The 72,089-nt window shown below is 37.0% G+C and overlaps 3 protein-coding genes and 3 long non-coding RNA genes across 10 annotated transcripts in view; 5 read left to right on the plus strand and 1 right to left on the minus strand.

The window, feature by feature from the left end:
• Positions 1-24,960: 24,960 nt before the first annotated feature.
• LOC110925501 (WD repeat-containing protein 26 homolog) lies at positions 24,961-29,761 on the plus strand. 5 transcript variants are annotated; one of them, XM_022169448.2, is made up of 6 exons: positions 24,983-25,113; positions 25,206-25,334; positions 26,343-26,458; positions 26,682-27,507; positions 28,254-28,985; positions 29,394-29,761. In XM_022169448.2, exons 4-6 carry the CDS (start codon positions 26,722-26,724, stop codon positions 29,622-29,624), a joined length of 1,749 nt encoding a protein of 582 aa, XP_022025140.1. In that variant the 5' UTR covers positions 24,983-25,113; positions 25,206-25,334; positions 26,343-26,458; positions 26,682-26,721; the 3' UTR covers positions 29,625-29,761. The 5 variants fall into 5 exon arrangements, with proteins under 5 accessions (XP_022025139.1, XP_022025142.1, XP_022025141.1 ...); XM_035986762.1 differs by lacking the exon at positions 25,206-25,334 and adding an exon at positions 25,744-25,768 and having other exon boundaries at positions 24,986-25,113; XM_022169447.2 differs by lacking the exon at positions 25,206-25,334 and having other exon boundaries at positions 24,961-25,113.
• A 670-nt stretch (positions 29,762-30,431) lies between these two features.
• LOC118489130 lies at positions 30,432-33,372 on the minus strand. Its single transcript, XR_004886310.1, has 2 exons — positions 31,583-33,372; positions 30,432-31,067 (listed from the first exon to the last, which is right to left on the minus strand). It is a non-coding gene; the product is annotated as an uncharacterized LOC118489130 (long non-coding RNA).
• A 2,419-nt stretch (positions 33,373-35,791) lies between these two features.
• LOC110926353 (transcription factor TCP7) lies at positions 35,792-37,239 on the plus strand. The gene has a single exon (XM_022170103.2). It carries the CDS (start codon positions 35,835-35,837, stop codon positions 36,735-36,737), a length of 903 nt encoding a protein of 300 aa, XP_022025795.1. The 5' UTR covers positions 35,792-35,834; the 3' UTR covers positions 36,738-37,239.
• A 17,044-nt stretch (positions 37,240-54,283) lies between these two features.
• On the plus strand, positions 54,284-55,079 carry LOC118489131. The gene is made up of 3 exons (XR_004886311.1): positions 54,284-54,346; positions 54,430-54,487; positions 54,759-55,079. It is a non-coding gene; the product is annotated as an uncharacterized LOC118489131 (long non-coding RNA).
• Positions 55,080-56,444: 1,365 nt separating this feature from the next.
• LOC118489132 lies at positions 56,445-56,845 on the plus strand. The gene is made up of 3 exons (XR_004886312.1): positions 56,445-56,501; positions 56,581-56,665; positions 56,815-56,845. It is a non-coding gene; the product is annotated as an uncharacterized LOC118489132 (long non-coding RNA).
• A 12,219-nt stretch (positions 56,846-69,064) lies between these two features.
• Positions 69,065-72,089, plus strand: part of LOC110923551 (heat shock 70 kDa protein 17) — a 6,554-nt gene continuing 3,529 nt past the window's right edge. The window contains exons 1-4 of the mRNA XM_022167623.2: positions 69,065-69,930; positions 70,929-71,161; positions 71,453-71,612; positions 71,779-72,024. Coding sequence (XP_022023315.1) covers positions 69,178-69,930; positions 70,929-71,161; positions 71,453-71,612; positions 71,779-72,024 — 1,392 coding nt within the window. The 5' untranslated portion in view covers positions 69,065-69,177. The remainder of the gene's footprint in view (positions 69,931-70,928; positions 71,162-71,452; positions 71,613-71,778; positions 72,025-72,089) is intronic.

The following is a 72,089-nucleotide window of genomic DNA, read 5'->3' on the forward strand; positions in this document are numbered from 1 at the left end:
AATACTGTAACTTATAACACTGTTTTCTAGTTATACTTTGCAGTGATTAAGTCTTTGCCAATCTTAAAGAAGAAAATGTAAAAACTCTTAATGCTGTGAATTATAACAAATATATTTTTATAAAACCTGAATGAACTCACTCAGTATTTCCTGCTGACAAAACCTTTTTAAAATGCATTTCAGGTAATTACAGTAGATTAGAATAAAGAGTTGGATACGGCACCAAAAAGGCTTACAGAAGTGGCTTGATTTGTTAATTAAATTAAATTAAGAAAAGTTGTTTTATGTATTCGGGTTTATCCCATATTAAAGCTACCTTTATAAAACTTGGGTTTTATCCCATCTATTTCATAAATAAAATCCGGTGTTTTCTAAAACTCGTATATTTTCCTAACTCACGGTCCTGATGAAATTTCCGCTGCAATGATTTCAAAAATAACCACCGGTACCGCTTGGCTGTTCGCGACTCCCGATTCCGTCCAGGGTGGGGTCGGGGGTCGTGACATGCACCTATTCTTATCTCGCCAGACTGGAGCTTGCCGTTTGAGCTAATGTGCGATGCGAGTGACTATGCCGTTGGAGCGGTATTAGGACAAAGAAAGGATAAGCACTTCCACCCCATCTACTACGCGAGCAAAATGCTCAATGATGCTCAAGAAAACTACACTACTATGGAGAAGGAGCTTTTAGCCGTAGTTTTCGCTTTTGATAAATTCCGCTCGTACCTCGTTTTATCCAAGACAATTGTTTTCACCGACCGCTCCACGTTAAGTTTTCTTTTTCAAAAGAAAGACGCTAAACCCCGACTCATTCGGTGGATTCTTTTGCTTAGCGAGTTCGATATTGAGATTAGGGACAAGAGAGGGGCCGAGAATGTGGCGGCCGATCATTTATCACGTCTAGAGGATCCCAAGAGGGAAGAGATTCGTGAGGAGGAGATTGGAGACACGTTCCCTCATGAGTCTATAAAGTTTGTTGAGGCCGAGAAAGAAGGATTGCCATGGTTTTGCGACTTAGCAAATTATCTCTCTAGTGGTGTGGTGAAAGGGATGTCCACACAACGAAGGAAGCGATTCATTAGCAAAGCGAGAAAGTATGTTTGGGACGATCCTTTTCTCTTTAGGACAGGAGGAGATAGAGTTCTTAGACGTTGTGTGTCGAGAGAGGAGGGGTGGAACATTATTAAGCATGTGCATGAGGGCCTCACGGGAGGACATCATGGTGCACACGCCACCGCTCAAAAGGTATTCGATTGTGGTTTCTATTGGCCCACCGTTCTTAGAGATGCCGAGGAGTTCGTGAAGATGTGTGATGCAAGTCAACGAACCGGCAATATTTCCGCCAAAGATGAGATGCCTCAAAACCTCATACAAGTAGTGGAGGTTTTTGACGTTTGGGGCATCGATTTCATGGGACCTTTCCCAAACTCCAAAGGAAACCATTATATACTCGTGGCGATCGACTACGTGTCTAAATGGGTTGAGGCTCAAGCTCTTCCCACAAACGAAGCCCGAGTAGTCTTGAAATTTCTTAAGAAGCTCTTTTCCCGATTCGGTACTCCTAAAGCCTTAATTAGTGACCGTGGCACTCACTTTTGCAATGCATTGATGGAGAAGTTGCTTGCACGCTACGGTGTCACTCATCGTTTGTCTACCGCATATCATCCACAAACAAGTGGACAAGAGGAGAATGCAAATTGCGGTATTAAACGAATCTTAGAGAAAACAGTTGGTAAAAATAGGAAAGATTGGTCCGAAAAGCTAGACGATGCATTGTGGGCGTTTAGAACCGCCTACAAGATGCCTTTAGGAACTACACCTTTCATGATCGTCTATGGGAAAGCTTGTCACCTTCCCGTAGAGTTAGAGCATAGAACGCTTTGGGCTTTGAAAACCGTTAATCTAGATATGACCGAAGCCGCTAGGAAGCGTTTCTTTCAAATTCATGAGCTTGAAGAGCTTAGGGATGCGGCGTATGCTCGATCGTTGGGAATCAAAGAGAAAACGAAGTTGTTACATGATAGAAGGTTGAGGAAAGTGAAGGAGTTTAGCAAAGGCGATAAAGTGTTTCTTTACAACTCGAGATTGAAGCTTTTTGCGGGTAAGTTGAAATTGAAGTGGTCGGGACCTTATATGGTTCACTATGTATTTCCGTATGGAGCGGTGGAGATCGTGGATGAGACGGATGGGCGTAGTTGGAAGGTGAGCGGTCATCGTTTGAAGCATTACATTGGAGGAGCGATAAACAAGGATGAGAGAGAGGTAACTCCTCTCGAAATCCCACCTAAAGCCGCCAATTAGTGTTTTGGGTGAAAGCCCAAGTGTACATTTTGTATTGTTTGTATAAGAGTCATCGTTCGAGTATTTTCGTGTTCTAACAAGTATTTTCGATTTTCGGTCTTTGTTTTGTGTCGTTGAGAATTTCGCAGGTTTCGTCACCGCTATGGAACGGAAGAAGCATGAGAAAAGAGGTCCCAGGTATGTTTCCTTGATACTTAGAAAAAATTTTAGGAGTTTTGGATGGTGGGGAAAGTTTTGAAAAAATTCTAAGGCATGAACAACAATTTTTCTCGAAACATTCTGTGAAAAACGACCCTAGGCGTGACGCCTAGGGCCTTCGCGTCACGTCTAGAGTAAAGGTCCAAAAACAATTAATCTGGGTAGCGCCGCGTCACGCGACGCCCCCCCCCCCCCCCGACCCCAGGCGCTACGCGAGGCCCCCTGGGCGGTTCAAGTATGTCTTTTGACCCTTTTTCGCTGCAGATCCTTTCCTTTTCTCCATTACGAAACCCTAGTCGCCCAAACACTAAAATCACCATAACTTGCACATTTTTCCACCAAATCACTCCATTCTTCTTCCTAAATCACCACAATCACTTTACCTACAATTCCCACCATCAATATCACTCGAAATCGCGATACATTTTCGCGTTTTTGGACAAACTCGTGCACCACAAGTTCAAGGCTTCATTTGTCTTGCTAAATCCGAATCCAAGGTATGTTTTCTGTGATTTCTCGTTAGTAGGTAAATTTATTTCTCATTTGTATTGTTGAGTCAGTCATGTTTTAGGTCTAGGGTTTGGGTACTTTGCGAAAGTTGAGATTTTTGAGCCGTTAATGATGCTAGTGGTATGCGGGTGGTTTTGTTTGGGATGTTTACACAGAATGGGGCTTGCGGATGGTTCGGGTTGGTTTGCTTGGGGTGGTTTGAGACTTGTGGGGTATGTTTGGACATTTAGGCCACGTGTTTGAGCTTTATGGGTTTGTTTGGCTACCACTAAGAAGTTTTTGCTAAAAGAAATAGGTTTTTGAACTGATTTTTGCAAATTTAATTAGTTTTCTGAATGGCTTTTGTTGCCCAAAACGTCGCTCTACGGTTTAAAAGTTTCAAACTCTCACGTGTTTAGCCTCAAGTGTGGGGATATTTTGGCACTTATGCTTAATTGAGGACAATTAAAGTGCCGGGAGGAGATAGTGTACATTGAGTCTTAGGTCGTTCGAGTTATTGAGTCTAGTAGTTTTCTTAGAGTAGTACTTTGAGTCTAGTGTTGGGTTTACTAATATGCACGTACAAGTTCACAACATTTTGCCCGTACTCAATCTCCATTCGGGTAGAATGATGTTTAACTTACGCTTTTGTAAACGGTAACCCATGTTTTTCTTCAAATTTATTTTCAGAATTAGCCGCGAATGAAATGCTATACGGCTATTCTAGTTTCTATAAAAAATATATTTAAAAACACCAAAAATAGTTTGTGATTACTAACATTCTGCATTGTTTTTCTTGTCAAATCTTTCTTGTTTTGCAGAAACATGTCAGGTGAGGGCTCATCGTTTAACCCAAGGAAAAGGAAAATCCAATATCGTGGAAATGATAGGAGAGTTTATTCTCGAGTTGAGAGGATAGTTGATCACCCGATCTTGGATTTTGAAGAAGACAGTGAAGAAAGAGTGAAACTAAAGAAATATGTGGTAACTCAAATGTTTGAGCATCGCACGATTGATTGGGAGTGGTTGCAAAGAATGGGAGCTAGTGATCGTGTAGCGGAATTGTTGGGGCTAAGACTGAGAGCGGCAATGGATTGTGATTGGCCACAGTATACGGAACTGACACTTGAGTTCCATTGTACCTTTCATCATAAAGAGGGTACTTTTGCTGAGAAAAACGCGGTTTCATTCTCATTGGGCAGGAATTTGTATGAGATGAGTATTGCTCAGTTTGGAGTGGCTTTGGGTTTTTACACGGAGGAGGAGGTGCAGACAGATGAGTTTGTTAATGGGTTAAGGGGCGTGTACAATCATCCTCGGCCAAATTGTTTGGATTCGGCGGATTTGGCTAGATTTTGGGAAACAATTGCGACCCAACCGTTCGCCCACACGAACCTTATCACATCGGTTCATGATCCGATACATAGGTATATTCTGAAGGTATTGGCGACTACGGTTGTGGCGAGAAAGTCGGGTGAGAATAAGGCCAATTGGTTGGATATTTTTGCGTTGATGTGTATGGTGGAAAAAAGGAATTGGAACTTGGCGAGTTTCTTCGCATGGTCGTGCAATCGACCTCGTAGGGGAGGAAAACAGGCTGCAATGGATCTTGGGCCATACATAGCTAGGTTGGCAAGGAATTTACGGGCTCTCACGAAATATAAGGTGGAGCAGATGCATGAGAGTTTTCCAACGGTTTATTGGAGTGTTGCGGATCTACAGTTAGCGGGTGTTCTAACATCTTCGGACCCGCCAGAATGGAATTACTCACAGGGCGCTCCTCCGGCACGACAGCCGGTACCTAGGCAGAGGCGTGAGGTCCCAGCTCCACAGCAACCACTTAGACAACCACGACCTAGCCCATTCACTCCTAAAGCTGCTTATGACATGACCCAGCAGCGATTTGATCAGCTAGAAAACAGAATGAGAGTTGATCACCAGTGGACGATGCAGAGCCACCACCGCCAGGATGACATGCTCAGGTATATGATGTCAGGTATGACACTAGATGTTCCTCCACCTTTTGCCGGGTTACTTCCTCCACCACAGTATGGAGGTGAGCAGCAGACCCCATACGTCTATGGACAGTACCCGGGGTACGATCAGTGGGGAGGACAGAGTGGTTATAGTCATGGTGGACAGTACGGATGGCAGCAGGCTGGAGGCTCGGGAGTGCAGCAGATGGAGGAGGAGTCAGATGAGGAGTGATGGAGACAGACTGAAGCAGCATATATCCTTTCATGATTATTTTATTTTATGCGGATTTAGTTGTTCGATTTGGTTGTATCGGTAGGACACATATTTTTATTTTTCATTTGAACTTCGATTGTTGGTACGTTGAACGTTGGGTAGTAGTTGGCTTGGTATGATATGTTTGCTTTAGGTTGATGATTGGAGCCGCTTTCCGTTCGTGTGAGAGAGAGTTTGGTATTGTTTGCTGAGCACGTTCGGTATTGGAGGGCTTATGTGGAAACGACTTGCACTTTGACAGTCTCACATACTCAGCTAAGTCGTTTCCCTTTTTGTTGTTGTTGTATATTTTTTATTTATTTCGTTTGCAGTTTCTATTTTTAGGTAGTTGTTGAGTCGTATTTTCGTTCTTGCATTAGGGACAATGCAATCTCTAAGTGTGGGGATGGGATACTTGTAAATAATCGAGTCTTAAATATGAAAAACACAAAAAAAAATCAAAAAAAATGAAAAATCCAAAAAAATTGAAAAAATCAGAAAATGTCTTTCGAAAAAAAAGAAGTTTGCAAATTAAAGCGGAAAATGATAGAAAAGATGATTTTTTGCTCGGTTTCGAATAATAATAATATGAGATTATAATAAATCGATCTTGCGTCTAGTTAGGATATGTGGATAGGCCCGGGTTTGGTTTTAAGTCCCTTTGAGTTAATATACCTTAATTGTCGGTCTGCTAGTGGGTTTTCGCCTGGGAAATATGGGAAATCAAAACTGCCAATAAGAGTATAAGGGGCACCGTTATAAGTTAAAACTGTTAGAGTTTGTGATCATGCGAAAAAAATAGAATAAAAAGTGAGCTCGAAACTAAATGAAAGTAATGCATTACTATGTAGTCTGAGTTGGGGATAGCGACTCTACAGCAAGATTACCGCTAGGGTGTGTGAAATCGATCGTGCAAAGAAAAAGAAAGAAAAAAGTACTGAAACCTAAGTAATCTGTGGTTGGGGATAGCGACTCTACAGCCGGATTGCCTCTTGGTTAGGGAAAGCATCGTCTAGATTCACGAAAAAAAATGGAAAAAGAAAAAAAAATTTGATTGTAAACTCTTTTGGTTTTGATATAAGACGGTTAGGAATTGGTCTAGTGATCATTCCTTTAGTCCTATAAGCTTGAGGTGGGAGTAGGTGGACTGTAAATTCTGGTGTGAGGCCCTAGGTGGATTGACCGCACTTAAATTAAAATCACATGATAAGGGCTTAGAACCGGATTTGGGTTTAAAGTGGACAAGTATATTCGCAATCGCGGCTAACGCAAGCCTTGGTTTTAAATTAATTATACCTATGCTTTTGACCCGAGTGATTATTCGTCTCTGATTCCGTTGCATAATTCTTTTTCGAGGACGAAAAAAGAGTAAGTGTGGGGATGTTTGATGTACTGAAAAGTACATATGTTTTTAGTGTATATTTTGGTCAGTTTTCGGTAGTTTTGAGTCTAGTTTAGGTTAGAATTTCGATACTGCTGACGTTAAGCTTTGATTTCAGGTCCCGTAGCTTAAAGTGATGAAAAACGAGTCGAAACGAGCAGTTTGGAAGAAAAACGGGATTCGTACGCGAATTGGAAAGCTGGAAATCAAAAAAATAAAATAAAATAATCAGAAGGGAGGGCGTCGCGTGACGCCTAGCCCCCTCGCGTCACGCCTAGCCCCTAAATCGTGGATCTGGTTGTTTGCTGCTAGGGTTTTTGAAGGAATTTCCAAGAAAAAACAAGGGAGAACCCTAATTACGAAAATCAGACATCTTTGGGCAATCTTGGAGCATTCTTGGCGCACAATCGGAGATCTCAAGGCGTTGGAATCATTGGTACGAGTCAAGGGTGAAGAATTGAAGAATATATCGGGTTTTCTAATCCCTTGTTTCGTCGATTACTTTTCTTGGAACTTTGTTATAATGAATTCCGGTTTAGATTTCTTTGGATTGTTTTCACGTTTTAGTATGCTTGGCTAAATTTATAAACCGCCTAGACTTGATGAATGGATTAATATAAAGTTTTTACCGTTTTTGTTAATTGTATGATTATTATGGATTGATTGTGTTTAGTAAGCGGTTTGATTTAATGATTTGATGTGTATGCATGCTTTGAGTTGGTCTATTGTTATTATTTGCTTCATATGATTCTTAGTGAGGATCTATATCACAACGTAGAGTCATATTAGGGTTTAGGATTTCGGTGAGTGTCTATATCATGTTAGACAACCTTAACTCTTTAGGGAGAATTGCGCAATAACCCCTAGAAGTAATTGGTAATAATTTGCTAAGTCTTAGTGTTCTACTAGTCCTAATACCTGGAAAGTGAGGGGCTATTGGTAGGTCTTACCCGGCGAATTGCTTTAGATAGTCCTTGGGAAAGGTCATGTCTTGGTTTACCTGTCGGTTTTATTAGTCTATCAAGTCAAATTAATTACTTCAAACTACCCTAGATCTATGATTGGAAAAGAGTAGGTCAACATTAGGGTACTTACACAATAATTAGACAACTGGAAAGGCGTCTAATAACCGGTAGGATTAACGGCCTAGGTAGTTCCACAGGTTTCTCCTTGAGAAGGGTCGAGGGGCTTAGTTGGTTCTTAATAGGTTTCGTACTTTAAGATCCCGGTTCCATAATTCGTACATTTAACTTAATCGGTAATCTCTTAAAAACGATCCAGGATTCTTGTCTAGGTGGTCTCGCTCTCATATAAGAAAAGTCCTCAGTCTTTATTCGTCTTTAGTCTAGCTTTAGTTTAATTTAGTAGTTTAATATAGATTTCCTTAGTTTTCTGTAACCCCCTCCCCCCCAAACAAATATACAAGTTTCAGTCGTGTCTATTAGAGTCTAGTTTACGTGATACATAGCGTCTTGTGGTTCGATATCCAGACTTCCTAGGTTTATACTACATTGATCGGTACACTTGCCGATTGTGTGGTTTTAGGTCGAGTCTAGAATTAAAGCTTTGTAGTGTCTAGTTTAGAGAGTCTAATATAGTTAATTTTCATAGTCTGTTTAGCACACATCATAAATACAATGAATTATCGTAAAATAAAAAATACAATAACTAGATCTTTTTTACTAAACCATCCTTATATTAATACTAATCGGGAAAACGCAATAATTATATTACAATATTATTACAATTTTTTAACTATTTGATAAGGATTATATAGAAGTATTATTTACATTTTTTATTTTACGTGTGTAATACATGGGTTTGTAACACTTATAAATTAGAATATTATTCAATCTAAGTTTTTTTTTATATTTAGTCTGTGTAATACACGGGTTTATAAGCTAGTTTGGCTATAAAACCATGTCCTATATCTGGTCTTATACTCATCATTTCATCAAATACTCTCTGTGCCTTACCCATCATTTAATCAAATACTCTCTACGTCTTACCCATCATATTCAAGGTACCATGTATACCATTTTATAGTCTTATACGGTTAAAACTTACGCGTTAAAATGCCCATTACCTAAAAACAGATCTTAGACTTATCTCAAAATGAACTTGAAGTATCAAATACTCAACTAACTTCTAACAATTCTAAAAGGGTTATTAATTTCAAGTTTCCAACCTATTCAAATACTCTTTATCATATTTTAAAATTACATAATATTTTAACATATTTGATTTGACGCGTCCACGTAATCACAGGTATCATTTGATACCACATCGGTCACAAACCTATAAAACTCTCTTAAACTAATCTCATATTCGATCACATATCCAAATACTTAGGGCTGCAAACGAATCGAATGAACATGAAAAATTGTTATAAAAATATATGTGTTTACGAACTGTTCATGAAGACTTACCGAACGAGATTTTATGTTTGTGTTTGTTTGTTAAGGAAATGAACTTGTTCATGCTTGTTTGTTAATTTTAAGCAATGAACAAAAAACGAACGTTGATGAACACCAATGAGCACAAACTAATGTTCATGGACACTAATGTTCAGCCCCAAGGGGGCAGGTTTTTGTCTTTGGTAGATTAGGGTTTGCAATTCAGAAAGGGGTGGCGGCGCAGCTTGTTGACCGTCTATAACAACCCTCGGTAAAACCGACACCCTCATAATATTTCTGACACCCTAATATATCCTAAAAATATCCCAATATGTCTTTATATGCACCCCATATGTGAAAACCGAGCCCCAAAGTAGATTATAATATATAGTAAAATAAAAACAATAAATAATAAGTTGAGGCGGGCCGCATGGGACCTCACCTCAACTTAACGCGGGCCGCATCAGGGTGTGAACCGGACTGCGCTGAAATCATAAGTTCATGCGGGCCGCGTATAAGATAGCCTAAGTTCATGCGGGCCGCGAGCGTCCTAAATGGTGGCGCAGCCCTGAGCTGACACGTGTCGAGAGCGTGTCGAACCTAGTGGTGACCGGGCCAAGCTATACGTTGACCGGAGATTGACGCGGGCCGCGTAAGGGTTAGCCTTACTTAACGCGGGCCGCATGAAGACGCGATATCAGCCCTATAAATAGAAGGCAACGGCCTTCAGTCCATCTCGCTCAACTTCTTTCTTTCTTTCTTAATTTTCTGTAGTGGAGTTACTATACCCGGACATTATACCCCCTAAAATAGCAAGGTTCTGCTACGATGTAAGTATTATAACCCCTGGAGACGTATTAGATACGCTGCCCGATTGATCTAGGGTTCCGTAACGGCTGTCGTGGTTCTGCCAGACGTAGTCGTTGGAATGCCGTCTCGGGGAGGGTATTACTAATGTTAAAATGGGTTATTATACTAACACACGTGCATTTGTGTAAATTATAGATATTCACCAGGAAACCCTAAAGAATAGCCTAAAATAGCAATGTGAGTTAATCTTCTTTTTATATACTCATTTTTGTGAGTAATCCTCTTTTTGTTAACTGTTTTTACAAAACCTTAAATACCTTTTCATGCGAATGACAGTTATTGAGTATTTGTAAGAATACAATTATCGTGGGTATGTTGGGGTTTTGTATACAAAATTGGTTACAACCTGGTTAAGGAGTAACATTTCCACAAGTCGGGTGTCGACAGTACCAACGGGTGATAATTGATATAACTTGAAAACAAATGTAATTGCGGGATCGCCCTCAATACTGTTCACTGTGAATTTTATTTAAACCTGATTAAACTGGGATTCACTCACCAGTATTTCCCACTGACAAAATGTTTTTAAAACGCGTTTCAGGTAACAAAATGTGAAAGCCAAATAGAAGCCAGCTGGACAGCACTGGAGGCTTGGAAAAGTGGCAATAAAGTTACCTAAAAATAAAACGGATGTTTTTATTAAATAAATAGGATTTATTCCTATGAAATATGTGTATTGAAAACTTGGGTTTTACCCACATGTTTAATGTTATAAAACATGGTGGTTTACTCTGATTAAATATTTCCTAACTACGGTCCTGATGAAAATTTCCGCTGCCAAATTGGATAAATAAATGTGATACCACCGAAACTGGCTCACGGCCGCCCGTTCCCGGGAACTAGGGATCGGGGGTTGTGACAGAAGGTGGTATCAGAGCTATGCCACTGATTCAGCCACAGAAGTGTTCTGCTGACATCAAAATTCAAAGTGTTAGGAAATAAATTATGGAAATACGTGTATAATTGTATTTCTTGCTATGTGTTATCTGACTATTTGTTAGTTTACAGTATGAGCGACCAAGGACCTTCTGACGCCTATCGTCAACTGTCTGCTTCGCCTAGGAGCGAAGGCACCTCCTCTTCTCAGCCTGCCCTCTCGGGGTATTCTGCTGACACAGAAGAAGGAATCTTTGTGTTTAAGGCTCAAGAGCCATTTCCTCAGAAAAAGAGGGGATGGTTCAGTAGGGGAGCGCACGAGCGTAGGAAAAGAATGAAAAAGTTGCAGGAACAGCGAGTGTTAGCCGCAGCAAAAAGAGAGACTGATGCTTATAATCAGGATATGCTCAATAGGGGTATCGCTAATATCCATATTTTAGCAACCACTGCTGCTGACCCAAACTTGGAACAAATGCTAGCACCCCAACCACAAAATCCTGACCAACCCATGGAAGTAGAAAACCAGATAGAAATGCCTGATTACAACCCGGAGGAGATACCTAGGGTACCTGCACCAGATCCCCTAGACCCAAACAACTACGACCCCTGGTGGGACGATGTTAGGGACTACGTGCAACAAAACCCAATACAGGAAAATGTGCCAATACCCAACTTAGGAGCTTACCCAGGGTTAGATCCTCAAGATCCCTACAACATTAGTGATGCATATGTTAGGGAAATTTTAGAGAATCCATACCCGTACCAGGCCCCTATGCCTCCGTATCAGGAACCCGTACCCCAGTTTCCAAACCCAGTCCTAGAACCTGCACCCCCAATGAGTGCAGAAAATGTCCAAGAACTTAGGACTTTTGGGGAGGAAATTTTAGAAAGCAGTGATAGAATGCGACAGGTGGGAGAACGCCTCGTATGGAAATACGATGAGCGTAATATGGATTTTTGGATGAATCCATATCAGTGAAGGTGATGGCAGGAACGGTAGTAATAGTAATAATAATAATAATAATAATAATAATAATAATAATAATAATAATAATAATAATAATAATAATAATAATAAAATAATATATGTGTGTATGTGAAAAAAAAAAAACTACGGATGCCTACTATTAGTATTGTAGCTTTACATTTCAGTCAGTATTGTAATTTAAATTTCAGTACTAGTGTGTAATGATGCATACTATATAAATAGAGTAAAAGTCGCAATGCTCGACGCTTTTGGTTAAAAGTGAGTGTCAGGTGATTGGCTATATTCAAATATTAATTGTGATATTAATATTTGGTAATTGTTTAAAATTCAGATGGCCGACGAGGGAAATCAAGATAATCTGAATAACGATAACCAGAGTAACAATAATGTGGTTAATGAGAATCCAAACAACAATGGAAACCAAATGGATAATAGTGCTGTTCAACATATAGTGGCACAAGGAATTATAGATGCAATGCCATTTATTATTCAAACAGTTCAAGAAGCGAATAATAAAAGTAAGAATAGCAGTAAGCGACTAAGTGAACTGGAACACAGCGTGAACAATGGACCCGTACTTCAAGCGCCCATTCCCAAAAGAAGAAGAACCATGCCATATGGTTGTTCTTACAAGGAATTCTGGTCCTGTAAACCAATAGAATTCTCGGGCAATGAAGGACCCATTGCAGCCTTACGCTGGATAGAGAAAATTGAGGCTGTTCTAAAAATAAGCAAATGTGCTGAAGAAGATAAGATAATGTTTGCTTCAAATCTGTTTAAAAATGCAGCCTTAGAATGGTGGAACACTATCCTCCAGTCAAGAGGAAGTGATAGGATTTATAATATGAAATGGGAAGAATTTAAAAATATGGTAGAAAGGAAATTCTGCCCTCCCAATGAAAAGGAACAGATAGCAAATAAGTTCCTGAATCTTAGAATGACCGGGGTAGACAGTAAGGGTTACACTACCACATTCTTTGAATATGCTAGGATAGTACCTACCCTTGCATCACCTGAACCGGTATTAATCTCCCGTTATATCTGGGGATTAATTGGAGAGATTAGACATGTAGTCAAGGCAGCTAGACCCCAAACTATAGAAGAAGCTGTAGAACTAGCCAATACCTTGACAGATGAGTTAATCCGTACTAGAGAAGAAGACCAGAGAAGAAACCTAACCCAAGGGCTTACCCAAGAATTCCGTTCTGGGAATTCCAAGTGTAGAAATATAGGTTCTACCTCTGCACCATACTGCAGGAACTGCAAGAAGAAGCATTCTCGAAGATGCTCTACTTATTGCAATTACTGTAAGGCGCCAGGACACAAGGAAGAAAATTGCAGAAGAAAAGCCAGTAATGGAATGTGCTACAACTGCGGAGAAAAAGGTCATATTAAGAAAAACTGCCCAAAGTTGACTCCAGCTGCAAACAACAAGAATACTAAAAATGCTAGAGCATTCGTTTTAACTGCAGATGAAGCCAGGATGATTCCAGACGTAATTGCTGGTACGTTTTTAGTTAATGATGTTTTTGCGAAAGTATTATTTGACTCTGGTGCAAACCAAAGTTTTATTAATACTTCATTTTGCAAACTCCTAAATCAATCATTAACTAAACTACCACAAGAATGTCTAGTAGAAACCGCAAATGGAGAAACCGTTAGAATTTCTGAAATCTTGCAGGGAGCAAGAATAGAAATTTTTAATCAAACGTTTATTGCAAACCTTTACCCAATAAATCTGGCTGGATTTGATGTTGTGTTAGGTATGGATTGGTTAATAACCAATAAAGCCAATATCCTATGTGATCAAAAGTAAATTTAGGTAAAATCACCAAGAGGTGAAAAGATCACAATTAAAGGAGATAAGCCATCTAGATCCACTAAATTCATCTCTGTGATGAAAACTGCAAATTGTATAAGGAAAGGATCTATAGTGTATTTGATTTCTATAATCACTAAAACGAAAGGAAAAGAATTAAAAGACATTCCAGTAGTGTCCCAGTTTTCAGATGTCTTTCCAGAAGAATTGCCAGGACTACCGCCAGACAGGGAAGTTGAATTCAGAATTCACCTGTTACCAGGGACAGCACCGATTGCCAAAACACCTTATCGTTTAGCACCCGCTGAAATGCAGGAGCTGAAGAAACAATTAGACGAATTGTTGGAGAAAGGATTTATACAGCCAAGCTCATCGCCATGGGGAGCACCGATTTTATTTGTCAAGAAGAAGGACGGATCAATGCGTATGTGCATTGACTACCGTGAATTGAACAAAGTCACAATTAAGAATCGGTATCCATTACCGAGAATCGATGATTTGTTTGATCAACTTCAAGGAGCTCGATTTTTCTCTAAAATCGATTTAAGATCAGGATATCATCAACTAAAGGTACAGGAAGAGGACATTCCTAAAACCGCATTCAGAACAAGGTATGGTCATTATGAATTTACTGTCATGCCATTTGGTTTAACCAATGCCCCAGCCGCATTTATGGACATGATGAACCGAATATGTAAGCCATATTTGGATAAATTCATAATTGTTTTCATAGATGATATTCTAATTTACTCTAAAAGTAAAGAGGAGCATGCAAAGCACTTGCACTTACTTTTAAGTTTATTGAGAAAGGAACAACTTTATGCTAAATTTTCAAAGTGTGAGTTTTGGTTAGAACAGGTACAATTTCTCGGACATTTAGTTAACCATGAAGGAATTCATGTAGATACAACAAAGATCGAGGCAATTACCAAATGGAAAACCCCAGAGTCACCAACTGAAGTTAGAAGTTTCTTAGGATTGGCCGGTTATTATAGAAGATTTATCCGAGATTTTTCTAAGATAGCCATTCCTTTAACTAAGTTAACCTGTAAATCTGTTAAGTTTGAATGGGGACTAAAACAAGAAGAAGCCTTTAGAATTCTTAAGCAAAGATTAACCCATACACCCATACTAGCGTTACCAGAAGGAACTGAAGACTTTGTAGTCTTTTGTGACGCTTCTAAGTTAGGTTATGGATGTGTATTAATGCAACGTCAAAAAGTTATAGCTTATGCCTCTAGACAGCTTAAGAGTCATGAAGAAAATTATTCAACCCATGATTTGGAATTAGGAGCCATAATTTTTGCCCTTAAGATTTGGAGACATTATCTATATGGTAGTAAGTTTACTGTTTTTACAGATCATAAAAGTTTAAGGTATGTCTTCGGGAAAAAAGAGTTAAATATGAGACAAAGACGCTGGATGGAGTTACTTAATGATTATGATTGTGATATCCAGTATCATGCAGGAAAAGCCAATGTAGTGGCTGATGCTTTAAGTCGAAAATATCACGAAAAGCCAAAAATCTACAAGTAGATTTAACCAATCAGATTAGAAAAGCACAAGAATCAGTAATCAAGGAGGATACTGAAAAATTAAAAGGAATGATTAAGGAATTAGAACAAGGAACAGATGGAATTTGGAGGTTCCATAAAAAGAGAATGTGGATACCTAAATTAGAAAATTTACGTCACCGTATATTAGAAGAAGCTCATAAGTCTAAATATACGATGCATCCAGGAAGTGATAAAATGTACCAGGATTTAAGGAAAAATTTCTGGTGGATAGGAATGAAAAAGGATGTAGCAGCCTATGTTTCTAAATGTTTAACTTGCTCACAAGTTAAAGCTGAACATCAGAAACCCTCAGGTTTGTTACAACAATTAGAATTGCCAGTCTGGAAATGGGAATTGATAACAATGGATTTTGTTACCAAATTACCCAAAACAAGGAAAGGTAATGATACAATCTGGGTGATTGTAGATAGACTAACCAAGTCAGCTCATTTCTTACCAATGAAGGAAACCTTTAGTATGGAACAATTAGCCAAATTATATGTAAATGAAATTGTTTCATTACATGGAATTCCTTTATCAATTGTTTCTGATAGGGATAGCCGTTTTACCTCTCATTTTTGGTCAAGTTTCCAAAAAGCAATGGGAACCAGGTTAAATCTAAGCACAGCTTATCATCCTCAAACGGACGGACAAAGCGAAAGGACAATTCAAACAATGGAAGACATGCTTAGAGCTTGTGTAATTGATTTTGGAGGTAATTGGGACGAACACTTACCTTTAATAGAATTTTCTTATAATAACAGTTATCACACAAGTATCAATGCTGCACCATTCGAAGCACTTTATGGACGAAAGTGCAGAACCCCAGTCTGTTGGGCAGAAATTGGGGAAAAACAATTATTTGGACCTGAGATAGTACAAGAAACAACTGACAAAATCATTCAAGTCAAGGAACGACTGAAAACAGCACGTGATCGACAAAAGAGCTATGCCGATAACAGACGCAAACCATTAGAATTTCAATTAGGAGATAAAGTATTATTAAAAGTCTCTCCCTGGAAAGGAGTAGTAAGATTCATCAAAAGAGGAAAGCTTAGTCCCAGGTATATTGGACCTTTCAAAATTCTTAAAAGAATAGGATCTGTAGCCTATCAACTACAACTGCCAGAGGAAATGGCAGGAATACATGATGTATTTCATGTATCTAATCTCAAAAAGTGCCTAGCTGATGAATCACTCGTAGTACCTCTCAAAGATATAGAGGTTAATGAACAACTCAAATTTGTAGAGAGGCCTCTACAGATTGAAGATAGAAAAATTAAAAATCTCAAGCATAAGAGATTAGTTCTGGTCAAAGTAAAGTGGGACTCCAAAAGAGGACCTGAATACACATGGGAACTTGAATCAGAAATGCAAAAGAAATATCCACACTTATTTCAGTAGATCTCGAGGACGAGCTCTAAGACAAGGTGGGGAGGATATAACAACCCTCGGTAAAACCGACACCCTCATAATATTTCTGACACCCTAATATATCCTAAAAATATCCCAATATGTCTTTATATGCACCCCATATGTGAAAACCGAGCCCCAAAGTAGATTATAATATATAGTAAAATAAAAACAATAAATAATAAGTTGAGGCGGGCCGCATGGGACCTCACCTCAACTTAACGCGGGCCGCATCAGGGTGTGAACCGGACTCCGCTGAAATCATAAGTTCATGCGGGCCGCGTATAAGATAGCCTAAGTTCATGCGGGCCGCGAGCGTCCTAAATGGTGGCGCAGCCCTGAGCTGACACGTGTCGAGAGCGTGTCGAACCTAGTGGTGACCGGGCCAAGCTATACGTTGACCGGAGATTGACGCGGGCCGCGTAAGGGTTAGCCTTACTTAACGCGGGCCGCGTGAAGACGCGATATCAGCCCTATAAATAGAAGGCAACGGCCTTCAGTCCGTCTCGCTCAACTTCTTTCTTTCTTTCTTAATTTTCTGTAGTGGAGTTACTATACCCGGGCATTATACCCCCTAAAATAGCAAGGTTCTGCTACGATGTAAGTATTATAACCCCTGGAGACGTATTAGATACGCTGCCCGATTGATCTAGGGTTCCGTAACGGCTGTCGTGGTTCTGCCCGACGTAGTCGTTGGAATGCCGTCTCGGGGAGGGTATTACTAATGTTAAAATGGGTTATTATACTAACACACGTGCATTTGTGTAAATTATAGATATTCACCAGGAAACCCTAAAGAATAACCTAAAACAGCAATGTGAGTTAATCTTCTTTTTATATACTCATTTTTGTGAGTAATCCTCTTTTTGTTAACTGTTTTTACAAAACCTTAAATACCTTTTCATGCGAATGACAGTTATTGAGTATTTGTAAGAATACAATTATTGTGGGTATGTTGGGGTTTTGTATACAAAATTGGTTACAACCTGGTTAAGGAGTAACATTTCCACAAGTCGGGTGTCGACAGGACCAACGGGTGATAATTGATATAACTTGGAAACATATGTAATTGCGGGATCGCCCTCAATACTGTTCACTGTGAATTTTATTTAAACCTGATTAAACTGGGATTCACTCACCAGTATTTCCCACTGACAAAATGTTTTTAAAACGCGTTTCAGGTAACAAAATGTGAAAGCCAAATAGAAGCCAGCTGGACAGCACTGGAGGCTTGGAAAAGTGGCAATAAAGTTACCTAAAAATAAAACGGATGTTTTTATTAAATAAATAGGATTTATTCCTATGAAATATGTGTATTGAAAACTTGGGTTTTACCCACATGTTTAATGTTATAAAACATGGTGGTTTACTCTGATTAAATATTTCCTAACTACGGTCCTGATGAAAATTTCCGCTGCCAAATTGGATAAATAAATGTGATACCACCGAAACTGGCTCACGGCCGCCCGTTCCCGGGAACTAGGGATCGGGGGTTGTGACACCGTCTACCTTCTGTTTTGATGTAACTTGGCAAGTATGAAAGCTAATGATGATAGTTAAATTAATCATATTTTAAAGAAAACCTTTTAGAAAAACAAAAAAATGGAAACAAACTGTAACGCCCAAATTTCCTAATCCGAAAAAGTAATATTATCATACTATTATTTAACAAAATTCGGGCATGACCCGTTCGTATTATGAACAATTCCCTGTAAGACCAACTTGTAAGAACTTAAATACGACACAGCGGAAAATATGAGCACACAAATTTCGTTCTTAAAAAAGTCATATTAATTACATGAAGACTCAAATACAATATATAATACATTCATTAGAAAGGATTCACAATGTTACATTATATCAAGGCTTCATGACCTATTTAAAACAAACTATGTGACCTTTCTTTCCTGTACAATCCTTGCTCTCAACTCGATCTATGTCCGCTTCAGTTCGCCAGTTGTAGAGAAAACCCGTACGATACCTGTGGACACCACATACAACTTAACCATTAGTCATTAATACATCGCACAACATCAAACTACGTAATAGAAGTTCATAAAGCATTCCATGAAGTAAACTTGGAATTGTCCAAGCGTATATCTTAAATATCATTAATCCAAATCCTGTTCCAATTCTTCATGAATTCGACAATCTCATACCTGCATTACATTCCAAACTCAAAGCACATCATTAGTAATCGTAAGTACTCTGACGCCTTGATAATGTTCATACGTATATCTTTAGCATCGTATATTCATACACACATGCATTCACACTTACACGCCTATTATCACATACACCTATATGCAAACGTACCTTCATACATGTCTACGTCCCTACCTACGCACAAACAATCATTTACGAATTTATATACACTAGCTCATGCTTACCCCTTCATACACGTACGCTTATGCCGAAATGACATATTCACAACTTAACATAATATAGGCGATATACAAAACAACCTACGTGCCTACTAGATTCCTAAACACATTTACTTATATAATTTCTTACACTAACGCGAAAACAAATCCATTCTTTCACTAACCGATGACCCTAAACATCTCTTATATTCAAAACCAATCCTTAACATAAGTTATGAGACCTTGGAACACCATTTAAACAAGTCTAATGTATAAAACAACAAAAATCCCACAAATTGCGTGCAGCACGGTCCCTCGCGGGCCGCGTAAGCCTTGGCTTACTTCTTCGCGGGGTGCGACAGCTCCACCGTTGCTACCGTAGCTTACAGTGGCCACAGAATCATTACGATGGCTTGCTACTACCTTACGGTGGAAAGAAAGCCTTCAATGCCTATCGTAGCTTACGGTGGCTATCGTAAGCTACGGTAGTGCCCAGCACAGCTTCCATTTTAATCACCAAAACTAACTTATCTTGCCCAATTCACATCCGAAACACTTCAAACTTGTCTCTAATTAACCGTATAACATTTCCCTTTCATAAATGACTAAAAATTCTTACCCGGGGTCTTAACCATAACGAATTACATTACGTTACACAACCCATGCACCTAAAATTCGACTCGTTTAAACCCACCAATTTACTTTCGGCTTAAATAACAACCTTCGTCAATACTGAGGCATTATTAGCTTATTACTTCTAATTATTACATGTTCTTTTATGATGTTTCATAAGCATAAGTATTAAAAATTTATTAAACCTACTATAAAGTGAATCGAGATTCACTTACCTCGAGTGCCTGTCTCGTGCATGCTTCCTCATATCCTTTCCGTAGCCTTCCATGTTTCCCCCTTCTTGACATGATCCTATACTTTCATGTCATCATGGTTACCATTTCATTAGTATAAACACACATTCTAATATTGCATTCATTTTACATTCACATCCAACATTATACTTTATTTGTCAAATTCCAATCAACACAAAATATAAGCTTGAAGTCGCATCTTTTCATTCCGCATAATTCTTCATGTTGTTACATTTAGCACATATAAACATAGCATATATTTAATGATTTCTCTAATATAACACTTGTGACAAAAGCTTAATACACTAATTATGCACAGTTGACTTTCAGAAAGTCAACTGTCCATCTTGTGATTTATCAATCTAACTTCATTCGTCCACATTATTATAGTCGATTATGTTACGGGCATTACATACATTCCCAACTTACTTAGTAAAACACACATACCACCACAAGATCATATATGCACATTCAACATAATCAAATCCTTCCATATTTGTCATCTCATAATCCCACAACTATCAACATCATTTAAGATTGACCAATTTTAACGCTACCCTTGAACCCAACTTTAGCTTGCTAGAAAAATCCACATATCATACAACCACATCACCCAACTACAAAATCAACTAAGTGTATTTGGTCTGCCATAACCTTATGCATAGAATACAAGCTACTAATGCGTGCTTCTAACACATCATACTAACAAATTGTAACACCCCAAAACTCGTATTATTAATACGTAGGTACGTTGCCATGTTAATTAAATGAAATACAATAACTAGGTTATTAAACTTAGTTAAAAGCCTAACAAAATAAGTAAAGGAATAAAACTTGTGGCAACTATGATGGTATGATAAACTTGAGGGACTAGATTTGCCAAATTTGAAACTGAATTTAATTAAAACAAAAATCACACACACACAAGGAGTGTGTGTGCGTGAGATCGATCAGGAGAAAAGAAAGAAAGGGGTGAAACCCTAATTCAAGAAAACCTTCAAATTGAAGGGGGAAATAAGCCCTAATCTGATGCATGGACTTAGATTCTTGATCATCTAAGAGTTCTCTACATAAGGTATGTTGAAATTTGTAATTTGGTGAAGTTGTATGAAGTGGGTTATGATTAATCCGTGAATTTATATGAAATTGAGCATGATTGTGTATTAGAATCATCAAATAGAACTTGTGTTGGGAAGGATTTTAAGTAATTTGATGATTAGAAGTGAAACCCACTTCTATGGTGAAGATGATGACATAGGTGTTTCACCCATGTCAAATCCTTGCTTGAATCATCAATGTGTATGTTGTATGTAATGGACTATTGCTAGATAGGTTGAGTATGGTATGTAATTTAGTTTATTCTAGTTTCATTTGATGAATTATGTATGAACTTGGAAGATCATGCATAAATTAGTTGTACATTGTGCATAGCTAGTAGTACGCACGCCAAGTGTTTGATGAAATGTCTAGGTGAAGTTAGGATGTGAGATTGTATGAAATGGCTTGACATATATGAATGAAACATGATAATGATGTAATTAGTAGTATACTAACTTGAGGAATGTGCTTTAGATGGAACTCATACAAGAATTCGGGTTGAATGTATGTGTTGGTCAAGACTATGCATTAGAAGCTTGTACATTGTGCTTGAACGGGCGATGCTCCCCATGTGTTTTTATTAATCACTTAATTTCAATCAAGAAGTGAATGTGTACTAAATATATAATATATGACCATGCTAGTAAAGGATGATGTTATGAATTACGTTAGGTTGTCTAATTGAACAATGTGGTTGACAATTTATGTTGTATGCGTGTTAGTGAAAGTCAATGTAGATAAGAGCTGGAAAATGTGTATTAATATGAATAAGCATGAGTACTAACATTATTATGGCATGACGACATGAAAGGATAGGAACCACACTAGCATGGACCAAGCATGAAAGGCTAACGGGTCGAAATGAGGCAAGGAAGCGGTTACGAACATGGATGCATGAGGTAAGTGATTTCCGTAATCACTTCTTATTTTGTTTAAGTAATGTAGTGTTAGTTAATTGAGCATGATGATGATTGAAATTTGATATGGTTTTGGTTGTATGAAATCGGTGAAGACATTACCATTTGGCAATATTGACTAATGAATTGTTTAAGTATTATGCATTCACAGGATGATTAGCGAAAGGGATTATGTTGCTATTACTTAGTCAATTAATGCACGAAGTATTAAAACGGGTCATAGCTTTGATCCGAGCCAGGTATGTGCGATTAGAGTTGTAGTTAAGTCATGGGAGTAGTCAAATGTTTAAGGAAGCCCTTTATAGCAAAGGATGGAACAAAGTTGACAAAAACGCCCTTGAAGGGTAAATTGGGCTAACGATATTAAAAGTAGTTTAGAAACAAGCTAATCGATTGGTGTAATGTTTTGGTTAAGTATGAAAGTGAGAAGTATAGGGTTTTGTATGTCGTAGACCTTTTATGCACGAATACCCATGACGTGTAACACCCCAAAGATAAAAGACACAATAAGTAATAAGGTACCTAAAGGTGGGATCCTAAAGAATATATAGTAATATGGTACCTAAAGGTGGGATCCTAAGGAATATATAGTAATATGGTACCTAAAGGTGGGATCCTAAAGAATATATAGTAATATGGTACCTAAAGGTGGGATCCTAAAGAATATATAGTAATATGGTACCTAAAGGTGGGATCCTAAGGAATATATAGTAATATGGTACCTAAAGGTGGGATCCTAAAGAATATATAGTAATATGGTACCTAAAGGTGGGATCCTAAGGAATATATAGTAATAGGGTACTTAAAGGTGGGATCCTAAAGAATATATAGTAATATGGTACCTAAAGGTGGGATCCTAAAGAATATATAGTAATATGGTACCTAAAGGTGGGATCCTAAAGAATATATAGTAATATGGTACCTAAAGGTGGGATCCTAAAGAATATATAGTAATATGGTACCTAAAGGTGGGATCCTAAAGAATATATAGTAATATGGTACCTAAAGGTGGGATCCTAAAGAATATGTAGTAATAAGGTACCTAAATGTGGGATCCTAAAGAATATGTAGTAATAAGGTACCTAAACGTGGGATTCTAAGTTAAGAATTTCCTTAAGTAGATACGTATGAAGGTATGTATGTATGTATGTGTGAATATAAGTGGTATGTATGAATGAATGTATGTATGTATGTATGTAGGTATGCACGTATGTAGGAATGTACGTAAGAATGTAGGTATGTAGGTTTGTAAGTAGTTATGTGTGAACGGATGCATATATGTAAGTATGTATGAAAGTATATACGCATGTATTCAATGAAATTGAGTATTGACGATAATAATAGTGTGCCTTGTGAACGAAGTATAACGCAGGTACAATGAGAAAGTCTCACCACGGATTGTACGATCAGATGGGAAGCTGGGATGTAAAGAGTTAACGGAACAGAAAGTAAACGTGAATAAATCTTGTATGTTTATAATGCGTACTAATGTTATGAATTTTATGTGGTGAGCGCAGGTAGTACGAGTCATGAGGATCATCAAGGAATAGAGATCGAGGATCGAGTCACTGGTGAGATTGTACGGGAACGTTGATGTATATAATGTAGTAAATATAAGCTATGTTTTTACTTAGTAAATAAGTCGATTGATGGATTTATGTGAAAGAGTTATGTTAAAGTAAATTTTTAAATAAGTTAAGGTGTTTATAATGAAAGAAAGTTTATGGCTTGAACTTCCGCTGCGACTTTTAGTCAAATACGTATTAGGGTCTTACACAAATCAAAGTCCCATATGATCTATACCTAATTAAATCACACTTTTCATCTTAGTTCGCTGACAATTATGTCATTATCACTTTTTCATACATAATTACCTGCAACTTGCATACAATTTCACATATTTGTTCTCTTAGGCATTTCATCGAACACTTGGCGGGTTTCGCATTTATGAAATATTATGTTCAAGCTTTTAAAGCATGATTCTTACTAATTCTTCACATAACTTTCATTTTAATTCAGATCCAAAATCAATAATCTATAACATCCATTGTCATACACCTCAAGCATCATCAAATTAACATAAAATACATCATCATCATCCTATATAAGAACCACTACAAATGGGTTTTTCATAAATATGCATAACAATCAGAAATCTAAGCATAATTCAAGTTTCATATGGCGTTTCTGTCACATATCCATCCTAACTTCACTTAGATTCATGAGTTCATCAACACCCAATTCACCCAACATCACCAAATCATAAAATTTAATTTACTTGATAGTGAAGAACACTTAAGAGATCAATGATCTTGATACATGCATCCTAAAAACCTTCAATTCCCTTTTCGATTTGGAGATTTCTTGAAATTTAGGGTTTACCCCTTTCCCCCCTGCTTGTGCGATTGACCACACACACGCATAGTGTGTGTGGTTTTTATTTATTTATTTTTTTCTTTTTAATAAACTTCAGTTTCCATTTTGGTAATTTGGGTCCCTCAAGTTTAACACACCATCATAGTTGTCATAAACTTCATTCCTTTATTTTTTTTATTAGACAGTTAACTAAGTTTAATAACTTAGTTATTGTATGTCATTTTACTACTCACGATAACCTACTAACGAATTTAATAATTCGAGTTTTGGGGTGTTACACAAACGAACACAAAACGTTCATAAACAGAATATATAATACACTGACATTTATTAAATATTTTCCTGTCGGAATTTTGAAGTATTTAAATAAACTATAAAAACTAAAAACACCAATAAACTATCAAACACAAGCGAGCACGTTACCGAATGTTCACGAATGTAAATGAACGAACGCGACATTTGTTCATGTTCGTTCATTTAACTACACAAACGAAATTTCTTGTTTGTGTGCCTTTGTTTAATAAAGGAACGGACACTAACGAACTTCCCACTGAACAACTTACTATCACCGAACGTTTGATTCGTTTACAGCCCTAAAAATACCGGGTTTCTTTTCACCCATACCTTAATGCTGTGTTCCAGAGATCCATTTAACAGGGGGAGGGGAGGGGAGAGGAGGGAAAATAGGGTTTTTTTTGCCTGATAATAGTCTTTCCAATTTGGAAAGACATGGAGGGGAGGGGAGGGATGGGGAGGGATTTTTAACTCGGGAACACACCCTAAAAGGCTTACATTACTTTCCCCAAAATGCCCCAATTCCTTCATCTTATTATCAAGAAGCTACCCATTCCCCAATCTCTTATTCTCTTTGAAGGCAAAACCAAATCATTTCCTTCTTATTATTCTTCTTCACCGTCATCATCGCCGGTCTACCACGGCAACACCGATTACAAAGGGGTTTTCTTCTTTCGCCGTTAGGTATCAACCCCCCACTCTGGTTGCATCTATTTTTATCAATTTCTTATTATATGTGTTCTTCTAATGCACCTAACTTGTGATTGTAACCCTAGATCTGCCATCTGTTGTATTTTGTGTAATATTTTTACATAAAAACGCTCGATTGATTTGTTTATGTATCTTTTGGGGATCAAAGTTTGTGAATTGATGATTCGGAGTGATAATGATCAAGTTGAATTACAGTAAGTTGGATGATATTTCATATTATTTAAATACGAAGGATCGGATTATTGTTTTTGAGATCTTTGGAGTTGAAACTCTTGTGAAACTTTATGTAGAATTGGCAAGAAAGGTCCCTTGAGTTTATCATTGTTGTTTAATTTGAGTTAAGGGATGTTATGTAGCTTTATTCACCTCTGTCGAGTTTTATCACAAAGATTCCCCGCGTTATCACTTGCAACTTCGGTCACATTGCTTTTTTAAAGATTCATACAGGGTGTAATTAATGGGATGGTTTATTGGTTTAGGCAACCTGTTTTGCATTCGTTTTGAGTATAGGCTGCGTATGAATATCTTGTGTTTGTGTAATGTTTATTGTTGGATGATGTAGTTTAATTATGTTAACTCTATTTTCTATGTTTTTAAAAGCAGTATTCGAGGCAAAAGGGTCTTGAAGGTATTATGCATTCAAGCTTTTAGTTACCTAAGGAATATTTTAGTCATCTGATTAGTAAAGATTTTATAAAAAAAATAGCTTGTTTGTGGTCTTCATGTTGTAACCTTTACCTTTTTTTTAACCACGGGGTGTCAGCCCAGTGGCCACCGGCACCCATCTAAAACCGGTTCGAGAGTCCAAAGTGGCGCGGGTTCGAATCCTGCTTGCAGGCTCTTCGCTCCCCTCGAACTCGGCTGGGTAGTCACCGCCAGGCAGCATTGCTGGGTCGCTAGCTTGGGAAGGGGGATCCCTTCCGCGGTCAGGGGTACCGTGCAATTACCCTTTTCAAGTAGAAGGGCTTTTGTAACTAATGTCTAATTTTATTTCTTTTCAATGAAGCGATATTCTTAACTTCACATTAATAATTTTGAGAAATTTTTGAGACTGATCTTAATGAGTGATTATTAATATTTTTGAGAAATTGTTTTTACAAGATATAGTTACTTGATTAGGCCATGTATATTGAAAAAGATACGTAGGGTTATTTTGTGCCTCTTCGCTTAAAGTTCTTACTCTGTTTTCTACTCTACTGTAGCAACTAAAAGCAACTACTTAGCTTACTCAAATTCATTCAGCCAACCGAAATATTGCAGTGCTTGAGAGAATCCGCTTATGAGAGCCGCATTAATGGTCTAAAGTTACGAAACACAGGTATCTGCATGCATATACTAGAAACTTTCTTGAAGTGATGATAGTTTCATCTTGCATCACCTATACTGTTGTCTCTGTTTTTTCTTTTGAAGCTATATCATAATTAATATATGTAAAAGAAATAGATTATTATTCATGTTGGGTATGGATGTTTTGTCTCAAGACCTTATTTAATTACTTATTTTTTATTTTTATTTTTTTATTCTGGAATTACTTCTTTCAGGGACTTATTTGTGAATATATATGGGCTGAATGCACATTTCATGGGAGGTGTAGAGGATAATGAACCACCGTCAAAACGCGTGAAAGCATCTTCTAGAGAACTAAAAGGTGTTTCAAACGGACTAAAACAACCATCAACTTACTCATTCGGTGCATCAATGGCTCGGCCCCTAGCTTCTCAAGGGGACGGTGAAATAATCGGTTCAAAAGGAATTAAAAAGGTGGAATTCGTTAGAATCATAGCCGAAACTTTATATTCTCTCGGATACAGTAAAACCGGAGCATGTCTTGAAGAAGAATCCGGAATACCTTTTCACTCGCCAGCTGTCGGTATTTTCATCCAACAAATTCTTGACGGAAATTGGGATGCAAGTCTAACTTCGTTACGCAAAATTGGTATAACGGATGAATCTATAGTTAAATCAGCGTCTTTTATAATATTACAACAGAAATTCTTTGAACTTTTGGATCATGAAAAGTCAATGGAGGCGTTGAAAACACTGAGGACTGAGATATCGCCTCTTTCGATTAACAGTAACCGAGTTCGTGAGCTTTCTTTGTTCATATTGTCTCCTAAATTCAGGATCACGGGAGTTTCTGGTCAACGATCAGCCAAACCGAAGGCTCGTTCAGAGATACTTGAAGAATTGCAAAACTTGTTGCCTCCAACGGTGATGATACCAGATCGAAGGTTGTTACAGTTAGTCGAACAAGCTCTTGACTTGCAACGAGAAGCTTGTGTGTTTCACAATTCTGATGTTGGAGAAACATCGTTGTTCACTAATCATCATTGTGGAAGAGATCAGATTCCTTCACAAACAATTCAGGTTAGGGCTATCTTTGTGTTACATTTAAGCCTGTAAATGAATCGGACGTTCATCAACTGTTCATGAACTTGTTTGGCGGGAAGTTCGTTTATGTACGTGAACATTTGTTCATTTAAATAAACGAACAAACATGAACACTCGTTTTCTTCATTCATTTATGTACGTGAACGTTCGTTTCTGTTTGTTCATTTATGTTCGTTTATGTTCGTTCGTTTCAATTTAAATACATAAGTAGTTATATATATATAAATATTAAACATGAAAGGAACTTTCTATCTACTTATATAAATATAACTAATTGGTAATTGGGCTTTCTAGTAATAAAAATGGGTTTTCCAATGAAATTTATCGTAATTAATCACTGATTTTAAAAAAATTACTTTATGTTCATTTATGTTTAGTAAATTATGTTCATTTATGTTTCTTCAATTTATGTTCATTTGTGTTGTTTATTGTTTGCTAAGTTATTCATTTAAGTTTGTTTCTTTATATTCGTTTACGTTCGTGAACTGTTTGTTTAGGTTTTAAACGAACGAACATAAACGAACACGGCCCATTTTTCAGTAAACGAACATGCTCAAAAAAATGTGTTCGATTATATGTTCGTGTTCGGATAAAGTTAAATGAACAAACATGAACGCGCCTGTTTGTGTTCGTTCAGTTCATTTGCAGGCCTAGTTACATTGCACAATAATATGCTTTTGTATGTTATTAGGAATGATTTATTTTAATTACGTATGTTACAGATCTTGCAAGAGCACCAGGATGAAGTCTGGTACTTGCAGTTTTCTCAAAACGGGAAATACTTGGCGTCTTCATCAAGTGATAATTCCGCAATTATTTGGGAGGTTGGTTTGGATGGTAAAGTATCCCTAAAACATAGATTACTCGGCCACCAAAAACCCGTTTCTAGCATCGCGTGGAGCCCAGACGATGATCAGATCTTGACTTGTGGCATAGAGGAAGTCGTTAGGCGTTGGGATGTTACATCCGGTGAATGTCTTCGTGTTTACGAAAAAGGCCTTCTCGGTTTAATCTCGTGTAGTTGGTCTCCGGATGGTAAATGTGTGTTCTCGGGGTTAACCGATAAAAGCATAATAATGTGGGATATGGATGGAAAAGAGATAGAATGTTTAAAGGGTCAGAAAACGGTTAGGATCTCTGATTTGCAAATAACGAGTGACGGGAAATTTATAATTTCAATATGTAAGGAAACTATGATATTGTTGATTGATAGAGAATCAAGAAGTGAAAGATGCATAGAAGAAGAGCAGATGATAGTTTCGTTCACGTTATCGAGGGACAATAAGTACTTGTTGGTTAGTCTCGTGAACGAAGAGTTGCATCTTTGGAGTATCGAGAACCATATCCAACTGGTTACAAAGTACAAGGGGCATAAACGGTCTCGGTTTATTGTTAGGGCTTGCTTTGGTGGACTTGAGCAAGCATTCATTGCTAGTGGAAGTGAAGATTCTCAGGTATATTTTGTCTTAAGAGTAAAATGCCATTTTCGTCCCTGAGGTTTGGTCAGTTTTGCGACTTTCGTCCAAAGGTCTGTTTTTCCGCACCTGGATCCAAAAGTTTTGAAATCTTGCCATTTTGGATCCAGATGCGGAAAAACAGACCTTTGGACGAAAGTCGCAAAACTGGCCAAACCTCAAGGACGAAAATGGCGAATTACTATGTATTATTAAAAAGTTATCTTTTGATTTCGGTATCAACTAAATATATTTTGAAACAGTTGGCAAACTTTTTGGATCTGTTTGTTGGAATTGATCATCAAAATATTGCAATTTCAAGTCACCTTGGTCAATACAATTCGAAAGAATTTTACTATCAAGAAATCATTTGCAGAACACTGAACACACAGTTCAACATGGTTGTAGGTTTATATATGGCATAGGGGATCAGGAGAGCTGATTGAGACACTAGAGGGCCATTCCGGGGCGGTTAATTGTACTAGCTGGAATCCAGTGAACCCACATATGTTGGCATCCGCAAGTGATGATCGTTCAATACGCATTTGGGGCTTAAAGCAATTGCATTCAAAGCAAAAAGGTAAAGAAAAGTCTACATCCAACAATGGTGTTCACTATTGCAATGGAGCAACAGTTTGAATAACTTCTGAAGTTTGATTGTAAATACATGAACTTGCTTACTCATTACAGGATATTTGCAACTGTAATTTGAATCTGAATTGGACCACTTCTATCATCATCATAATAAACCTTCTTTACTGGTTTATGTGTGCCAATGGCTACTTTTTTTTAGAAATATGGCTCTGGCATCCATCTTTGTCTGGAGGTTGGATGGCTGTTTGTGGTTGGTATTAAACAGAAATCATCTTAGAAGGTGTGTTGTTGATCAACTTGTTTTTAAAAAATTTACTTGATGGAGCATATGTGATTGATTTAAAAAAATTGAATATGTTATTAAAGAAATAAAATAAAATGATGTTTTTTTCTACTAGTTTTATAACATTTGTTAATCAGATGTCAATTATATAGATGATGCTTGAACACAATGATACATTAAGGGTAGCAAATGAATTACTTTTGTTATGTTATACATGAATACAGTAAAATGTAAAAAGAGAACAAAATACAAAGAAAAGTGTATAACATCTTTTATAGATTGTATGACTGTAATTTTAAACAAAACAAGTCTCCATAGGTTTAAAAAAGTATAATAGTGAATGATGAGGAGTGTGTTTATGTAGGTCTATCAAATATGTGGTTTCTTAAATTAGAAATTGACTGTAAAATGAAATAAATTCTAAATTAACCGAAACAAAATAAAGTCTCCATAGGTTTAGAAAAGTATAATGGTTTAAAATTTCTGAGTGTTTGAATGATGGAGTGTTTATGCAGGTCTATTAAATAAGTTAATTTTATGTAATTTATTTATTCTTAATGGATCTAAAATTAGAAATTAACCCTTAAAATGAAATAAATTGTTTCTCAAAAGATGATTATCCGTTTCTACAGCAATGGCAACCACCTCAAAAATATTAGTACTTTGCAATTTTGCATTGCACTTGCACTTAATGGCTTAAGTTCTCTCCAATCCCCTCTATATCCTAAGACCTTGATAGCATCTCCAATGGATGCTCTTATGGTTGAGGTCACATTGACGCTATGCACTCGCTCTTTCCCTCTCACAGCTTCCATCTCCTCATTGCCAAACCACTTCACATCAGTTCGGTTTCGAGTTCAAGTTCTATCCGATGGGTGCCACTGCACAGACCAAGGTCTTGCTGTCGTAATGTGCAGAGATTTAACCATTGCTTCATGAGATCCATCAACTATGCTTGCCTATTGCATATATAATTCTCTCTCTAGTCTCTTCTATATCCAACAAAGATTCATATGTATCTGGTTAACATCCAATTATGTTCTTCAAATCTCATATCAATATAAGATTTGATTTGACTATTTGATGTTTGACCGATCCCCAGCCGCAATATCTTCCTTCAACTCTATCACACTTACTCCTGTCATTTTGGCTACACCATTGCCTTGCATAAGCTTCCGGCACATATGTTTGAAAGAACTATGTAGCTGAACGATTTAATCAAATATAATGAAATGAGTAAAATGCCATTTTCATCCCTGAGGTTTGGCATGTTTTGCAACTTTCGTCCAAAGGTTTGATTTTTCGCATCTGGATCCAAAAGGTTTGAAATCTTGCCATTTTCATCGGCTCGTAACTCCATCTATTTTTCTCCCTTAAGTCGGGTATTTCCATCTTTTCTGTTAACTTAAAGTGCAATTCGGTCTTTTTCAGGGGTATTCAGTCTTTTTACATAAAGTGAAAAAGACCGAATTGCCCGTTAAGTTAGCAAAAATGATGGAAATACCCCTGACTTAACGGAGAAATATGGATAGAGTTAACGAGCTGGATAATGGCAAGATTTCAAACATTTTGGATCCAGATGCAGAAAAACAAACATTTGGATGAAAGTCGCAAAACTGGCCAAACCTCAGGGACAAAAATGGCATTTTACTCTAATGAAATATAAATTCAAACATATGATTTTGTAGGTTGATTATAAAAGTAACTAAGAGTTACATACCGGCCACTATGTTGCGGATCTAAATCAAGAAGATGTTTTCCCACCGACTGTGCCACCTTGGCATCACCATAAATCTTGCAACCTCCAAGCAAAGCACCATATGCATACTCACTGGGCTCAATAGGCATATTCTTTATGAGATTCAAGGCCTCTTCTAATCTTCTAGCTCGAGAGAGCAGGTCAATAACACAACTATAATGCTCGATTTTGGGTTCAACGACATAAACACTTTTCATTGACGGCAATATATAGTTTCCGGCCCTCTTCTGTCATTCCTGCATGACGAAAAGCACCAAACATAGCAACAAAAGTTACGTCATTGGGTACGATTCCTTCAAGCTGCATTTGTTTGAATAGTTGTTGAGCATCATTAGCATGCCCCTGCATTCCCATGCCTATTAGCATCGTATTCCAAGCGAGAATGTCTTTGGTTTGCATGGAATTGAATACGTCTAAAGCTTCAAGGGTGTAAGCTCCATCTCACCTGCTTTCACATACGCATCAATCATCGAGTTCCAACAAACAACATCTTTCTCCGGATACCCGTCAAACAACAGTTTCGCAGAACGCAAACACTTCGCGTTCGCGTAAAACTTAACCAACGAGCTTCGCACATAAAGATCACACTCCAACCCATATTTCAAAACATAATTGTGAACCAAAATCCCAAATTTAACCCTAAATAACACCGTGCAAGCCTTAATAACAAATGGAAAAGTCATATTATTAGGTTTTGCATTGTTACATACTATCATTTTACGAAACAAGAGTAAGGTTTCTTGGGGAACAAGGGATGTTGAAAACCCTCTAATGAGTGAGTTACAGAGTTGTAAAGTTGGGTTTTGGTGTTGATTAAATATTGTTTTAGCATAGGATAAGTTTTCATGTGGTGAGAGAGCACAAAAGGAAGCTAATTTACACAAATGGTGTGAGGATTCATGGTGAGGTTTGATGATCATGGAAAACAAGTGGATTATTGTATGAATACATAGCATAGAGATGAAGAAAATAAACAAATGATATTTGAGGAAATTACGAAATTGGCCAAGACCAGAGTTTTACGAAATTGGCCACCTCATGCGTCCTTGGAGCGGCGCATCACGGATTCAAATGCGCGGGATGCGTCTTTCAACCATGGGATGCGTCTTTGGAGCGAAATCCAATAAAAAATAGACACGTGGCCACGGGATGCATCCTTGGAGCGAGGCATCATGCACGGGATGCGTCGAGCAAGTTTCTGAAGCGTCTGTCGAGGTTTCCGGCGAGTTGCAGGTTTCCGGCGACTTTTCCGACGATTTGCAGGTTTCCGACGAGATGCAAAAACCAAATGTATCCAATTTTTTTTTTATGACTGTTTAGAGGGGAGAGTAACTTGTCCAACACAAGTTGATTTACTACAAGTTGTAGATGATCTACTACAAGTTGATTTATAAACTTACTAGCGACTGGTGCTTGCTTCTTCTACTCTTTCCCACTGATGCTTAATTTGTTGAAGAAAAAAAAAATATAAACTTTCAATAAAAGGCCTAAGCGAGTGAGATCTCTTGTGATGTGGGACGAGAATCTTCCAAGGGAAAATTCCGCCGGAAACCTGCAAGTCGCCGGAAAACTCGCCGGACGCATCCCGGCACTTCAAGACGCATCCCGGCACTTTAAGACGCATCCCGTGCACTTTCAGACGCATCGTCAGTGAATTATTTCCAAAGACGCATCCCGTGGACTTCCAGACGCATCCCGCGCATTTGAATCCGTGATGCGCCACTCCAAGGACGCATGAGGTGGCCAATTTCGTAAATGGTCTTAGTCAATTTCGTAATTTCCTCACGATATTTTCATATAAAACGTACAAATGACTTTCCACCATTGATGACAAAATTTAAGTGGTCAAAATCAGAATGTTGTTCGGTCAGTACCGGGTGATTGAAGCGGAATTCGGTTCATTTCAGTACGGTTTTGGTACTTGATGAAAACCAATATTGATGTTCTTCAATCGGTATTGGTTTGGCTCGGAACAGTATAGGTACACTACATGTCCTCGGTATATTTTACGAGGGTAAAAAATACCGAAATTGACTCATATCGAAAACGAAAATCAAAATAATGAGTAAATGTACTGATGTTGTTCAGTCGGTGTCAGTTCAGAACGGTATCATACAGTACCGGTATTCGATATAGTTTGCAACTTGACCCTTCAGGTTTGTGTTTGGTTACCAGTTTCATCCAACTCGCTAACTTCATTTGTTTATTTTGTTAAGTCAGGGGTATTTTTGTCTTTTTACCGTTTATTCCATTGTCGTGCCTTTAGGCGGGTGAGGTCGGGTTTCCGCACATCTAGGAGAGGAGAGCCAAGGGGCTGGCGACGGTTGAGTAGTCGAGCTTAGCCATAGTGCCCGGTATCACGATAGTTGGCACATTGTTCCTTGTCGCTCAAAAAAAAAAAACTAAGAAAAGATTTTGTTAATGCCCTCAAAACTTTACAGAAATCTTAAAAATCATTTTGTTAATGCCCTCAAAACTTTACAGAAATCTTAAAAATCATTGAAGAAATGCATTAAATACAACTGCAACTATTTAATCCCTAAATGCATCACATTTATTTATTTATTTATTTTGTGAAAGGGGTGAATTATTCGTGAATGTCGGGAGGTCTAGCATACGTTGTTTTAACTGGATCCGTGCTAGAGAGCCCCCTCGCACAATAGATCCCTAATTTAAACCCTCAATGAGAAACTCCTATCATCCATACTCGAACTTTAGATTTGAATGGGAAAACTCACCCGAGCCACCATAGGTGGAACTTAAATACTCGTTGCCACCACTAGAGGAGTAGTGATGATTGCATCACATTTATATGAATGCCGGTTGTTTTCTTCGATATTAAATGCCTGTGAATATAGCATTCATGTATACAAATGATTTTCGCTGATTATTCTTAATTTTTTAGAGTCCTTTTATCATGTAACAATATTTTTAGTTTCACAATGGAAAAACCTATAAAACTCGTTAAAATCCTTCAATTTAGTAAACATTTTCATTTTAAGTTGTTTTTGTTGCTTAACCATGGGAGTTTTTATTTAGAGCTGAAATGTTAGTTTTATAAATATTTATGTAATGATTGATTTCGTTATTTTGACCAACCAACGCACATTTTTTTTTCATTCCCTCGCAATAGTTCATTCCCACATACCAAAACACTACCTTAGAGTTTTCCTATTGTTATATCATCATCATCATCCTCATCATACTCAGTAAATCCCATCAATAGCAATGTTAAGGTAGTGTCTGATGAGGGTAAGATGTAGACAGTCTTACGTCTAGCCGTTAAGAATAGAGTTTTCTATCGTTATATGTAAATGAATAATCGAAATAACCAAACAGAACTATAATCTAAGCTCAATATTTATAAAATTTATATTTTATAAATATATAGTATATTATAGACATAAAAGTTTGTTATAAAATTTTGTAAATAACATATTTGTTTCCTTCTCCTTCACACTCAATAGTCTTAGATTTTTTATTTGACCTAAAACCTTACTCAATTTATAAAAGGGTTATTTTTTTTTAAATACCCACAAATTTCACCAGTTGACATATATTACTCTCAACTCAATTTATAAAAAGGTTATTGGTTTTCGGCAACCTAACCTAGGCTTAGATTAGCTATGTTGGTGGTGGTGCTATGGAGGTGACGCAATGGGGGGCGGGGGGCACTAGAATGTAGAAAGAGAGAGGGAGAAAGAAAGTTGAGAAAGATGAGAGGGTGACGGTGGTTTATAACATTTATAATACAATGTTCATAAAATTCGAAATATTTATTTTATTCAAAACCGAGCCATGTCAAAAAATATATATATAGTTTCAAATACAATATATGTACAAATACTGTAACGAACCGAACCGAACCTTACCATAAGAGCAGTAGAAACACTCATTACATTACCACACTCAATTACTATTTAACATTTCATTCCATCATACCATCACTAAAATACTTCCAACACCTATCACATTCCATACCACACACATTGCTCCACCATGCTCATGTTTAAAAACACACTCACCACGAAAAGTCGAAAATAGTGTCAGCGTGGTAAAGTGCCCTAACAAATTAAACCGACACCAACCGAAATTTTACCGTGTTTGAGAATGGAATCCCCCGGTTAATAATTGATAACATTGTGTACCATAATTTACCAAAGATAGAAGTGGGTTGGGCGAGTGAAAGGCGCGTGAGTATAGTTGCTGAGGTATGGCCCACCCACCCATGTGCCCTCCTGTTTCCACCAGCTCCTGCCGCTCAATGATTAGAGCTCTGCTTTCCTCCTCCTTCACATCTCATTTCACCCTAAAACCCTTATCTCCTCCACTCACTCACACCATGTCATCATCAGAAGCCACCACTAACGGCGTCCCAAACGCCTCCGTCATCAACAATCAACAGCAACAGCCTCAGGGTAACGGCGTTTTATCGGTCAAAAAACCTCCCGCAAAAGACCGCCACAGCAAAGTCGACGGCCGCGGCCGTCGCATCCGCATGCCGATCATCTGCGCCGCTAGGGTTTTCCAGCTCACTCGTGAGCTCGGCCACAAGTCCGACGGTCAAACAATCGAGTGGCTCCTCCGTCAAGCCGAGCCCTCGATTATCGCCGCCACCGGCACCGGAACCACTCCTGCTAGCTTCTCCACCGTTTCCGTTGCGGTTCGGAATTCACACGCTAATTCGTCGCTCTCCGTTTCGCTTGATCAAAAATCACCGTCGCAGCACCACCAGCATCTAATCTCTCCGGCGCCGTTTATCCTCGGGAAACGGCTCCGGCCGGAAGATGACGGACTCGACGGCGGAGGAAAAGAAGACAACAGTCATAACATATCTGTTTCCGGCGGCGGAGGCGGTGGATTTTGGGCGCTGCCAGGGAGACCTGATTTCGGACAGGTGTGGAGCTTTGCGGCGGCGCCGATGCCGGAGACGGTAGTATCTCCGTCGAATGTGATGACGTCACAGGGAAGGTTTATACAGCAGCCAATGGGAGAAGCGTCGGCGGCTAGGGTTGGGAATTATCTGCCGATAACTCATGGACATTTGAATTTGCTTGCGTCACTTTCCGGTCCTCCGCCACAATCTTCGAACAACAAGGATGATGATAACCGCTGAATTGTTCGTTAACCGGTATTGCTTGCTGTCGATACATATATATCTATATATAAATATGCATGATGTTTGTGTGGAAGATTTGTGAGGCTAGGGTTTAGGTGTGATTTTAGGGTTGTTTCATCAATCTATTGAAATTGAAATGAAGGTGTCTTAGGTGGTTCTAGAGTTGTTTTAATCGCTATTAGGTTTGGTTAATTTTATCCATTTTTTTCTATGTGGTTCATTCATATCGGAGGAATCGGATGAAGAAATCTGAAATCTACTACAGGGAAGCTAAGCTTAATGGTTTTGTTGTTGTTGCTCTGTTTTGAAATTTGAATGAATCCAGTATGATATGAAACTGTAGTTGTGGGTTACAGTCAATTTGTGATCCCTACCTATTCTCATTGTTAGATTAATTTGTGTGTGGAAAATAATGTAAACCTTCGTCGGTGTTGCTTGTTGTATCAAGTGAGATTTTTTTTAAGTGGTGAATAAATAACCATATGTTTCGCTTGCATCATATATCGTTGTTTTGAGAATTTTTATCTTGGCATGATATTAGTTTTCAACGTATATCTGTGAAATTGTGCTTTTTTGTTAGGATATGTTACATAAAAAGATACGAAAATGATTAATTAAGTACGTGACAATTTTGAAAAGGAAAATTGATATTTAATAAACCAACTTTTAACCAGTTGGTAAAGAATAATCCTACCTACAGAATTGGTAAATAATAATACTACCTTTCAATATGTTGGTACTCAATGGACCTCCGTTAGTTTTTTTTAACTGAAGTTAGTTTTTAACTTTTATTTATTACACAAACAGCCCCTGTAGTTATAATTTACTAGTTTTAACTATGAGTTAATAGCCAAAATGGTCCCTGAGGTTTGCACCACCACCACCACCACCACCGCACCGCCACCACCACCACCACCACCGCACCAGAGCACCGCCACCACCACCACCATCGCCACAGCACCGCCGCCGCCACCACCACCACCACCACCATCGCCACAGCACCGCCACCACCACCACCACCACCGCCGCACCGCCACCACCACCGGAGACGATGAGGATGATGCGGAGGTGACCGGAAAACTCGAAACAGTGGTGGCTGTGATGGTGACCAGACGATGGTGGTGGCGGTGCTGTGGCGATGGTGGTGGTGGTGGTGGCGGTGCGGCGGTGGTGGTGGCGGTGGTGGCGGTGGTGGCGGCGGTGCTGTGGTGGTGGCGGCGGTGCAGTGGTGGTGGTGGCGGTGGTAGTGGTGGTGGCGGTGCGGTGGTGGTGGTGGTGGTGGTGGTGGCGGTGCAAACCTCAGGGACCATTTTGGCTAATAACTCATAGTTAAAACTAGTAAATTATAACTACAGGGACTGTTTGTGTAATAAATAAAAGTTAAAAACTAACTTCAGTTAAAAAAAACTAACGGAGGTCCATTGAGTACCAACATATTGAAAGGTAGTATTATTATTTACTAATTCTGTAGGTAGGATTATTCTTTATCAACTGGTTAAAGGTTGGTTTATTAATTACCAATTTTCCTTTTGAAAACGTGGTTGGTTAATTTTTTACCTTTTTACTATAAAATAAAAAGTAATATAAAGAATTTTTTTTTAAAATAAAACCTCCAAAACCTTTTTTTTTTTAAACGAAAACTTCATTAGAAAACCGGCGAGCCCTCAAAACAAGGACCTCCACAAAAAACACTTACAACATATAAAGAGGACTACGACTTCAATCCTTCCAATTAATACATGTGAATTTAGATCTATTTTTTAACCATAAGAAAGTCCAAGACTTCACTAGCGCGACCGCATCGACCACTTTTGGATTAGCCCCTTTAAAAACTCTTCATTCCTCAACTTCCATACAACCCAGCATGTAGTATAAATAATACCCCTAATAATTTTTTGAGCCCATATCCCTCTGTGCACGCCATCCTGCAAGTGTAAAAGGTCACTGAAATCAAATGCCAAAATCGGCCCAATGTCGCACCACATCCCCACAACCGCCCAAACTCCGCAGGCAAAGAAACATCTTGTAAAAAGGTGCATCACACTTTCAACTTGTGAGCTACATAACGGGCAAGTATCATCTAGGATATTAACATTTCGCCGGATGAGAGCTTCCTTAGTCGGGATGCATCCAAAACTTTTCGTTAACGAATCCGAATAAATGAGATTAAATGAAATAAAATATTTATAGCATAGCAATTTTTGTTTTCAATTGACACATGTTACAAGACTATCACTAACGTGAGTAGGACCGATGCTACTATCTCCTCTACCCATCGTTGTTACAAATTTCATCACTTTCCTCCTTATCTTTAGTCCAGCCCACATGAAGTCCAAAATTTCAACAACCGGATGTTCCCCTTTGCGAAGCCGTCGAATACCAAAAAGAAAATAAATAATCCAATCCTTTTATTTCTTTTTGGGCTTCTAAAATAAAATGTGGACCAAATAATAATCCAACTACTAATTGATAGGCCCATTCAACTCTTTAGTTCAGCCCACATGAAGTCCAAAATTTCAATTTTCAAATGACACTAACTTGCAACTCGTTACAATTGCCTACAGATAAAAATATAATTATGTGGAGAATACATGCAAAGTAATTGATTCAGGGCCGGCCCAATGGGCTTCAGACCCTAGGCCCAGGCCTAAGGCCACCTAAATTGAAATGCCTTTAAATTTGTGATAGGTTTTTCTATACTAGGCCTACTTTTATGTTTTACACTAAACATCCCAGAACTTAAAGGCCCAACATCGCTCAAACTATCCAATACAAAACCTACTGATTATTAAATCACGTAAATAAAAAAGGACGTGTTGTTGAGAGAACCAAAAGGCGTTGATATGGAAACCTCGGAATCTGCGGCAGTGCGGCGACGATTGAGTAATCCGAAAGAGGTAATGATTCGCAATTAGGGGTTGTAGGAAATCAGTCGACGACGATGGAATCATTAATCACAATTAGAAGTCGATTGGTTAATCAACAGGTAACTCTTAAAGGCTCTTTATTACATTTTAACATATATATTGCGATTTGTTTTGATATTGTCGATTTGATATACAAACAAAACCCTCAGTTCCTCACTTCTTCAAACATAAATTCTGTTTTGATATTGTCGATTTGTCGACAGGGCCGTTGCTAGGTTGTCGATTTGATTTGATATTGTTGATTTGGCTGGCTTGGAACTCAGTTTTGAGTTATCGATTTGGCTGGCTTGGAACTTAGTTTTGATTATTGTGACGGGCTTGGAACTCAGTGGCACTCAAGACACTCGATTTGATATTGTGGTTGGCTTGGAACTTGGCACTTTGGCTGTGGCACTCAGGTTTGATATCTACATTTGCTATTTTGCCGAATCAAGTTGTTGTTTAGGTAATTAGGGCTTATTTGTTGTTTAGGCATTAGGGCTTGTTTGTTTGCTAATTTGAATTTGTTGTTTAGTGTTAGCTTGTTGTTAAAAAAAAGGCAAATCACAAAAGGGTGCACTTCTAAAATTCTATTCAACAAGTCAACCTACAAACAATGATAATGAACCTACAAATGATACACCTACAAATAAACATATAACTTTCAAAACATCAAAATTTAACTACGCCAATTATAAACTTTTTTAGTTTATAATCGTTGGTCCCAAGCCTGGTTAAAGGGGAGGGTTTTGTTATTAAACAGGGGTGGAGTATAGAAGGGGTAGGGGAGGCGCCCGACCCTCCGAACTTTTAGCTCAGTAGTGTTATATTTGTAGTTTTCGTATAGAAATTTTGGGTATATACGTTTTCAAACCCACCCCCCCACGCGCGCGCGCGCGCGTGCGTCATTCGGGTCAAGCTTCGCTAATGTTATTAAATATATTGAAAATGATAATTTTGCAAAAAGGCCTCCATTTCGTAGTTCGCTTAGGGCCTCCGAAAACTTAGGAACGACACTGAATAGATTCAGTAGCTTTTAATTCAAGTTGTAATTGTAATAATTTGATTTCATATAATAATTATATAATAGTATAACTTTCAACATTTGTAAGCTTTGTAGTTTGTACATTATGCTTAACCTTTGTTCTGCTTTTTTTGAAGCCATTTGGACTGGCTTCTTGACTTTTGTGGCTTTGTTTGGTTTTTTTCTATACAAACAATGGGTTGGTTTCTTGACTTTTGTGGCATTGTTTGGTTTTAAGCACAACTCCAGAGATCTCTTTCTCTCTCTAACTTTATATCTTTCCCCTTTTTCTCTCTAATGTCTGAGGTAAATCCTAAACAAACACATACATATGTGTGTAAGTAGAGATGATGAGAGAGAGCGAGATAGAAAGAGTGTGGCAGACTGATTGGCATGGTGGTCGGCTACCACGTACGGTGGCGGAGCCACGACGGATTTTGTGCAAACTTGTATTATGTGTTTGTGTAAGATATGGTTTGAACTTTACCTTTTGTGGGTTTGTTTTGGCTTTAAATCCGATTTACATCTATAAAATCAGATATCCTAACCAACCACGAGTTCTGGTAACGGAGTGACGTTGGAAATGTGGTAGAACAACGGTGGTTGTGTCGGGGCGCCTTTTCAGCTCTGCCGTTTGTTGGATTGTTGGTCTTTCTTTGATCAACTGTTTTAGAAGGTTGTTGCATGCGAGTGTTCTATCTGGTGATGATGATGGCTGCTACTTTGCATGGCAACTCCAGTTGCAACCATAGCTTCACTGAGTCGGGCTTTGTTGATTATGGCGATGAATATGTTTGAATCTCAGCCTCTTTTTTACTTTTTTCTTACAAATGTGGTTTGTACATTATGCTTAACCTTTTTTCCCTTTCTTTTGAAGCCACATGGGCTGGTTTCTTGACTTTTGTGGCATTGTTTGGTTGTTTTCTATACAAACAATGGGTTGATTTCTTGACTTTTGTGGCATTGTTTGGTTTTAAGCACAACTCCAGATATCTCTTTCTCTCTCTAACTTTACATCTCTTCTCCTTTTCTCTCTAATGTTTGAGGTAAACCCCAAACAAACTCACACATATGTGTGTAAGTAGAGATGATGAGAGAGATAGAGAGTGTGGCGGACTGATTAGCATGGTGGTCGGCCACCACATACGGTGGCGGAGCCAAGACAGATTTTGTGGAACCTTGTATTGTGTGTTTGTGTAAGTTATGGTTTGGTTTTTAGCTTTTGTGGGTTTGTTTTGGCTTTAAATCAGATTTACATCTATAAAATCAGACATCCTGACCAACCACCAGTTCTGGTAACGGAGTGACGGAAGAAATGTGGTGGAAACACGGTGGTTGTGTGGCGGCGCCTTGTCAGCATTGTCGTTTGTAGGATTGTTGGTCTTTATTTGATCAACTGTTTTGGAAGGTTGTTGCATGTGAGTGTTCTATCCGGCGATGATGATGATGGCTGCTACTTGGCATGGCAACTCCGGTTGCAAACGTAGCGGCACTAAGCCGTGCTTTGTTGATTATCGCGATGAGGTTGTTTGAATCTGAGCTTCTTTTTTTACTTTTTTCACCTTTAATTTAGTGGTTGTGTTGATGTCTATGAATGTTAGGATCGGAGGCTCTCAGGATTGTGCTTGTTTGTAATAGATGAACAATGATTGAACATAATTCAATGACTTATGCAGCGGAAATGAACACAAACTTTGTAAACACAATTCAGGAAGAAAATAGTTTTGATAAACACATGCTTTCCAATTAATCAAAAGGTTACAAAGCAAATCAAAAGATTACAAAGCATGCTTACAAACTAAACCCCCCCTCAGCCTGATGCTCCAAGGTTGATTGCACAAGATGAAAGGATTGGATTAGAGGAGAAGAACTCACTCAATCAATCAAATGTAACAGTACAGGGTACTGTTACATTTATAGGCAACTCAAACCACTGAAGCATCTCAGCTGACGTCACCATGAAAGTGACATCTAACAACCTAACAAACTCTATCTACTGATCTATAACTACTGACCATACAGACACTGATTACATTCTAAGTACTGATGCATAAACACTGATTCTTCATTCCACTGTTGTAGTCAACCACTGATGTTGAGCATCAGTGCTTTCTTCAAAGGGTGATCAGACCTTGAATGGGCAGTACTTTAACTCTTCAACAGTGCTTGGATTCCATCAGTAGATTCAGCTTCAGTCTTTTAATCTTCATCAGTACTTTAGTACCAATTTTCTATTGGGCAGTGCTTTGAAGTATGTCAGTTGCCAGATAACCACTGTCAAGGGGAGAGCTTAATGCAAACAGCTGCTTATGATGAATCCACTGATGTGAACCAGTTTTGGCTTTCATTATCTGTTCCTCTGGTAGGGTTCAATCCCAACAATCTCCCCCTGGAACAGATAATGCCAAAACACTTCATTATACTAGATCTTTATTTTCTCATCAGAAGTTCTCTAACTTGCTTTTTAAATTCCAGTTCAAAATCAATAGAACTTGTATCACCCTCATCCCTACACAGTGTAAGCTCAAGGAGATCTTGTAGATCTTCAACACCCAGGCCTAGTGCTTGATCCCTTGATATGTGCTTAACTTCTCCATTGGATCTGATCAGGGTCAATACATGGGTCTTTTGATCAGACATTCATTTTAGTATTTTTGGACCCAATGGGTTTCTTGGGAGAGGTTTATTCACTGATGAGTTGGTGGATTGTGGCCTTGTGAGAAATTGTTGATCAGTACTCTGTGCTTTTGCTGGTTCAAAGTTTTAAGCCTGATCAGTACTCTGAGCTTTTGATAGTTCAGAGTTTTCAGCTTGATCAGTACTCTGACCTTTTGCTACTTCAGAGTTTCAGCTGACATTTGCTTGAAGACCTTTTTTATGATTTCATTTGCTGCAGCTATGTCTTCTGCAGTTTCTTGTTCAATCTGCTCTTGCCTTTTTCTTTGTTCTAGCTCAATGGCTGTCATATCTGCTGATGTGCTTGGTGATGCTGATTTGTGTATTATTTTATCAGCAAGATTTTGAAGTCTTGCAGTGCTATCTTCATTTAAATCCATTTTCTTGATGGCTTCTTTAAAGTACTCAGCTTCCTTTTCTTTTCTTCTTCATTGGTCAGCAGTTTCCTCTTTTTTTGGTTTCTCACAATGATAGAGGTATCTGTTGAAGTTAACAGTGGTTTAGGATCACTGATCTGTTTTGGCTCTTTATGTTCAGGCTTCTTTGGTAAATTAGGATCTGTTATTCTTCTTCTTTTCAGCCTTTCATAAGCCTCATCTGTATACTGCTTTGTCCATTTTGCTATGACTTTGGCAGTTCCCACCTTTGCATCCACCAACTCCTGTTTCTTTCTCTTGTATTCTGAAGTAAGTTTATCAATGGCCTGTTTGTATTTACTCCAATTTGGAGTTGTCTTTTTCTTACTTGGATCATTTTGGATTCTCTTGATTCTGTTCACCTCATGCTTTAGTGCAATGAGTGGCCATTCACTAAATTGTTCTTCTTTTGTTGGATAAAACTTTTCTTTCATGATGAATTCAAGATACTCCTTTCTCATTATCTTTTGTAGGGCAGCATCAGGTGGCATATTTGACATGTCTTTGCTCAGGTCTTTTGCATAATCTTCCATTTGTTTTACCTTAGTGAGTAAAAACTCCATTCTCTCAGAAATGGCTTTATCACCTTGATCTTTGCATTCAATTCTGGCTCTTATATCTGCTTGCCTGGCTTTGAGTTTTAGATACTCATTCATGTTTACTGGATTCCTGAAGCCAATGAGAGAAGGAAGTCTTCTTTCCCAAGGATCATCTATCGTATAGAATTGTTTCATCTCATCCTTTACAGCTTCCAATTCTAGTGGATATCTTTCAGCAACAGATTCAATTCTAGTGGAGGATATTGGAGTAGGTGCTGGTATATCATCATTATTCTTCTGAAATTTTCTTTTTCTTGTGTAAAGCTTTTTGGGTGAAGGAGGTTTTGGTTGTGATGTGACATTGGGTTGTATGGTGATTGTAGAAATGGTGAGAGCAGTGGTGGATGATTGACAAACATCTGTTGAAACAACTGGTGCTTCAACCTCTATTGTCATTACAATTACTGATGTGTCAGTAGATGTCTTCTGCTTTTGAGCAGGTGGTGGTTTGATGGGTGATGATATAGTTGAAGTGATGGCTTTTGGTGGTGAGGTGATTTTTGGTGGTGATAGTGGTAAGGCAGTGGTTGTGGTGTGTGTTGGAGTGATGGTTTTGACAACTGTTGAGCTGGTTGTGGTGTGTGTTGGAGTGATTGTTTTAACAGCTACTGAAACTACTGATGTAACAACAGTTGTTGAGATAGCAGGAGTTACATCAGCTGTTTGGGTAGAGGGTTTAGAAGCCTGCTTTTCTTTTTCTGGTTCAACATAAAGGCCATCATCTATTCCCTTTTTCCTTAATTCCTTAATTTTCTCCCCCTTTTTGGCATTATCTGGAGGAAATGGATCAATGAAAAGAACATTTGAAGGAGCAGTGCCAGTGGTATTCAACATTTGGGCTTTTATAGCCTTGATGTCCGCTTGTGTGTTTCTAAATCTTGACTCGATCATGTTTCTCAGTTCTTGCACATATATTGCGTGTTGCTGATCTGCCATTTGTCTTTGTTTTTCAAGCAAGGGTTGAAATAGATTCCATAGCTCATTTGCAGCAGGTGCAGGTTGTGCAGGTGCTTGAGCTGGAACTGCAGTGGATTGTGCATTTTGAGCTTTTAACAACTGTTGTACCATATCCTTTATTTCAGCAACATATGTTTCAAGGTTGTCAATTCTCCCCGTCAATTCCTGATATTGTAAATCATCACCCAATTTAATGGGATCATCTGATTCCCCACCAGCAGTGGTTGTATCAATGTGTGACTTAGGAACTGAATCCCAAAAATCATTCATTGATGCCCCTTGTTCTCGGTACTGGGGTCTTCTTCCTTCAACACTTGATAACCGTTTGATGGTACCAGAGGGTAATACATACTCACTGGTGGTTATCATAGGTGCTTCTGAAGGAATTGCCTTCAAGGGAGTCTTATAGATGAAACAACTGGCCAAATGTAGATCTGTTGATCCAACACTTGTAGTTGCTGCTCCACTTGAATTACTGACAGGAGTTACTTGTAACTTCTGCAGTGTAACCTCCTCAATTGTTGCTGGGATAGCAGGGGTATAAGCATCAGACCCAGTCACTTGTGGAAGTGTACTCTCAGTGATAGGTGATTGAGAGGAACTGGTTTGTGTCTGAGCTATATCAACTGCATGCAACAAAGGTATTATGGATTGTGGTAATGTGAGGGGTGAAGATAAGGGTGTTGAAAGAGACATGTCCTTGGGATCAGGACTGAGGAAGATGGATCCAATTGAATCCAGAGCTTCATAATTTGGGGTCCTTGTGCTTACAACCTGATCATTTTGTGAGAATGCAGGAGGAGTTTGAGGCAATGGTGGAGATCTGTCTTCCATCTGTTGTGAGGAAGTAGCAGCAGTGGTTATTGGTGACATTTGTGTTATCACTGGCAATGGCTCTGGGATCTCATCTTCCAGAGTTGCCTTTGATTTGGGTTTGGGGGGCTTTTTGAAGGATTTCTTTTTGGTCTTTTTGGTGATGGCAGGTGTGGGTTTCAAAGTAGTGGTTGTGCTGCTATGATCACCTGGAGCAGTGGGCTCAGCAGCAGATACCTGAGGAGCAGTGGTAGCTGCTAAATTCTGCTCAGGCACCTCTGCTTTTGTTTTTGTAGGTGTTAACATTTTAGTGAATGTTTCAGTTGTTAAACCGTTTATTTGAAAATAAACACCTTGTTTGAGCAAATTTTTATTTTCTTTTACAAATTTTTGTTCAAAATAGTAGCTTAGAAACCTTGGAAAAAGCAGAAATGCTTTGCTATCAACATTTTTCACTAAATCATCAAAGATCTCCTGGGAATAGTTATAATTTTCATTATGTAGAATGGCATAACCCAGACATTGGATCTTTAATGGTATTTCGTTAAAAGCAGTTGTTTTATTTGAAACACACATCAAGAGAGTGTGAAATAAAAACCTAGGTGTAGAAGGGAAGAAGCCTTTTTGTAAGGTATCCCTTTTTGTCTATTCTGCATAACCCCTTCCCAAAAAATCAGTTTTCAACTCGTTTTTAGGAAAAGAAGTTTTACCTTGCTGATCATCGAGTTTAAAGACTTCAGAAATGGATTGTGGAGTGATTTGAATCTTTTTACCCTGTATGGAAGAGTTGATGGCTATGACATTCTCGCCTTGTTTATCAAGGGTAGCATTTTCCAAAACTCTCTCTGGGTTTGTTGGTAAATTGGAGCATCTGCTGTGAGCAAAGTTTTGTACTTTGACGCAGACATGATGTCGATGATGGAATCGAAGGTGTTAGTGGTAGTGGGTTTTGTGAGTAGACCCAAATAATTGTGGGGGGCTTTGTATGGGATTTCAATGGGTTCATCGGCCATTTGAGTGTCCTCTTTGGAAGATGAGGATGATTTTGATCTTGATTTTGATTTTGATTTCGTCATTTTGAAGAAGAAGAACGAATGAAAGATTTTGAGAAGAAAGGTTGGAAACTGCTTTGAAAAGAGAATTTTGGAATTCAATTCGACAGTGTGTGACCCTGTTTGGGGTTTTGATCAGGGTTTTATTTAGGAAAAAGTGAATGCTGATGTGGCAGCGGTTACAAGGATCTGATGGCTAAAAACTGACCACGTGCCAACCTCTGATAAAAGGATGAATAATGGAGGACAGTTGTTTTGAGAGCCACTGATGAAGCAAACATCAGTGGTTACAACGGTAAGAAATGAAACAGTGGGTGAATTTCACTATCAGTGGATAGCACATCAGTGGATACAACACTGATTTTGAACAACAGTGCTTATCAAGAGAATGAGAGAACAGAGGTTGACTTTCAGCAGTGGACAGTGTTTAGGAAACAGATGTTTGAGCACAACAGTGGTAGGGAAATGGTGAGATTTTGAAAGGCTATTATATCAGCAACTGTTAGTGCAACAGTGATTTAAGCTTTTGACAAAAGTTTTGAGCATCTGCTTGTTAAGATGATGAGAATGATTTTGTTTTGTGTAAACACAATATCATGTCCGACATCTGTTGATGGTGATTCATGAAATATCTGCAAGAATGCTATCCTTAACAAAATATATTTTAGGTGCAAGTTGTTAAGTTTAGTTTGTCAGCAGTTTTTACAGGAATTTGTATTCAAGGTTTTGCCACATGTTTATTACAGGTTTTGAATCTTTATAAATCCCTGACAGTGGTGTAGTATCCCAGATGATGAAAACCTTTTTACTAAGGCTACTCTTTTTGTGTCTAAATATTTGAATTAGAACATGAGTATCCCAGTATTTTAAAGTCTGTTAGCAATCAATTTTTGATCTATGTTAAAACAAATTTGAGTTTGACATAACCTTGACACTTGTACCATTTCCTTTTGATCTGTTTTTAAGGATAATATCACTAACAAAAACAAAGGTTCTATATCCTGACAGGAGATTGACACTTTTACTATAAAAAACAAGTAAAAGTACAAAATATATTATTCTAAAGAAAAATAAAGAATATCCTGTTTTATTGAGAAAAACCTTTTCAAGAAAAAAAAATAATTAAAGGTTATTCTGAAAACAACATCAAAAAGGATCTGGTATATTTTCCAATTAAAACTCATAGTCACATCATTTTCAAGTTTTAGGAATATGGTCAATGATTTGAAATACATTATAATAACAACTATTTGAGACCATTTCCTTGTCAATTGATTGAAAAAATGAGGAGACATGTACACATAGATTTTGAAAGTCCTGTTATAGACTTTGTTACCATGTGATGGTGCTGAAAAATCTGCCTAGACCTCTTTTAAGTTCAATCACTGGTGATACTATTGTTACTTGAACTTCCCTGAATCAATGAATGCACACAGCTGCATGATGACCATTGTTTACCCAATTTTGGACTCTTAAGTGTTTTACATTTATACTCTTTTCTTTTGACTTCAAAAGTTTTGAGATAAACACACTTTTGAGTTTTTGTGATTTTTCTTCTTCCCCTTTTTTCCCTTCCCATTCATAAGTACTGGAATACTCACTGGGAGGTTTTAATTGAAGAATCACTTAAACCAGAATCATTTTACAGCAATGTTTGGAAAGACTTGGACATTTTTGCACATGCTTATGTCAACTCTCACATTACATATGATTTAGTCTGTTTTATGTCTGATTTTCTTAATGTGTTCTTAACAGAGTTGATTTGATCATTTTTAACAAGATTCTCAACCTGTTTTTCAACACATAAGGTTTAATAACTAAAGTTTTAATTTCCCTCCTTTTATGTTAATAAAACGCTAATGTTTTTACGAAACTAGGTTTTTGTTGACTAGAGGTTCATACCTTAGTATTAAACATGATTGAAACAGCACAAACTTCATATCAACACTTGAAATCAATTTTGTAAAGGAAATGATTATACCATAGTTATCAGACATATTTTCAGATCTGAACACTATAGGTGTTTTATGCATGATGTCACTTGTTGTGTGAAGTTTGTGTGTCTTATGACATCTTGGTTGGTTTACAGAGCTTTTGAATAATCACTTTGAACATGATCTCTCGTTACTCTGTTTTTCAACTAAATACAATCAACCTTGGTATCAATGAATTTTGAGCTGAACTGTTATGTCAAATTGACTGTTAGATCGAATTTGACTGTCTAGACTCTGATACCAATTATTAGGATCGGAGGCTCTCAAGATTGTGCTTGTTTGTAATAGATGAACAATGATTGAACATAATTCAATGACTTATGCAGCGGAAATGAACACAAACTTTGTAAACACAATTCAGGAAGAAAATAGTTTTGATAAACACATGTTTTCCAATTAATCAAAAGGTTACAAAGCAAATCAAAAGATTACAAAGCATGCTTACAAACTAAACTCCCCCTCAGCCTGATGCTCCAAGGTTGATTGCACAAGATGAAAGGATTGGATTAGAGGAGAAGAACTCACTCACTCAATCAAATGTAACAGTACAGGGTACTGTTACATTTATAGGCAACTCAAACCACTGAAGCATCTCAGCTGACGTCACCATGAAAGTGACATCTAACAACCTAACAAACTCTATCTACTGATCTATAACTACTGACCATACAGACACTGATTACATTCTAAGTACTGATGCATAAACACTGATTCTTCATTCGACTGTTGTAGTTAACCACTGATGTTGAGCATCAGTGCTTTCTTCAAAGGGTGATCAAACCTTGAATGGGCAGTACTTTAACTCTTCAACAGTGCTTGGATTCCATCAGTAGATTGAGCTTCAGTCTTTTAATCTTCAGCAGTACTTTAGTAACAATTGTTCTATTGGGCAGTGCTTTGAAGTCTGTCAGTTGCAAGATAACCACTGTCAAGGGGAGAGCTTAATGCAAACAGCTGCTTATGATGAATCCACTGATGTGAACCAGTTTTGGCTTTCATTATCTGTTCCTCTGGTAGGGTTCAATCCCAACAATGAATGTCACACCCCAACCGATGACAGAAACATCGGGGCGCGTCATTGAGCGAACAGATTGTCAAGAGAAATTCCATAACGACTAAATTACCAAATAGTTAATATTATGTCCCATACCGTAACCCATTAAGTAATCTAATTATTACAGACATCGATATTCTCCAAACAAAAACATGTTCGACCACTCAGATTTCAAATAAAGATAAATCGTTCGTTTGTTTCTAGACTCTTCCTAACTTGGTTCCATAAAGCAAGCATCCTAGTAGATAGCATCCTAAACACCTGTCACATACGTTAAAATAAAGGTCAATACATAAAATGTGAAGGTGAGCATACAAGTTTGATATAGCATAATAGAGTTCGAAATAGTTTACGCGTAACCAGCATGTAACATGTATAAAGTGAAGGCAAGTAGGTTATCGACAGAGAAATATGCACAGACGTGACTGCGAGTTGTAGAATGCGCAACACATATCCCCACTGGGACATATGAAGTAAAGCCCTTAACAACCACTGTCCACGACAGGTGCTGAGTCTAAACTATAGTACTATCGTTGCTAAGGTGTCAGGCAACAATCACTGTGTTAACATACAAAAGTGTGTAAATAACATACAAGCATTCATCGAAAACATGTAGCATGCAATAACGGGCAGCGTATAAATAGTGTTTGCGTTGTGTGATTGATGTGATTTGGATATAAATAACGTATGTAACACCCAAAAGTGTGTAAAGCAAAAAGGGTTCGAGTATACTCACAGATAGCGTTTCACAAGTAAACACTGTCTTGGATTGAAGGGAGCGCTGAGAGAGACTAGCCTGAACAATTAACGATAGCATAAACGATAAGCGGCGCGTAAAACGGTGAAAGATACCAAGTGTCGAATGGTAATCCGATCGGATGGTAATCCGATCGGATGGCCAGTCGATCAGATGACAATCCGTTCGGATGGTCATCCGATCGGGTGACCATTCGATTGGGTTGTCATCTCGTTTGGTAAGGATGTGTTTGTGTATGATGGTTTGTCTTTTGAAGTTTTTGTTGTAGCATTTTGAGAACAGAGAAGTATCTCTACCCTTCAGGTCGATCGATCGAACGACCGTTCGATCGGGTAACGATCCGATAGGTTGGACACTTAGTGAGAACAAGTTCACAGCAGGGTTGTCACTCGATCGGATAGCAATCCGATCGGGTGGCAATCCGTTGATTATGGAACATATTGAAAATTGTTTAAGTGTTGAAGTTCAAACATCACATGGTCGGATTGTCGTTCGATCGGATGGCAATCCGATCGGACGGCAATCCGTTCGACGTCAAAACCTCTTGAAAAGTTTGAAATAAAGTTTAAGTGTGGAATCAAGTGCAGGCCGATCGTGGGTTGCCCGATCGGGTGGCAATCTGATCGGACGGCAATCCGTCCTAACGACCTGATCGTTCCTAACACTTGATTATTTGATAGTTTTGTAGTTTTGTTCGAGACGGTGTGATAACGTGCTAAGCAACCGATACCCATCCTGACCCAAGTGACCCGATCGGACAGGAATCACCCAAGTCCAACCAGTCAATGGTTCGAGGTGGTTATTCATGTTTAACCCGAAATCGATAATCTCTCGGATAGAATTCAGATCTTGAACCAACACATCACTAAGAAAGAGTAGAAGGTCAGAACGAGCTCCGATTCTATCGGTTTTGTGTGCATTGAGTGTAAAAGAGTTTAAAGAAAGTTAGAAAACCATCTTTCAATCCTTTTCACTATGATTATGTTCAAATCTATGCAAGATCTTTGTTTATTAATGTGGAAATCGTTCAGATCTAAGTTGTTCTTGGTGGATTGAAGCCAAAACATGAAGTTCATAAGAACCCCATGATGACATCACCCTAGAACACCTCAAATCCGTTGATTTCACGGTTAAAAGTTAAGATTCAAAAGATAGAGAGGTGTAGGAGTGCGTGTAGATCATAGAAGTACAAGATTTACGTTGAAAACTTACAAGAATCGCGAGAAATCAAGAGAAAGAAGAGCTTGAGTGCGGCTGGTTCAAGTGAGAGCTGTCACATCAAAAATGATGTGACAGGTGGGTATTTATAGGGTTTCCCAAAAAGGAAAGTCTGCAGAGGATCGAGTGGGTCACCGATCGGGTGGCTGTCCAATCGGGTGGCAATCCGATCGGTTGACCATCCGATCGAGTTGTCACTCGATCGAGTGACTTTGACGATTTGAGTTTCGGCGTTTCGATTTGCGTGTTGAGCGTTGCGATGCGATAGAGTTTCCCATTAATCCCTACTACTATATCTAACATACAATCACTATGATTAACTTGCGTTTAGCATTTACGATTCGATAGCGATAGAGTTGCAATTGTGTTTCGATTAATCACCACAACATAAACATAATTAAACATGCACATGTAACATATAATAGCGCACACACGTAAAACAATATCCAGAACGCATAATTCGGGTTGTGGATGCGATTGCGATGCGATAAGCGATAAAGCGATAAAACATGCGATACATCTCGAATATTAACAAGTACACCACATAATACAACTAATGCGATAAAATAAATAGATTATCTACAAGTCAAAACAGGAATTGAGCAAGGAGTGACTGATCGCAATTAGCAATCTTTTCTTCCTTTGACTTCAATCTTGACTTTGACTTTCGAAACACGGGGTGTTACAATGAAGCACCGAATGCTTAAATAAAGTGGCTATTTTACTAGAATAAAGAAAAGAAATTATGTTTTTGGAAAAATAGAGTTTATCCCTATAAAAACCTTTGTTTGTAATATGTGTCTTATCACAGTTGTTTAATAATAAAACTTTGGTGTTTACAACTCTCGAATTTTTTCTAACTACGGTCCTGATGAAAATTTTCCGCTGTGAATTTAATAAACACTGGTACCACTGTTGTTGTCTGTCGCTGGCTCCCGCCCATGGTGGGGTCGGGGGTTGTGACAATACTCATAAGATGTTTTGAAAGAGGTATGATCCATTTATCCTTAGGCATGAGGAATGTAATAGAACCAACGTTAGCCAAAGATCGTTCTTTGATCTTATCTATCGTTGTACCTGTGCAAGGTAGTAATAAGGGCATTTGATTGGGAATAAAGTTAAAGTTAAGGTAGAGTTGTACGTTGCCAAAGGAATTTTGTTCTCCTTTGCACAAAGGGAGTTGCACATTCTAGCGCCCGCGTTGATGCGAACTGGTGTAAACACGTGACCATGCTTCAACTAAGAGTAGTTTGTTAGACCATTCAAATCAGAAAACGATAACAAGAATGGTTAAACAATATATGAGAATGAATGTTAATCCATGTCTCATGTAGTCATGTTTAAAGGATGTTCTAAACAGAAATGGATAATAGATAAGGTTACCATGGGTTTAAACTTGGTTAAGTAAGGAGTTACTTGAACGCAAGGAAACAATTGATAAATATGATTTGTCATACCAAGATAGGGGCAGTAAGATGTGGGTAGACGTCCACCACTGTCAATGCTAAGTTAGTTAATCGATGACTCGTTCAAGCAGGAGATTGTTGGATATTAGATATCCGAATCACAATTATTTTAACATTACTAATAAGGTACGATCCAAAAAGTTACACTTTGAACAACGAACCAGAAATAATATTTATTAGACAAGTATTATTATTCACATGTGAGCATTTTGCGTGCGGTTCAAATGTTTAAAGGAAGATAGTGTATCTATATCTATATTTATATATATATATAATATATGAATAAAATGTGCGACACGTGTCAAGTGGTGGTGCAACCACAATGGATTTTTGGCGGGAAATGTGGGAAACTCTTTATTTTTACACAACAATTGAGGTATTTTGATCTGATGAGCACACAACAATTGAGGTATTTTGATTTCGATTCTTTTTGTTCTTTAAATTATATTTAGATTTCCGTCTTAGGTCTGCAATATAACTTTATCTATTAATTGTTTGATCGATTTAGATATATACTATTTTACGTCTGGTTGTAAATGTTTTGTTTTAGATTTGTGTTATCATTTGGTATGTTAGTATGTCATCGCTTTAGACTAAAACATTTCATCGGTAGGTTGCTTTTAGTATATACAATTTTACGTGGTCTTGGATCTGATGATTACACAATGATAAAGGTGTTTTGATCTTTATGACGGTACAATCTTTTCTTCTTATTTGTTTGAATGTTCTTTTTTTAATTTCTTGTATTGTGGATTAGGTTCGTCAGTATTTGATGTTCAACCGATCTTCAGTCATCTCCGATCTTCATCTCGCAGGTATGACTTTCGATTTTAATTTTATGCAGTCGATTTGTGTGGTTGATGGGAGTAAGTTGGTGGTGACGAGGGAAACAAGATCCGTAGCTTTTGAAGGGGTTGCTTTGTGAAGGATTGAATCCTATGAAATAAGAGATACGATTGAATGTTGCGGTTGATTTTTTTTTTAAGTATATTTTTTAGCATATGAAATTTGAAGATTTAATATCTAGATAATCAATTCTAATATTTGATGTTTGACATTGATGTTTTTCGTGTTTTTTTTTTTCAGATACGGATTTTATTTCATCGCCACTGAAGACGAGCCTCTCAAGACTTATCCCTCCGTTTGTGAGTCCTGTTCACAAATCGGATTTGACTTCATGTCCATTCGATTCTTGGCTTTCATCTCCTCAAATCTTCTTCGCAAATCGTAGATAACTTTCATGTGGTTTCTCGGCTTTCATTTTTTTTGTTATTTATTATTGATATTGATATTGATTTTGACTCACTATTGATTCAAGTGAACCATTTCCAACGATTCATATTAATTCTGGTTTTGATTTCCATGTTCTTTTCTTATTATTTTTTTGGTATACATTTAATAATTTAAAGCTTTTTGCAGAAGTTGCTAATGGTTTATAGTAATTGGGGTTTGGTTTCCCTTTTTTTTATTAAATGTGTTTTTGGTGCTTTTGAATTTGATTGAACTGGTGTACTTTAATTCGTTAAGTTAGAGACCTTATGTCTCCATGTAAGTGCTTAGTGTTGGACATTTCACCAATGAATTAGGTCGTACAACTCAATTTGAGGACTTTATAAGAATCTCTTTTTTAGTTTCTTCTTCTAATAATCTAACCCATAGTTAAATCCAGCACAACCATTTTTTCTAGAAACTGAATTTTCTAATAATATAACTTATTGTTACATCTTTTATATTGATCAAAGTTGTTCCCAGGTTCATTTCTTAGGCGTAAATATCTAATTTGTGTTTTTAAGTTTGCATTTTATGTAAAAGGCTTTTTTATATAAATTATAACAAAAAACTTATACGCGACTTATGAAAAAATGGAAAATATATTTTTATTAAATTTAATAATTAATATAAAGCATTAACAAAAAATTAAAGATTTTTAAATAATATACCTAAAAAAAGTTATATAAATAATCCAAGAATTTATAAAAAGTAAAATACAAAGAGTTGCCATTTGGGCTACTGACTGGGCTTTCGGGCTTAATCAGGCCCAGGGCCAGGCTTGGACTGGACCCGGTTTTGGAAAATATATTTCAGCCCAAATTGGCTTTCAAGCTTAAGCTGGCTTTGAGGGTCCTGGGCCAACCGGTCCTTTTCTCGATGGGCTAGACGGGTTCAAGCCCAGGCCCATTTGTGATTTGTGAACCTCTACTTATAGTCTAGACTATAAAAAACCATTACAAAACAGCTAATGTTGTCATATTTCCCTGTTCATATGACAGTTAATGCATCTGTTAATATTTTATTATGAACTAGGGAAGCAGGAGATACTCACCTCTTAAACAACCTACCGCTCAGCAAGTACTAATCGAGAAGATATCGAATGGACCCATTAGTCTATTAGTAATAGGAGCACACACAAACATCGGTATTTTTCTTATGACCAATCCACATTTAAAGAAAATACTGAGCACATTTATATCATGGGTGGTGGTGTGAGGTCAAAGAACCCAACTGGTGGTAATCATGGTAATTTATATACATGCTTCAAAAGAAATCCTTATGCTGAGTTCAACCTTTTTGGTGACCCTTTTGCTGCATACCAGGTAACTAACCATAGACCCTCTTTAAAATTAGTACTTATTAGGTGGGCTGCAGGTCAAGAAATGTATGGATATTACATTCTGTGTGTTAACTAGAGCTGGTAACCATTAACTATCAAGCACAATAATCAAACTACTGCCACAACCCTAACTTTTAACTTTCTAATTACTTACATTCAGTGATCTATTTTGTTGCTTATCATGACGATGAATGGGGGGTTCTTGCTCTTGATGATACGTAAGCACCCGAAACTTGTGGATAACACGTTTTTTATTGAAATCAACTGTTGTTTATGGGTTTGATTGTGGTTGTCAAGGTTGTTGTTTGAATTATTGGTGCTGACTGGTGCTCAAGTTGGATCAGATTGGACTTCTGTTTTGAAGAAAAAGGGAGCAAGTTAAGTAAGTCTTTAACAATGTTTTTTGTATTAATCCGACTCGAGATACTTGGTTTGACGATCCAGTTATATGTTTTGATTTGATCATGTTAAGTTTATGCACATAAGGTGTTCGATGAAAATTTTTATGCTCAAATTTGTTATTGCATTCAGGTAATGAACTAAAGGACAATAAGGATGCAAATCTTTCCTTTACTGGTGAAATTTTGGACTATGTAAAGTAAAATGTGAAAGTAAGAAGCGATGTTATTCACGATAATTTCTTAAGAACAAAAGATATGTCCAATCGTACAACTCCCAAGATTCTTGTGTTGTACATATACTTCCTTGGAAGGTACTTGTCTCGATCGGGCCTTTAATAAGTGAACGGGTCAAAATTGCCAACTCTACTTATCATGCTTTCCTTTTTAGTGTTTACAGGGTTGCTAAGCAGAGGTCAAGAGAAGCTAACCTACAATTAGTAGATTATCTCATGTCGCTTATATGGCAGTTTAAGTTTAAAGGTATTTTAGAAAAAAACTTCCTAAACTGATTTTTTTGTAGTTCTGTTTTTTACTTAATTTAAGCTTCATGAATGTATTACGTATGTACCGCTTGAAATTAGGTAACATGGTTTACGGCTTAGAACTTATAGAATTAGGGGTATTTGTTGTCATGTTATCATACAAATAAACTTGTGTAATAATTGCATTCATCTACCTTAAAGTGATACTGCTCTTGAAACACACATTACGCTATTGTAGACTCAGTAATGCATAATATGCTTCTTATTTTAAGAACTGAAAACATTTGAAGATGTTACAACTTACAAGTAAGTAGTACCTGCTTATTGCACCAACAACTTCTTTTCTGTGGTTGTATATTTTTCAGACAAGATTGATCACAGATCATTGTAGCAAACTTCGATTCTTTGTCGAGCATTGGATTTCCTAGAAAATGAGATCCCCATAGTCATTGTTGTTTTTGCCGTTGCCATTGTTGCATTCTTACTTTTTTCCAAGAAACCTAAAGGTTGATCGTGAACTCACTTTCAATTATTATTCTCCTGTGTATTTCGCCACTGGTCTTTTTCTTTAACATCAGTGGTTAATAAAAATAATATGGTTTGTTTTCAATAAGCAAACAAACACTTAAGTAAGCAATCCCGAACACCCACTTACATTTCTACTATAATTGTTTGAGTTCATTTCTGTGTGTAGTTCATTTTGCTGAAATGTGGACTTTTGGGGATAATGTGGTTTATATTCGGAAATGCCCCGCTTGTGGTATTCGCATATAATGTATATGTGTGTGGGCCCTCGGGGGGCAAAAGTGAAAGTGCACTAATTTTAACTTTATTTTACTAATTTCATGAAAATAACGAAAAAACGGGGGACGGTTAATCATGCATCATGTGGTGGCTAATTTCGTGAAAATAACGAAAAAACGGGGGATGGTTAATCATGCATCATGTGGTGGCGTTGATAGCCGAAAGACTAGGGGGTACATGCACTAATCAGCCTTTGTCCCAATTGCTGGGTGTTATGTGCCTTATGTCCAAGGCTTGATGCAAAACTGCTATCAAGCCGGGGGTCTTACTAGAAGCAACCTCTCTATTCCAAGGCTTGATGCAAAACCCTATATCGCTCATCCTCACTGGGTAAAGTTTAACCTGTTTCTTTGTTTATAGTGTTTTTTTCTTTGAAATGTTGTGAAGATGCATTACACATAACTATAAGCGCATCATGGATGGATTTTATAAGAAATAAGAATTCATACCAACCTGACCTAACTAATATGTTAAGGGAATTTTATGTTTTGTGTTTTGTTTTATTTTTTTTATTTACAATTGATTAACGCCCCTAGACCCTGCTAACGGGTTATACGTACAGTTCCCTCAAGAAAAAGAGCAAATACGATACACACTTAAACGTGAGGTTCAATTTTGATATACTCTTTTTGCTAAATAATTTTTTTTGCATCAACTGAATTTTATTGTTTCTTTACAATTTTGCAGGTGGATGGTTCAATGAGACTGTAGGTTGTCCATACTACATGGATCCCAAGTTCCTAAAAAGAAATTATGGCCTGGAAGTTGATGTATGGAATGTTATGAGTAATCCTACACATAATCCCCTGTGGTGTCTCGCCATTTTAGGCAGGTTGAAATGTTTTATGATTTTGAAGTGAACTTCAAAAGAGAAGTTGGTGAAAACAAATAAAAGAAAGGATAAAATAGAGTTTTTAGAGGATGGATGTAGATGAAGATTGAAGGAGAAGGAAAAGAAAGACAGAGAGAGATATGTTGTTTTAGACATGAGATTTACTTTTTGTTACAAGATTTTAATGTTTAGTTTTTTAGTTATTTTAAATTCTTTTTGTGTTATTTTGTTAAATATATTTTTAATAATTGAGTAAAAGTACCAAATTAGCCTCATGTATAAAACACATGTCATTATTAACTAAAAAATTTAACTAGGTTAGGATCAAAGGACCTAGAGTGTATTAGGTTTTACAAATAAAGGACTGTGACTATAATATTGAAGTTAAAGGTCATCCATTGCAACCCGTTACAAACATAAAGAACGAAAAATGTAATTTACCCTTCTGTTTTATTAAATTATATTTTTGGTTGGGCCGGTCCTAAAAATTTAGATGCCCTAACCAAGCCCCAAGAAACGTGCCATTTGCCTTTTATTGTTATTAAGAGTTTTTTTACACTAAAATGGGTATCGGGCAGATACCTAATGGCCTTATGTAACACTCGTTCTTATTATTCACCGTTTAACGTATATTTTACGAAAAACAATCATGTAATTCAGATTACATAAACATTTGGAATACGGGTTTATTAAAACTTTTACAATTTATAATTTATTCTACGTAACGTGATCGAATTCGTTGCTTAAAAATTTCAACGCGGCAAAGTGCGGAAGCATGTAACTGTATCGTGTTCGGTTCTTCGTTGAGCTTGATCGTCTTCCGGCATCCGTGGTGTACCTACATTTCGTAAACATGAAATGCTTTAGTCATACGAGGTTTAAAACGTGTCTAAAGGAGTTCGAGAAACAATCGATCACCAAAACAAAATTTTCAATCCTGGCCTCCACCGTAACTTACGGTGGAACCGTAAGTTACGGTGGCCTCTGGTTTAATCTGTTTCTACCGTACAACAGTAGAAACCCACCGTATCATTTTCATCTCCACCGTAACTTACGGTGGCACCGTAAGTTACGGTGGGCTCTGTAACAGCCCAGTTTCCTTTTTGCCGTAATTGACACGAAATCTTTCGTATCTTTCAAACCGCTTGTCCGTTTAACCTACCGTTTCTTCCTACGTGATTGTAATTTGATTCTCCATTACATGGAGTTAAAATTCGACATCCGGCTTAACAAAATTTAAGAGTTTTAAGTCTTCGGCTTATTACCCTTTTTACCAAATTTTGACCCATTCGCGGTTTTACCAAACAAACGTATTTGTCTGATTCCTATGTCACATAAATCTTGTAATTTCAATGTTGTCTATCATATTGGGTTCAATTCACGAGTTTATGTATATTCTTAAACCCGTTTGTACTCAAATGCTTATTTTGACCCGTTAAGGGTATTTAAGCACTTCTCCGCATAATTCATAATTATTTATTTCTAGCTTCTTAATTTCGCAATATTTGTCAAATGATCTTCCACCACAACTATATTTATGGTGGGTTTACTATGGTAATCTATGCAAACCGAGTTTCACCCCTCAACTCATTAATTTACGGCAAGGACTCAAATAGAGTCGTTTGACTAACGTAATACATCTTTCAACTTCTATACTTGTCCTATGTATTTATTTAATCGTAATAATCATTTCCAAACAACTTTTAAAGGTTGTTTGTTCAATTTAGCCTCCAAGGGTGTTTTGGTCCATTTTAGTCTTTTATTAACAATGAAGGACTTTTGAAAGCATATTTGACCCATAATCCCTCTTTTAACCTATGATTTTGTTTGAAAAGTCATTAAGCTTTCCAAACGCTATGTTCATTACTTAAAACATTTGGTTTACTTATCAAGTAACCAAATGTCCATTTTGACCTCTTCTAACACTCTTGAACCACATGTTCTAAATGAGTGTTACCCTATTTCACATACCTGGCGCAGATCAATCTATTGACCCGTTTTTAATACCTTGCTTTTATAACCGCTAATTCATAGCGTTGCTAATACCCATTTGACATTTACACCTGAAATAATATAGCTCGACAATAATCATTAGTCGTTATTGTCAAAGGGTGATATTTTTCACCTTTTGACCCATTTGGTCTAAGTAACCGATTATGTTGGCGAGATGATATTTATTACCATCTCATCTATATGACTCGCTTCGGTTTACACCGTGTGGTCATTTCACGTATTAATCGTTTTCTTAACGCGTTTTAGCCTATCATGGCTTACGCATTACAGTGACTTTCAAAATAAATAGTTATGGTCAACGCATGACCAATTTACCGTTTTAATTTCTTTTAAACCATCAACACGGTTTCTTGTCATGCTCGACTACCTTGTTCCGTACGTTTACACGTCGGAACATCATACTTAAATTATGTATTTATCTTATTCGTAACTAATACGATAAGAGAATATTCTAACATATAAGACTAGTGTAAGCTATACTTACCTTGCATCCGAATTATGCTTTTCCTTCATTCTTGATTCGTTTGACCCGCTTCCTTCCCCAAGCCTTTCACCTAGCTCGTTGAGCGTCAAACTATTTTCAACATTTACATGGTGGTTAGATTAGTCATTAACAATCACGACTATTCCACCTTATTTATTTTCTTTGTCGAAGCTATTATTCGACTTCATCACTAGTTAGTTTGACTTTCTAAAGTTAACTACCTTTAATCATATAATATGCACGATTAAGGCAAATCAACATTATGATTGGAACCCGTTTTATCCCATGTCTCATGTAATTAGTCAAACTTGCCAACTACGCGTTTTACTTGAATTCCAACACTTTACTTCTCATTTAGGCATTTTAACAAACACCTAATAGGCATACTTCTACACCTTTGCTAACTAGTTCATAACTAGTTATTTTTACCAAGATTAACATCAAAATTCAAACTTTCATGTCTAGTGTTCATGAACTACACTTAGTACTAGTATCATAACATCAATATTCATCAATTTAACACTCTAATTCAAGTTTTCATCTTCCTGTCATAAAACCCACTTAGCACACATATGGGTAATCATCAAATTTCTATTTTTCAACACTAGTTTATCAAATTATTAACTAGGGTTGTTCCTAAACATGGATTTCATCACAATAGCACTCATAGATTCAACATTCATTCCAGAATTTTGATTATGATTGTTCATCATAATTTCAAAGTATCACTAAATCATAAGATTCAACATACCTTGCGATCCCCACGACTTGGTGATCATTAATATGTGTTCATGCATCCGATTTGGGCCAGATTTGACCTTCAATTTGATGGATTTGTTGAAGTTAGGGTTTGAGCTCCCTAAAGCTCTTCCTGGTCGATCTTCACACATGCACACACACTCTTGTGTGTGTGTGTTTGTGTTTTATTTTTAAGTTTATAATTCATTTTCAAGTTACCCGGCTTTGGTCCCTCGTGTTTGGTTAGTTATTAATTAGGTTACAACCTAAATTACTTTCAATAATATTCCCACTTATTAACTAGGTTTTACCTTTCTAGTTAACTTAGCGGGTTCGGGAATATTTATGACTAAGCTTATTTTAGGTCCTGTTAACTCGGGCCTTTTATCCATTTTGTTTCCTTAAAAGCTTTTATTCACCTTTTAGTTAATATTAGGATTATTTATTTAAGTCCTAATATTCACCGGGTTAAATTTTACCACTAACGGTATTTTACCAAGTCATTAATATTAACGTGGTTTGATTACCAAACCCGTTTTTGGAGTGTTACACCTTAAGTTATAAATTTTAAGATTGATAGTTCTAAGTGGTCATAAGATATAAGTTTATGTTTTATATTGGTTTTCTATTTAAAAAATATAATATATATATATAGTTTTTTTTATAAATGTGCCTTCGGATAAAGTGTGCCCTGGCCGTGGGTACTCCCGACCACCCCCGGGCCAACTATGATTTTTAGTGTATGCTAAGTTTGATTATTATGGAAAATATGCAATTTATATTTTCATTATGGGCGTCACACCCTCATCCCACCTTACATCATGACTTCAAATTTCCCTTTTTTTTTTCAAAAAGTAACTTAAGATAGTAATATTATCTCACTAAATGTTTTTTTTATAAATACTTTTGTTTATACAAATTAGTTTTTTACTATTAATGGTTTTAAAAAGGGAATGGATGCCATGATGGTAGTGGTGTACTTGATAGAGTTGATACATATACTTTAGAATCAATGTACATTTACAATTGATTGATTCTCTTCAAGTGAGACTATTGGTTTGTATGTGTTTGTTTGCTATGTTGCAGAGGAATCCGACAGATAATCTAAAGGTTTTGCAAATCAAAGATGCGAAATCAAAGAGAAGGGTTAAGATAGTAAGAACTTTTAAATTTTCTATTTTTTGTTGTTTCCGGTCAGATATTTCGGTGAACACATTTGGTGCATTTAGACATTTTAGTTAATTAGCTTCGATTCTTTAATAATTAAACTATATGAGTTGTGTTAGGATGAAATTTGTGATCATCAATCCAAATCTGCTGCTATTGATTGAGCAATGGATGTTTAAGCAAGCTTACGACCCGAGTTACCGATTTTTTTTTTCAATCAAGATATAATCCTTAACCATCTAATTGAAACCATATATGTTCCCTTTAAGCAAATAAGAAATGAAAAAAAAATACAACCATATGTGCTATAGATGCAGTCCGAGTGAAAGGATATTTTGTTTGTGGTGTTGTTACGTGTATTGTGAGAAACCTCCCACGTTTTAAGCACCAACTCTGTTTTAACACACGTGTCTATGAATCTTATGTATGGCTGTGTGCACCTACTCATGTGTGATTAATGCTTGGATAATTGCATGGCAGGGGCTTGGGTCACCAATTTTTGACAAACTTGAAGCTGAGTTGGCTAAGGCAGCTTTGTCTTTACCTGCAATCAAGGGATTTGAGTTGGTAGTGGATTTGCAGGTAGGTGGGGCATGTTAGGGTAATGGTTTAAATACATGTAAATTTCGTGTTGTTTGAAATGTGTAGCTCTTTCTCATGGTGAACCATAACACTTTTGTTGAAAGTTTCTAAACTTTATAAAAAATAATTTGCCAAATATGATTAAAAAACTATTATTTCAACACTTTCTTTTCAAAGAAAACGGTTTAGGAGTCTTTACGCATTAGAAATACACTCTGGTGCCTTATGTTTGTGGGTCTGTAAAAGTTTTGAACTTGGATACTATTCATATGTGCATTTTTTCTTATTCTTTATAAAAAGTTGCTAAAATCAACAATGATTTGGGCCTGATATGTAGGAATGAGTCTTGAAGAGGGGTAGTACCAGCAATAGCATCCTGAAATTGGATCAATGAGTTGTTTTCACAGGCGTTCTAAAAGGTACCTACTTATGGCATTGGTAACAAGTTAAACTTTTGAGTAAAAAGGTAAAACTGCCATTTTTTTAGAACCAAATGTACTCTTTTGGAGAATAACTAAACATCCTTCTTTTTTACCATTACATGTAGAGGTGTCAATTTTGACCCGTTTATTGGAGATTAATTGGAGATATAAAGAAGACGGCTTATTGGTGGAACTTGACTTAAGATTCAAAATGAAAAACATTTCATGGAGAAGCTGGCTAAATGGGGTTGAAGAAAGAGACTTAATGTTACTATTTACATTGCTTTGGTTGTGTTTGCTTTGTTGTTTTTAGCATTTTAGTGATTTGATTTTGTAACAAACGTGTTGTATCAATTGGTGCGGCAGGCTTAGTGCGTTGCTAAGTTGGACGTTGTTTGTCTAATAAATATCCTTGATTGCCACTAAGAAAATATGATGTCCAACAAGTATTTATTTGGCCATCTAGATATATCATGAACTATAATAGATAAAAACTTATATCTATGTATTCTATCAGTACCTTAATATTTACACCATATGTAATTCTATTATTAGTAACTTAATTTTGACATTTGTCTCAGGGAAACGATAAAGAATTTATCTAAAGAAAAAGTCATATTCCAAGCGTTACGAATGATGATGCTAATACCAGTTATGATATCAATAAAATCAACAAGCGTAAACTGGTTGACTTCTACACTCTTCAACTCCAAGTAATGTCAAGGATTTAGAGAAAGTTAGCAAGAAAGAGGCTTAACTCCTATCTCTATGAATTTAAAGCAGGTTTTATGATTTTTACTTTTAACCAATGGTTTTTTTGAATATTTTGGTTTGTTTGACGTGGTTGTTTGATCTTTATATGTTTATATGTTTATATATATATATATATATATATGGGTCCGCTAAAATGAGAACCACCTCGAGTTGTAAGAACTGTGAGAACTACACCGTACGGAGCGAGGTGGACCAAATTTTTTTTTCCACAAACGTAGTTGCGTGTATTATAAACACATTTGTAAAAAAAAATTCAAAAAAAAAAGTTTTTGAGCACCACAAGTGTATGTTTACGGGTACCGTAAATTTTCCGGTAGGATTTACGGTACCCGTAAACACAAACTTGTGGTGCTCAAAACTACACACACGACATTTTTGTTTTTCAAATTTTTTTTACAAATGTGTTTATAATACACGCATCTACGTTTATGAAAAAAAAATTTTGGTCCACCTCGCCCCGTACGGTGTAGTTCTCACGGTTCTTACAACTCGAGGTGGTTCTCATTTTAGCGGTCCCCTATATATATATATATATATATATATATATATATATATATATATATATATATATATATATATATATCAATAAATCTATCCTTTTTAACCAAATTTTTTTTCCTTTCAATTTAATCAACTTATTATTTGTCGTGTAAGGATTTCATCACAATGATCAGAGTACTAACTTTAACATTAATCGATGAGTCTTAATAAAAGAAAAAAAAACTAAATACATATAATTTCATAAAACACGTTTATAATATGTTTATGAATTTTATTAGTTGAAAATTCAACTAAAAGAATAATATTATATAATCTAAAAACAAACAATATAACATTTTGTATCGGTTTACGAAACATTTTTTAACTGAGATCTCATTAAAAATTAAAAGGTTATTTTCTATATAACAATTGTTGTAGGATGTTATCAACAGTATAATGTTTGCACTTGATTTGAAACTTAATTACCAAACTATCATTTTCCTACTTTTCAATTGAAGAAGCGATGTAGTGTGTTTTTACTGGCTTTCACTTTTAGAGAGGGAATAATGGGTTCCATGGGTATCAGATTCCTGACTTAGAGCATTCACATTCTATCCATCAAAATATGTGAGGGAGAGTTTTTATATTATAAAGGGTATAAAAAGTGGTTGTGAGTGGAGGAGAGAGAAAATGTTACTGTTCATCTGTATATTTGAGGGGACACTGTTCACCCACTATAATTTTTTTAATATATATTGAAAGTGGTTGTGAGTGAAGGAGAGAGAAAAATGTAATGATAATATTATTTAATTGAAAGGGAGAGAGAAAAAGTATTTGTTTTTAATGAAAATATATTGATATATGAGTTGTTTTTTAGTGGAATGTATGTATAATTTGATGGATTGGATGTGAATGCTCTTAATAATAGTTATGACAGGTTTTGGAAAATTACTATATATTATTTATTAATTGAGCACATTTGGTTAAATATTAAATGTTAAATATCAAATAGTTTTGTATTTTTTTAAAGAGTAAATTATGATTTTGGCTCTGTGGTTATATCAATTTTACCCTATTAGCCCAAAATAGAATTTTTTAAAATCTATGCCCCCATAGTCTCTATAACTAACTATTTTGACTCCTGAGTCTAACTCAACCCATTAGCCTGGTTAATTAATTGTCACATGCAACTCACATAATGGATATATTAGTAAATTCACCTCCACTTTACTGACTTTATAAACAAAACTCGAGCCTTTTATTTATCACTTCATCTTCTTCACCATTCCCTCTCAAACCCTAATTTCACGCATGTTTATAGAAATCACCCAAACAATCGGCTTTTGTTAATGATGATCAAACAAAACCGGATTAAAATAAGCACTCAAAAAGAAACCACGTGAGAATGTGCATTGCAGAACTGAAACTAAAAGTAACCAACTTCAAACCTAACTGACCAATGAACCCTATATTAACTATTGTACATCATCAAATCATTCAAATCGAGCATCAAATTCACACAATCCAAACCATCCAGATTGAAAATTACCATACGAGATTGTGCTTCATTCCTAATCCATGCTTTCCATGAACACATCCAGGTTTGTTGTACTGATTCGCCAATCGTTTCAACTTTTCATCGTTGGATACGCTCTTTTCCCCAATTTCGCCTTTCGAACTTATTATTCAACCATTTCGGCACCAATTCATCATCCAACTCCTCCTCCTCATCATCAACATCATCATCTTCTTCGTACGGATCATCTTCAACGTCGACCAAACCACCGTCTTTCACAACCGCATCATCATCAACCGTTCGATGACTGTCATCGATTTCACAATCGTTTTTCACTTCCTGTTCGAATAAATAATCTCAGATTCAACTTCAAATTTCAAAACACACACTGAAAACTATAAAATCACAAATAACAAAATCATGAAAACCTAAATTCCTATAATCTCAAATTTAACTCCAAATTTCAAAACACACCGAAAGTATCATATCACAATAAAATCACAAAAACCTAATTACCTGATAAAGAAATTATGCAGATCAATATGTGTGAAATTAGGGTTTGAGAGGGAATGATGAAGAAGATGAAGTGATAAAGAAATGACTAGGATTTTGTTTATAAAGTCAATTAAGTGGGAGGTGAATTTGCTAATATATCCATCATGTGAGTTGCATGTGACAATTAATTAATCAGGGTAATGGGTTGAGTTAAACTCAGGAGCCAAAATAGTTAGTTATAGAGACCATGGGGGCACAAATGTTAAAAAATTCTATTTTGGGCTAATAGGGTAAAAGTGATATAACCACAGGGGCCAAAATCGTAATTTACTCTTTTTTAAAAGATCATATTAGCTCATTAAATAAGTGGTATTTATCACTTTTAAAACTATATCTATGATCCACCGATATAATCAATCGCGTCAGTATAAATTCGAGTTTGTATGTTTTACGTTGGTTCGTGTGTGTATTTCATTGTGCTTTATGTCACGTAGCGGCATAAATTCGCATTTTTGCTTTACGATTTTTAACCGTTTTGATCAATATTTGCTTGCTACTTAGCGCGGGACGGGGTTAAGCAAATGAATTCCTGCCGCATAGCGCGGGGTGTTTTTGCTAGTTAGTATTACATGAAAACTACGAATACACATGGAGACAAATTTAGGATACTGATGAAACGGAACAAATAAATTATTGTGGGAAGGGAAAAAAGATACTAATGACTTTCAAAAATTTTTTTATGTATCTTTTATTATTGAAAACTAAATTTTCCTAACCTGTGATGTTCCCGGGTGATAGCCTAGTTAATTATATGTGAAATGAGTTATAAGCATTTAGTTATTTATTTAATTAAAAGTCAATTAACTAATAATTAAATAAAGGTGAAAGAACATTATTTATTAGATAAATAAAATATGCATGTGATTAATATGTATTATTTATTAAGATAAATAAATGAATCAAATATTTATGGGATACAAGGGGATTTATTTGTATTAGGATAAAATGCATGTTGGTGGTGTTTGAGTTAAACTAGAATAAGAGGTTGATTGGTAATTTTTAGAATTTTTATGATTTTTTACAATTTTTTGAAACTTTTATGATTTTTTGGAATTAGATCAAAATGGCAATTGAAAACATTTAAAATTATCCTCAAAATACCCCTGGTTAAAGATGGAGTTTTTGGATGGAGTTAGTGTATGTGATCAAAATGGCAACAAAAGAGAAAAGTAAGAGACCCAGAGGTAAAAAAAACTATTTGGACTAAAATGGGAAATTTAGACAAAACTCAGGAACTAAAATGGCAATTTACTCAATAATAATAATATTGTTATCATTATATTTATATTTATATAGGATCAATATATAACTAAACAAACATTTAAATAACCGTATTTCACTTCAACCTAAACAAAGTAACAAACACACAATGGGGGTAACATAAACCAACGTGGCATATTTTGTATACGTGGCACCTTATTACTGGTAAGCTTACTCCAGACCACGTATAGTCAACCTCCCACGTCACCCAAAAAAGCTAGATCAGTCCTCATGGTTCTACACTTCTAGCCATATAAATATGCTACGCTAAAACAGTAATAAAACCTTCTTGAAACGTCTCCACAAATCCCAAACTGAATCCCACTTCACCATCACAGATTCAACTACTTCTGTACGGAACTCAAACCATCGTAGATCCATACAATGCTTTTCAAATTAGGTTTAATAGTGTTCCTACTGTTATTGAATTCAATTCCATCACGATCAGCGGTTTCGAGCATCGATCTAGGTTCAGAATGGGTAAAAGTCGCCGTAGTGAACCTAAAACCCGGCCAATCTCCGATATCAATCGCCATTAACGAGATGTCGAAGCGGAAATCGCCAGCTCTGGTAGCGTTTCACGCTAACGATCGGTTAATCGGAGAAGAAGCCGCAGGACTCGTTGCACGGTATCCTAACAAAGTATACTCACAGACACGTGATCTAATCGGAAAACCGTTTGCTCACGTCAAGAAGCTTCTAGACTCGTCGTATCTCCCGTTCGATGTAGTGGAAGATTCTAGAGGTGGTGTAGGGATTAGGATTGATGACGGTGTGACGGTTTATTCACCGGAGGAGTTAACTGGTATGGTGTTAGGTTATGGATTGAAGTTAGCGGAGTTTCATAGTAAGGTGGTGGTGAAGGATGCGGTGGTTACGGTGCCTCCGTATTTTGGACAGGTGGAACGGAAGGGGCTGCTTCAGGCGGCTCAATTGGCTGGAGTGAATGTGTTATCGCTTGTTAATGAGCATTCGGGTGCTGCGCTGCAGTATGGGATTGATAAGGATTTTTCTAATGGTTCTAGACATGTTATTTTTTATGATATGGGAGCTGGAAGTACTTATGCTGCTCTTGTTTACTTTTCGGCGTATAATGCTAAGGAGTATGGGAAGACTGTTTCGGTTAATCAGTTTCAGGTACGACATTTTAACCGTTACTATGATCTCTGATATTACACCTATGATCTGTTTTAAACACCTGTATTAGTTACTAGCAATAGATAAAAGACAAGCATTAATAGGATACAGGAACTTTTAGAAGTGTTCGATAAACATAGTTATACTAAAGTTAATGTGATTTTTTGTGGTTTATATTTGTAGATATTATGTGTTGGGTTCGTATATAGTCAGTTCTGTAAGGTATCGTTTTTGATATAGTTATTCTGATAACAGGCTTCTGAGCTCACATACTAAGCTGCATTAGGATTGTAGTCTTGTTTACCGATTGTTAAGTGTAATGTGTATGATTGGCCAAACTTGAACCTCATATAAGTGGAGATTAAACGTGTATAATGTTTTGAAGATGGTTTAATCTCTTTAGCATCCGTCTTAAGTTCATGCCTGCAAGAAGTAATTCAAGAATGTTTTTTTTTTTTTTTTTTTTTTTTTTTTTTTTTTTTTTTGCTGAGGGTCAAAGCCTTGTTAAATTGGAAAGGTAAGACATGCTGAGATGGTATGCCTTAGCCAAACATGCCAGGATTGAGACCAGATAATTGAACCAACACCTACAACCAAGTGGATGTCAGAACTGAGACTGAAAATACAAAACCACTACCAATAGGATGAAACTCGGTCAGCTGAGAGAGCAGAATTTACTCTCTTGATAATATTAAACTATACTGATGATCAAATGCCCCTACAGTCACCAAATATATGATGGTAAACTGTTAAAATAAAACTAAAACCCCAGCTGCCACACTAAAATCATTGACATCCATCATAAACCAACTACCATGGCTACTGTTTCTATTGAATTAACCAGGTCAACACATGGTGTTCCATGTAAATTGGACGCCTAATCCTTTTCTTGCCAGTAGCTATCTGTTTCACGCTATGCTTTGTGAAAAATCAATACTTTTGTTGCATCATTACTATCATGGTATTGCTTGATAGTTGATAGCACATGTGCGATGCAGGTCAAAGATGTTAGATGGGACCCCGAGCTTGGTGGTCAAAATTTGGAATTACGGTTAGTAGAATACTTTGCAGACGAGTTCAACAAACAGGTTGGAAACGGGATTGATGTCAGGCAGTCTCCCAAGGCAATGGCCAAATTGAAGAAGCAGGTCAAGCGTACAAAAGAAATTCTTAGTGCAAATACTGCAGCGCCAATTTCAGTTGAATCACTTCTTGATGACCGTGATTTTAGGTGCGCGCCACAAGTTTTATATGTTTCTTTATATTACTTGCTCATGTTCTTCCTGTGCAACATGTGATGGTAGTTCAGTATTCCAAATTTATGAGTGTTTTTAATTCAAAAGTTTGATTACACCAAAATTTTAACTTCCTTTCACCTTTTTGTTATTGTATGCAAGTAAAAATGTTTTTTTTTTTAGGCTTTCACCCTTTCTACGCGGGACCATGTAATTCTTTATAAAAGTTCTGTTTGATTTGATGAACGTTACAGTTTTTGTAAGTATCATTTTTATTATTTTGCCAGGAGCACAATAACTCGTCAGAAATTCGAAGAGTTGTGTGAGGATCTGTGGGAAAGATCTGTTATCCCTGTGAAAGAGTTGCTTAAGCACTCAGGTTTGAAGGTTGATGAGATATATGCCTTGGAGCTGATCGGAGGTGGTACTCGAGTACCAAAGTTGCAGGTATTTTGCTATTTCTGTTCCATTCTGTAATACACATAATAACTAACAGTTGTAGATCTTTCTGTTATGCTGTTATAATTCCTGTTGTTTAGGAACTGATAAGAGTTCTTGATCTAGTTGCAACAGTTTCCATGGACTCTGATTATTGATATATCCTTTTTCACAGGCTAAGCTTCAAGAATTCTTTGGGAGGAGTGATGTTGACAGACATCTAGATGCTGACGAGGCTACAGTTCTAGGTGCTTCATTACATGCTGCAAATCTGAGTGATGGAATTAAATTGAACCGTAAGCTTGGTATGATTGATGGTTCTATGTATGGATTCATGATGGATCTAGATGGTCCTGATCTTGTAAAAGATGAAACCACCACACAGTTACTTGTGCCACGGTTAAAGAAATTACCAATCAAGGTAAATTTAGTCAGTAGTTCTGGCAATTTCTATCCATTTTTTTATTAGGGGTTGATTTGAGTTGT

The sequence above is a fragment of the Helianthus annuus genome, chromosome 17 (assembly GCF_002127325.2).
Source record: "Helianthus annuus cultivar XRQ/B chromosome 17, HanXRQr2.0-SUNRISE, whole genome shotgun sequence".
NCBI classification, from domain to species: Eukaryota; Viridiplantae; Streptophyta; class Magnoliopsida; order Asterales; family Asteraceae; genus Helianthus; species Helianthus annuus.

Bases quoted from the DNA above. Each gene is read 5' to 3' on its own strand.
- LOC110925501 (XM_022169447.2), top strand. From the start codon at position 26,722: ATGGGAGGTGTAGAGGATAATGAACCACCGTCAAAACGCGTGAAAGCA. The intron at 27,508-28,253 runs GTTAGGGCTATC...CGTATGTTACAG, and splicing joins TTCCTTCACAAACAATTCAG to ATCTTGCAAGAGCACCAGGA. The intron at 28,986-29,393 runs GTATATTTTGTC...ACATGGTTGTAG, and splicing joins GTGGAAGTGAAGATTCTCAG to GTTTATATATGGCATAGGGG.
- LOC110926353 (XM_022170103.2), top strand. From the start codon at position 35,835: ATGGCCCACCCACCCATGTGCCCTCCTGTTTCCACCAGCTCCTGCCGC.